Source organism: Carcharodon carcharias, chromosome 2 (genome assembly GCF_017639515.1).
Source record: "Carcharodon carcharias isolate sCarCar2 chromosome 2, sCarCar2.pri, whole genome shotgun sequence".
Classification (NCBI taxonomy): Eukaryota; Metazoa; Chordata; class Chondrichthyes; order Lamniformes; family Lamnidae; genus Carcharodon; species Carcharodon carcharias.
In genome coordinates this window covers 75,356,331-75,428,419 of record NC_054468.1, presented here as the reverse complement: position 1 = coordinate 75,428,419, position 72,089 = coordinate 75,356,331, and the positions used below count along the sequence as shown (strand labels likewise).

General features: G+C 43.0%; 1 protein-coding gene across 1 annotated transcript; it reads right to left on the bottom strand.

Moving 5' to 3' along the window:
• Positions 1 to 45,163: 45,163 nt before the first annotated feature.
• On the bottom strand, positions 45,164 to 64,969 carry adipoqb (adiponectin, C1Q and collagen domain containing, b). The gene is made up of 4 exons (XM_041208116.1): positions 64,954 to 64,969; positions 64,520 to 64,661; positions 49,169 to 49,498; positions 45,164 to 45,927 (listed from the first exon to the last, which is right to left on the bottom strand). The coding sequence occupies exons 3-4, from the start codon at positions 49,461 to 49,463 to the stop codon at positions 45,407 to 45,409; spliced, it is 816 nt and encodes a 271-aa protein (XP_041064050.1). The 5' UTR covers positions 49,464 to 49,498; positions 64,520 to 64,661; positions 64,954 to 64,969; the 3' UTR covers positions 45,164 to 45,406.
• Between the last annotated feature and the right edge of the window lie 7,120 nt (positions 64,970 to 72,089).

The window sequence follows — 72,089 nt, the reverse complement described above, 5'->3', positions numbered from 1 at the left end:
TCTCAGTCGTAAATGCTCGATTCCTTATCCTGAGAACGTGTCCCCCCACTCTCCCCTCCCCACCATGTTCTAGATTCACCAGCCAAAGGAAACAACCTCTCAGTGTCTCAAAGGGATCACCTCTTATTCTTCTAAACTCCAGAGAGTAGATGCCCAATCTACTCAGTCTTTCATCATAGGACAACCCTTTCATCCCAGGGACCAATCCAGTGAACCTTTGCTGCAGTGCCTCAAATGCATGCATATCCTTCCTTATATCATTTACAGTATACAGCACACCAGGTGTTGTCTCACCAAAGCCCTGTAAAGTTGTAGCAAGATTTCCTATTCTTGTACCATAATCCCCTTGCACTAAAAGCCAACATGCCATTGACCTTCCTAACTGTTTGCTTTGCCTGAATGCTAACTTTCTGTGTTAAACATTCTATGAACAAGTACACCCAAGTGTCTCTGAATATCAACATTTTGAAGTTTCACGCCTTTTAAAAGATATCCTGCTTTTAAAAACCAGATTGGGCTCAAATGTGATGCTCCTGCAATTGCATAGTTCACCACTACCTTCAGTCTAGGCTCATGCATTAAAAACAGGTGCTCGAGTGAAAAACTTAGAACTATATCCCATCAAGAAGTCAGTGCTTTTGGGGGGAAGGATAAAATTGAGCGATTTGTTTTCAAACAGATTGTTTAACAGAGGATGCAGCATGGAAATTGGATTGGTATAACATAAAAACTATTTACTTTGTAAACTCTCACTCTAGTGATAATGCAACACTATCGTGTTAGGATTTAGTCAGTGTTTGTCCCCACAACCAATCCAATCCAGAAAAATTCCACTGAAATAATTGTTTAGTTTAAAATAATTAGTTGACAAAGGAGGGAGGCTATTAACTTCTGCTCAAATTCAACTCTTAAATGTTGCGTAAGAAAAAGGCAAATTGGATAACCCTTCTTACAATAATAGAAAAATGTACCTTGATCTTCAGTGAAAAATCCATTTTTTTGTGCTGATTCTTCGCTCTTCATTGTCGAGGAGAGGCCATATTAATAACTAATCATGTGGTATAACAAGAACCACAAAGATCATTTATACCATCCTCAAAGTTTTGCACTGGAGAGCTCCAGTAGAAGGCACAAAATCGCCACCATTGGCTAGAATAAATAAAAATGATTTTGAATATTTTTGATGCACCGTTGATATTCATGTAATCCAAATACTGAGGGATAGAACAAAGCCTCAGGCCATACCAATGCTGCAAGTTTACGTTTTACTGATGGTCAGCTACAAACACAGTGTCAATACAGGGTCAGAAGGCCAATAGTTTTCAAACTTTTCCACGTAGCTACTCCATGCAGAACTGACACTTAACAGGGCTCAGGAATACACAAACGGATTGCTTGGATCCTTGATTTCTTCAGAAAAGCAATGAAAGGGTTAAATTGCTATTTTTCCCATTTGTGTCTAAGCAATTGACACATGTGTAAGTCAATTCCAAATACTTTGACATATGGGACATTGTCATGATTAAAATGAAACATGATCAACTGCTCACCTCTCCAAGTCTTTGTTTTTTAACAGTATAGAATTACTGGAAAAGCACATGGGTCAATCAGCATCTGAAAGACAAAGAGCAGTTGATGTGAGGCACCGTGTAACCTTCTTCTGCATTGGAGTTGCTAAATATATGCAAGTTGTTAATATTTTGAGAGAGACGATTCATGGGAATTTGAAACATGGGGCCCAATATTCTGCTTTCGCCAGTGGCGAGCTTGGAAGCAGGCAGAGCATTTACTTAGATGGGATGGCAGCATACTGGAACCCCGCTGCCTTTCTGCATCCAGCAGAATTAAGTCCTGGGCTGCAAGGCTCATGGTCAACCTCTGTTTGAGGCCTTTAAGTGGCCAATTAATGACCACTTAAAGGTCACATCCTGCCACCACTGGGAGTAACCGAGCTCCTGTTGCCATGCGATGTGCATGACAGTTGAACCTGTGTGGACTGTTTGTCACCAGGGCAGGGGTTTGGAAAAGTGGGGGGCAGGGGGATGTCCCTCGATCAAAGGCAATTAGTGCCTGCTCCCCTCTCCACGTGACCCCCCATCTGCAAATCCACTCTTCCCCCCACCTCCCCACTACATACTTATCTGTAGCCTAGGTCTTCAGCGAACCCGGGACTCCAGTGAGTTGGGAGGGGTAGGGGGGTGGTGGATGTCCTTCCGGCAGCTCCTCAGTGGAGCTGCTGGACGCAAGAGCTTCTTGCTAGGTGGGACTTCTGCCACCAGGGTCTTGGTTCCAGGGGAAGCCCTGCCATTGGCCCCGCCACTATCTGGTATATGGTTTGGTGGACCAGCCCAACAAGAGGCACCGCGGGCTTCTCGCTAGCTCTCCAGCTGGCAGGCGAAACCCCCGACACCACAACAAGATTCTGCCCACGGTCTTTTTCAGATGCTGACAGGCCTGTCTTTCTTTTCCAGTATTTCCAATATCTTTTTTCAATTTTTCCTCAGGCTTCCAGCATTTTTTTTATGGCCTGTGGAAAACACTTTCATTAAAATAACAAAACATGATTTAAAAGTCTTACTGACTTTTATTTTTTGAAACCTCAGCCATATTAACATCTGCTAAATTCTGAGAATAGATTGGATCAAGTTGTAAAAAACATTTATTTAAGCAGAAAAACAATGAGTTATCAGGCTGTCTGCAATTATATAATGAGAAACATGGCATTACATTTAGTGCAGCTTTTGGTAAGCAGGCTGAAGTATTAGTACTTGATCACATCACCCAGCAGTTTCCCTGCTAGTTTATAAGTTCCTTTCATCCTATGATTAAAGAAAACTCAAGGTCCCAGTTTGGTAAGCAGGAGAATATGGTGCAGCCTTTACAGTAGCTGAAAACTCATTACAAGCCGAATTATTCAGATGGCTCCAAATAAATGGAGATAGTACAGCATATTAAAACAGTTTGCTGTCTCAGATTTGTGTCTGGCAATTTTACAGATTCATTTGGCACACATTTTGAACAGTAGTCTCCAGGTCATTGCCAGAGCTACTTACTGTTTTAGTACACTATAAAACAATAAATTCTGAGTAAAGCAGGATCAAAGCTCCTCTAGAATTTCCAGTTTTGTTCTGAGAAACCCCTGCAGCTAACTTTACACTTCACGCCAAGTCATATCCATTTCAACTGAAGTACTTTCAATTTTCATAATTTTTATGAAATTCCTTGATATGCTGAATTGTAAATTATTTACTTATGGGTGTTGTTCGCAAAGCTATCATTTATTGCCCCATCCCTTAAGAAGATGGTGGTGAGCTCTTGAACTGCTGCAGTCTGTGTGGTGAAGTTGCTTCGATAGTGCTGTTAGGCAGGGAATTTTGTCCCAATGACGATGGAGGAATGGTGATATATTTCCAGGTCAGAATAATGTGTGGCTTGGAGGGGAACCTAGAGGTGATGGCATTCCCATGTGCCTGCTGCCCTTCTAGGTGGGAGGTGCTGTTGAACAAGCCTTGGTGTGTTGCTGCAATGCATCTTGTAGATAGTACACATGACAGCCATGTTGTGCCATGTGGAAGGTGTGAATGTTTAAGTAAAGCAGGCAGGCTGCTTTGTCCTGAATTATATTGAGCTTCCTGAGTGTTGTTAGAGCTGCTGAAAAGCGTTTCATCACACTTCTAACTTGTACCTTGTAGAAGATGGAGAGGCTTTGGAGAGTCAGGAGGTGAGTCACTCACTGCAGCCTCCGGCCTGCTCTTGTTGCCACAGTATTTATATGGTTTTATGTCTTGGATAAATGAGTTCATTGTCTAACTGAACTCTAACTGCATGCCTTTCTATGTTCTCATCAATTGCTGCTTGCAATCAATAACAGGAGAGGCTGATGTAAGAATGAACAATGATGGTTTATTGAGACATAGGGCAGAGCACCAGATCATACGTGCTCACTCAGAAACCTCCAGATCTACACTTACAGTTTCCAGTTGCCCGCGCAGTAAATCAGTGATTTGTCAGTGCTGACACATGATCAGTACAATTGCATTCTCTTAAAGGGACAGGGTACTTCATTTTACCACATCCCTCGCACTTCACTTAAAAGTAGTTAACAAGCTTAAAACACATTAATTATTTACACAATAACTATTTACAGGTCAAGTCTCTTAGGAGGCCCTCTTTGACAGGTTGAGCATCGTGGCCCAACAACCTCAGCTGGTGTTTCTGAGACCTTTTCATGGGCAGTTGCCCGTTATGTCCCTCAGTGGATGATTTCACCATCTTCCAGGTGCAGTCACGTTCACTCCTGCTGCCCCTCCCCTCCAAGCTGAAACAGATAACAGGCAACAAGCACAAAGCAATACAGCAATGAGCTGCACGATGTGTGAGGGGAAAGAGGAAAAAAAATATTTTTGTTTTCTTCCCAGGGACTGTCAATAATTTCTCTTTTTCTTCCTCCATCTCCTTTTCTTTGTAGCACTGTCTTCTCTTTAATTTCACTGTTGGCTGGACTAGACTCAGGCGCGAGCTGAACATGACTGAGTTCAGTAGTTGGGTTTTCCAACAGCTCTTCTGAGAATTCAGGGTCTTCTAGCTTTAAAACTTCAGGGCTTTTATGCAGCTGTTGCTTCAGGTCTTCCAATTCTTTTCCTATTCTCATTAATAGTTTCCTGGAGACTCGTCCCTTCTCAGGTAATTCATTCCTTAACTCGGCCAGAGCCAGGCTTAACTTTTCATTTTCTTTCTCATATCTTTTTTGTGGCACAAATTGGTAGCTGATTGAATTTTGTAGTGCACAAAAGTCCTTTAATAGATTTTCCATTTCCTTTCTAAGGATGCTGACTTCGGCTTGAACTCTGTCCCAGTGTAACACTTCCATGGGCTTCTTCCGCTGGGTCTTTGCATACTCATTTTTTCTTGCAACAATACTTCTGGTTTTGAATTGGGAACTTAGTGGGCCCTCAAGGTTTATCTCTCCCATCCAGTTCCTTCTGAGGAGACTCGGTCCCCTGCCTGACATTACAAATAGGGTTAATTTTGCAGATTGGTCCTCATACTGCATCTTGACTTGACATACCCCTTTCACATTTATTTCTTCGCCTGTGCATGTAATCAGCTTTGCATCCGAAGCTTCTAACTTCAAAGGATGGGTTCCTTTACTCAGATATCTAAATGAATGCTCTCCAATGATGGACAACAATGCTCCCATATCAACTTCCATCTTAATGTGTTGTCCGTTAACTGTAATGACTTGGATTGGCTCGGTTCTACCCACGTTGAGGTTATATAACGAATGGATGTCTGATTCCATTTCTTTTGTCTCTTTCATGAGGCACATTTCACAATTTTTCCTTCTGCCTTTATAGTGCTGTTTTAGCCTTTCTCTGCAGTGCTGCCTTATGTGGCCATAGCGGTGGCAGAAAAAGCACTCGACTTGTTTGAGTTGTCGTTCACTCACTGCAGGCCTGGATGTAGTTCTCTCATTCATTTTGTGGGTTTTCACTGCTGTACCATTGTTTTTCAATGGTCTGGAGCTAGAGAGCGTTTCCCTTCTTTCTAAGGTGTCCGAAGTTTTTGCGCCTTTTGTTGCCGGATTGTCCCGCTCGATCTGATGGATGGCGCCATTTTGTGTATCTTTTATAACTTCGGAATTTCTAACAGCACTCTTCATCGCGGTAGCTAATTCTAATACCTTAATGAAGTCTAGATTAGGTTCGGCTAGCAAATGCCTTTGGATAGTATCGTCTCCAATCCCACCTTTCAGCCGGTCTCTTAACACATCACTAATGGACTTTCTGAATTCGCAATGTTCAGTTAATGCCTTTAAAATGGCCACATAGTCAGCTATCATCTCCTCCGGAAGCCTGTTCCTCCGGAAGCCTGTTCCTTGAATTGAACTTGAAGTGTTGCATAGTAACTGAGAGCTTTGGTCTCAGGTGGCTCTGTACAATTTTTATTAACTTGTCGAAAGTCTTCGAGTTGGGGGCACTAGGTGATGTGAGGCTGTGTGCATTTTGTTCCCGCATGAGGACAAAATAATTGCCCTCTTCTCCTCCTTTACTGTCGTTGGCAGTAAAAAGAGCGCTGGGTGTTCGACATGCTGAGAGTAGTCATGTGCAATGGGGTTGAATGGATCGACACGCCCAAACTGCAGCATCGTGAATGACAGCAAGATGACTGCGCTTCCGATGGGCTTCCCAGGTAATGACAAATTTAGGTGTTTGGCTTACTGTGGAGTCACCCTCTTTCTGGGGTCTCTTATAATTTTCTGTCTGTAGCCATTTTTCATGTATTTACCCTTTTAAACGTATTGCCACTTTTTAAAAACTCTGTCTCTGCAGCTGTCAGCTTTTCTCTGCTGGGTTTTGCGCTCTTTTCGGGTTTTGGCAGGATCCCCACGATCACGATTCTGCAGGGCTTTTTAAATGTTAAACTGCAGCATTGCTTTCTGCTCCAATTGCTGTTGTCTATTTTACAAGGTAATTTAAGGTGCACTTTCCGATGCTTTGCTCACCTGTCTTGAAATTTATTTTCTTTCGTTCTTTATCCTCATCGCCCATTTTATGTCTTGGGTAAATGAGTTTGTTGGCCAACCGAACTCTAACTGCTTGCCTTCCTATATTCTCATCAGTTGCTGTTTGCAATCAATAATGAGAAGAGACTGATGTAAGAATAAACAAAGATGGTTTATTGAGACATAGGGCAGAGCACCAGATCATTCATGTTCACTCAAAAACCTCCAGAACTAGACTTACAGTTCTCAGTTGCCTGCGCTATCTAGTGATTTGTCAGTGCTTGTCACGTAATCAATATACTTGCATTCTCTTAAAGGGACAGGGTAGCTCACTTTACCACATATGGCTAGTTCAGTTTAGTTTCTGGTCAATGGTGGCCCCCAGGATGTTGATGGTGGGGACTGACGTTGGAAATGCCATTGATGGCAAGGGGAACTTCTTAGACTTTCTCTTGTTGGAGATGGTTTTTGTCTGCCATTTGTGAGATGCATATGTTTCTTGCTGCTTATCAGCCCAAGCTTGACTGGGTGTTTCTGCATGCAGGCAGAATTGCTTCATTATCAGATGAATTGTGAATGAGACTGAATGATGTGCAAGCATCAGCGAACACCCCTACTGCTGACTTAATGTTGGAGGGAAAGTCATTGACAAAGCAGTTGAAGATATTTGGGCCTAGGACATTAAACTGAGGAGCTCCTGCAACAATGTACTAGGGCTGAGATGATTGGCCTCCAAAATCACAATCAACTCCAACCAGTCATGGTTCCTGATTCCCATCAGCTTCAACCTTTACAAGGGCTCCTTTTGCCACACTCAGTCAAATGCTGTCCTGATGTCAAGGGCAGTCACTTTATCTCACCTCTGGAATTCAGCTCTTTTGTCCATGTTTGCACTAAGGCTGAAATTACGTCTGGGGCCTTCAGTTTGCTGAAGCTTGAGAGTACCCTGATGGGGCAGTAATTAGCCAGAGTGCATTTTTTCTGCTATTTGTTGTACCTGGGCAATGATGTCAGGGCCTGTAGACGTTGCTGTATTCAAAGTGCTCAAGCAATTCTTGACATCACGTGGAGGGAACTGAATTGGCTGAAGATTGGCATCTGTGATTCTAGAGATCTCGGGTCTGTGGGGTGGGGTGGGGGGGGGGGGGGGGGGGGGGGGGGGGGAGAGGGTGCGGGGTGGGGGGAGACTTGAGCTGGATCATTAACTGGGCACAGCTGGTTGAAGGCAAACATTTCAACTTTGTACTTTGTACTTACATGATAGGCTTTGCTATTGTTGAGAATGGGGATGTTCCTGGAGCCACCTCCTCATGATTGTCGTTTAGTTGTCTGCCACCATTTATGACTGGATGCATCAGAATTGCATGGCTTTGTTCTGATGGACTGAATGATTCTGTGACTCTATGATCCATTGATTGTGGGCTTACATTAATTTAATAATATAACGTCTTATTAAATTCCAGATCTCTGAGGACTCAGCAAGTCATTCTGCTCAGCAGCTGAGGCAGGCAAACCAGGAAGGTTTTCATGTTTGATCCCTGTTCTGCCCTGAGTTAGCTGATCAGAGTGACAGTGGAAGTAGCTATGCTAAAATTAGCCTCTGCTCCTGGGATTTAGACAAGAAAGTTGGTGAGGTTTGGTACTCCTGATGCTGCCCAGTGGCAGTGAAGACAGGATCAGGCTTAAGTGTGGTGTTCCACTATAGCAGAATTGCTACTGGCAGTCATTGTCAAAGCACATCTGAATAATGGCCATTTGGGCAAATAAAGTTCACATATCATCCAGCAAGAAGTAAATGCTTAGACTACAGAAGGAAAGAACATCTGCAAAAATATATTGAGGAGTATATAATAAATCTGTAATTATCCAGTGCACACCAAGTAAAATCTGAACATTCACTCTAGTGCAGTATTGTAGAGCTGATGCATACCTCGGTCTAAGTTCCTGGATAGTGTCAATTTAGAAGAGGAGATAACATTTGAGAGCAAAATGTGAGTTCACTGGGATGCATGTTCTGCTGATTCCCACACAATGTTACTCAGCCATTAACAACCCAAGAGTACACTTGTCTGATTTACTAAGGTGGGGTGATCCAGTAAAACAAAAAAATAGTCTCACTGGCCACCGTCTTGTTTTTCTCCATTAATTCTCAGGACATAGGCATCACTGGCAAGGCTGACATTTACAGCCCCTCCCTGGTTGCCCTTGAGAAGGTGGTAGTAGACTTTCAATTGGAACTGCCGCTGTCTGTGTGATGAAGGTGCTCCTACAATGCTGTTGGCTAAGAAGTTCCATGATTATAACTCAGTGAAAATAAAGAATCTCAACAAATCAGGGGCAATATACTTTGAATTTTTTCTGGCTTAAAGAATTGCCCCTCACAAGTGGACAATGTCACACCTCTTCAATCCAATATAAAAACATATTAAAATGTTTTAGTGCTAGAACAGTTAAATAAGTGTACTACAGTATTGCATAATAATATTTAAGTTTTGATTATTGCTTCTTTATTAATAGAGATACTGTTTACAAAAAACACTCACAAAATACGCAGTGTGTGATTTCCTTAATGTTGTTGATTGGCTACAGGGCTCAACAAAGATATGCCCAGTTACAGGAATTTTAAACTATGAAGGAGATTTAAAGAGGTTGGGTTTGTTTTCTTCAACTCACTTCATGTTTTCAAAATTATGAAAGGATCCAATTAAATAGGTCACTAAGGTGAAGACTGCAGACAACAGGAGGAAAGATTCAAACTGAGTAATAAGGAGGGAAACTGGACTGAATGTTTTCACCCATGGAATAGAATTTTGAAATAAATTACCAGGGATGGTCATTGAAGGGAAGAATTAAAATAAGCTCATTTTGAGGGAGAGATTAATGGAGATGATGAGAAAGTTCATTTCAACTCTTTCTTGGACTCGAACTCAAGTTCTGTCGAAGGGTCATGAGGACTCGAAACGTCAACTCTTTTCTTCTCTGCCGATGCTGCCAGACCTGCTGAGTTTTTCCAGGTAATTCTGTTTTTGTGATGAGAAAGTGGAGCTGGTTTGTGGAAAAGGAATATGCTCATAGCCTTTCCTGTTTCTAACAATTCTTACATAATATACAGGATCTATAATTTTCCTACATTTCGTAAATGGGATATTATTAATCCCAGATTGTACATGGAAATGAGCCATCAATTTGCACTCAACATCACAAGAGGCAATTAAACACATTTTTATTATGTTTTTCCACAGTATACACAGGTGTTAAAATATAGGTTAACATGGACTGTACAAAGAGGAACACATTCTCTTTGATCCTGGCTACTGTGGCTCTATCCGTCTTGTTCTTACCTGGTGAGTGGGATTATTTTAAACGCCTTTAATATTTAATGAGATTTTCTATTTTCTTATTGCATTTATGGTGATTAAATGCTACACATCTGCACCACATCTGGCTGAATGTCCAAATTGTTCCAATTTCAAAGCCAACTGATGATTATTAAATTAGTAAATATGGCAATACACTTGTATGTAAAATTATATTGACTTGCAAATATAATAGATGATTAATGTACAGACTTTCAACAGTCAGTTTACTTCTGTACCCTACTAGGCTATTTGTTAAAAATGCATTCTAATCTATGCAATAAAGTCACCCCTGAAATAAAGTCTGCTATTTGTTCTTGGACTTGCCCTCAGCTTTGACTTAAAGTGCTGATTCTAATCTCACAAGAATGCTTTTTTTGGATATCAGCTATTTTTTATGTGGTTCCCTGTCCAATACACGCTTAAACCAGACTTACTGAAATTGTGGTTATTAAAATTGTACTCATTTAGCTAAAGTAGCAAACTTTTTGACAGGTTAAAATGCCCCTGAATATCGTAAGCTTGTTTTTCACATTTAATATTTGATATAAATAAAGTTTTCTGTTTCATGGGATGATGCAGCACAGAAAAATGCCATTAACCCGTTTTTCTCAGTATTAGCTATTTGAATGAGGCCCCAGTTGGTCCCACAACTCACTATTTTTTTCTTACAGCCCTGCAAATTTTCCCTTTTCATGTATATATCCAATTGAATTTTAAAAATTACTCATGATTCTGCTTACCTGCTCTTTCAGGTAGTGGATTCCTGATCATCATAACCCACTGTTTGTAAAAAAAAAATCTTCTCACTTCCACTTTGGTTCTTTTTGACAATTATCTTAAATCTGTGTCCTCTGGTTACCCATCCTCCTGCCAGAGGTATTTTTGCAGGAACTGTTAGAACTGCCAAATCAAAACCTACGATGTTGCAGTTTTCCGACTCAGTGAATTTATTTAAGCTTTTTGCAAATATAAAAACAAATGAACTCGGCTCATTGAACAGATTAATTTTCCCCTTCAATTACACCCCCACTCTATGTCATGCATCAGTCCTTGGCAGGACAAAGATAAATGACTGGTTTTAGGCTTCCACAAGAGCTGATCATGGGCTGGCTACATGGAAATTATCAAGAAAAGTATTGGTTTATTTACCTTCTGATATTTTCCTTCTTTATTTTCTTTAGAAATGACCCATGACAGCTCTTTAGTACCTTTCTATGTCAGCCCGGCTAGCTTAAGAACTCATTGTGAAAAATCACGTTGGGAGAATGCATCCATGTTTCTATCAGATTCAATTGTACACCACACCAATGAATTATTTTCAATGTTTATGTGGAATGTTTTCTGTATTTCATGTGAAGTTAACATTTAAGGAACAAAAATGTGATTAAAACAATAGAGGAATATAACAAAGGTTCTTTGTTCCATAGTTCACCAAATTCATTGAATGCCTTTTTTTTTTAAAAAAAGGGGAGAAACTTGGTAATATAAATCACATAGCAATGACTCCCTGTTTACTTGGTCCTTGGTTTTGCTCCCATTTTTATTCACCAGTCAATAAAAGTAAGCCTTTGATAATCACAGCATGTCCCATCCTGAAAAATTCTGTAAATTATTCATAAGATAATGGAAAAATGATATTCTGGAATATAATTTATAGTTTATCAATTGCCAAGTTGTTGCAATGAAGCATTGTAATACTAGCCCTCTGTGATGTTATCTATCTTCAAGTCACTAGTCACGATGCCTGATCTATGCAGCTGCCACTTTAATGTCCTCATTATGTAACACGGGGGGACAATAAAACACGTATACATTATATATGAATGTAAACAAATCCCTTGAAATATGTTAAAGGGTGAACTGTAATTCAATATCAATGCGGAGAATTTTTCCTATGCGGGTGGGCTGGGCAGGAGCGGGTTGGGGCGGGCATGGAGCCAATCACCACCTGTGATCAGCTGCACGCCGCCATTTTAGGCAGGCAGGCCAATTAAGGCCCACCCAGTGTGACGCACGGCCGGTAGCGCTCAGAGCTACCTGTGCGGGCGGGGGGAGGAGGGAGAGTCGAGGCCTGAGCTCTTTCACGCCTCAGGGAAATTGAAAAAACAATAAAAAAACTTTAATAAATGATACTAAAATTTGTTTAAACATGTCCCCTTATGTCTCAGTGTCACATGAGTTGGGACATGTTTGTAAAGGTGGGGAAATTATTTTATTAATTTTATGAAAGCTTCAGGAAACCTCATCCCACCTGTGGATGAGGTTTCCTGAAAAACGCGACGGTCACTTGGGCTTTTTGGCTGCCTGCCAACCTTAAGGCTGGACGGGCAGCATTCTTAACAAGTTTAATTATATTGTTAACGACCTTCATAGGCCGTTGACATTTTGGCAGGCACACAGCCGACTCCGGCACATGCCCACCGAATGAAATATTGTGATGATGCGCGATGACATTGGGACGCACGCCCGATGTCATCCCGCGTCATTTTATGCATGGGCGTGACGGGTCTGACCCCACACGCCAACTGGAAGATTCAGCCCAGTGTTTAGTGACCTTGACAAGCCAGTAACTATGATACTAAATAAACTCCTTAACTAAATTCAACCCTTAAATCAAACTCCCAATTATCTTTTTTTATTCTTCATTTTTGGAATGTAGAGATTGTTAACAATGCCAGCATTTATTGTCCATCCCTAGTTGCCCTTGAGAATTGCCTTTTTAAATTGCTGCAGTATGGTACTGCCCCTGTGCTGTTAGGTGGGGGGCTCCTAGATTTTGGCCCAGCGACTGCTCTCTACATTGTGCCATTCATTGTTCAAGTTTCATTTAACCACTTTGCATTACGGAAAATTTCCAGCAAGTAAAATTTTAGGTGTTATGGGACAGGAAATATGCATATTATTAAAGCTAAATCAAACCAAAATTAAGATACCATTTAAAGATCAAACACTTAAATTTGTAGAGAGAGAATAAAGCTTAAACAGTGATGATGGTTTATCTGAGCTGTCTTGCAGATTGGCTTTAAATTATTATAAAACATACTCTTTTTTTTGTTGTTCTTAAGTGACATTTTTTAAAATAGAAATCTGGAATAAACATGCAAAACGCCTTGCCAGGAGGCTGTAGAAGGTTTTATTTCCATAATGCCCTGGGCAAACTAGTTTAGCTTTGTAGTTTTAGACCTGGCTTTCCGTTTAGTCACAGAAACAACTAACTCCTGCTGATTTAGTTTTGGAATTAAAGACCTAAAGTGTTTGAAGATTACTCCGCTAAAATACCACCTGTAGCACTGAAACACGAAGCTCCCACTGTGTGCACAGAGCATCCTAGTTAGCAGGTAGTGGATTTTCTCTTGCTCTTTCAGTCTGTCACATCTGGTTTGCTTTGTTGCTGTTCTCTTTCAGACATGCTGGAGGCTAACGTGCTGCGCCAGCTCTTTAAAAGGGATGGTAAGTAACCTGCTGCATGATATTGGAACATGGCAAGGACCATCTGCACAGCTAGCTATTACTGAGGGGAGATCTGTTTGTTTTCTTTCTAGTGAAAACTAGTTAAAAAACAGCAGGGCAGGGGTCTCCCAGATGATGCAATCAGTGGCTGTGCTGCCTGGTATGGTATTAAGCCACATTGAGCAGGTGGGTCTCCAGTTTGATCTCTGCTCTGTGACCTTTGAGCTGATCGTTGCTGGAACAGACAGAAGAACAGTATAATTACCCTCAATAAACTCTGGGAGAAAAAAGTCAACCAAGATTCCAGCAGTTCGCTATGCAATGACCTGCTGGAAATAATTTTGGTGTATTTCTTCCCTGTGCACTCCCCCCTCCCCACACCCGCTACCCCCACCCGCTTGCCCCCTGCCCCCCACCGCCCTCCCTTTCCCCCCGCCACCCCTAATGGCCAGTGACTAACTTGTTCTCATGTTTTGCTTTCAGCAAGTGCTAACCATTGTTCTGTTATTAACACATTCTGTGATCTGACCTTTATGCCACTATTAACATCTGACTTAGGCTTTAACACTATCATTACCACTCCTTTTGTCTTGTGTCCATGACATCTTTGTAATTTAATCTCTCCTGAGCTCCCACCTATCCCTGACCTTCTATTTTGCTCCTCCTGCTCCACTCTGTCTCTTCAACAGCTTAAAACCCATCACATTTCTACCTCTCTTCAGTTCTGAAGAAGTCATATGGCCTCAAAATGTTAATTCTGTTTCTCTCTCTACAGATGTTGCCAGACCACTGAGCTTTTCCAGCATTTCCTGTTTTTTGATCAACAGGAGAATTTTCCCCCCAGTGGGGGGCTTGTGTGGGGGCGGGCGCAGACCCAACTGGCACCCTCCAGTTGGGTCCATGCCACCATTTTATGTGGGCACGCCAATTAAAGCCCGCCCAGCATGACGTGCGCCTGGATGCACTGAGCACTCCCTGTGCGGCCGGGGGGTTGGGGGGGAGGCCGTTCCAGGGTTCCCTGAGTTGGGGCCTGGATGCACTCTGGACATCACCCTGCGTCATGTTACGCCTTGGTGAGCGGGCCCTGCCCCCTCTCGCCGAGCTGAAAATTCTGGCCCAAGGAGCAATCTTTATGGTTCAGTCACTGGCTTGATTGACTCTCTTGACTAATATCTTCAAGAAGCCTCCCTTACTTATTTAAATTAGTATTTTTTTCTAAAATCATTCCTTAAATGATAGGAAACAAATTAATTTAATTTGCGTCCAATAACAGTAAATCCTTTACTGTCCATAAATGATATTGGAAGTATCCTGCATAAATTTATGTCTTATGTTTGAACACCAGTACCTGTTTTTCAACTGGTATGAGTTGGCAGCATTCAATTACACCACTGTACTCTTGGAGAATAGAACTCTGCATGAACAGAGATCTAGTACCTGGTCTCTAAGTTCCAGTGGATTTTCACTAACAGTCAGCTCTTTGTTAACATTACAAAAGTTAAATATAACTCTTAAAAAGTGTACTTCGGTTGGAGATCTGCTAAATTGAATTGTGCGGAGACTCGAATGGCAGATTTCCCATCGATTTGTGTTGTGCTAACACACTGTCTGTGGTACGATTGGCACATAAAGTGAGCAGCTGCTCCTGCTATCTGCATACTGGAACAAAATTGTGAATTACTAATGAGCTCAGATTCTTGGATGGTTTTTATAATTACCAGGTAATAGTAAATATTTATGTATGGCGGAAGTTGAATCTGGTACCAATCAGCCATTAGACTTCAATGTGTCAATTTTTCCCTCAGTTTGAAATTATATTGTGCAGTTGGCAGAGAATTAATAAAACGATGCCCAAATGGGGGAGCAGATTGACTTTTGGTTTGAAGCTAAATTCAAACTAAATATATTATGTAACATTTCATGATTTATTTTCCTAATGTAGTGGAGTTCTCTTCACTATGGGACTTAAGGGATTGGAAATGAGGGGTACACCAGAGGCAACAACTAGGGTGAAAGAGAGTAATAGTTCTAATGGTGATAAGGGCATTAAAGGTGGTGGAAAGGGTGTGATTTAGTAAACCAGTCACTGCAAAAATGTCATGATAAAATGTAGGTCAAAGGCTAGATTGCTGGGAATTTGAAAGTGCAGCGTTAAGTGGTTTGAGGGAGAGTTTTTTCGTGGACGCATACAAAGAGAAATGCATTTGAAAGGGGGAAGAGGAATATGGTTAGAGAGTGATACAAGGACATGGTCAGAGGTTGCCTCATCAGTGATAGTTATGATATGAGGCTTCAACCTTCAACACTAAAGGTTAAGCCTTTCAAAACTTATCTACTATTCCCAAATCTGGGGAGAATCGTTTGTCAGTTCTCTCTCAATCTCAAACAGGATGAAAAGAATAGCTTGTCCTATGTGTATGTATCCTCTATATCCTATGTCCTACATAGCCTCATATCATAACTATCACTGATGAAGCAACCTCTGACCATGTCCTTGTATCACTCTCTAACCATATTCCTCTTCCCTCTTTCAAATGCATTTCTCTCTGTGTGCATCCATGAAAAAACTCTCCCTCAATCACTTAACACTGCACCTTCAAATTCCCAGCAATCTAGCCTTTGACCTACATTTTATCCTGACATTTTTGCAGCAATTGGTTTACTAAATCACACCCTTTCCACCACCTTTAATGCTCTTATCACCATTAGAACTATTACTCTCTTTCACCCTAGTTGTTGCCTCTGGTGTACCCCTCATTTCCAATCCCTTAAGTCCCAGGATTAAGGATTTGAATGTCTTTGGTGAAGAACAGGTTTAACCGTCCACCACCAGATCCGGCTGGACCACTTAAAACATTATTGGGTAATGCTCCTTATCATTCACCATTCAACGATAACCCTAAGATTTGTCACACTGCTTGTCTAACATCCAATGTTAGTCCTGCAGAAATTTCTTCCAACTAAATATTGGGAAGGCTGAAGCCATCGTCTTTGGTCCCTGCCACAAACCCAATCCTTGACCACAATTCCCATCCCTGACAACTGTCCTATGATGAACAAGATCATTTGCAACCTTGATGTTCTGCTTGACCCTGAGATGAGTTTCCACGCACATAGCTGCATTGTCACCAAGATTGTTTACCACCAGCTGTGTAACATCACTCAACTCTAACCCTGCCTCAGCTCATATACTACTGAAGCTCTCTAGTTTCCTTTGGTACCTCATGACTTGGCTATTCCAATGCCCTTCTGGCTGTCCTCCCAAATTCCACCCTACATGGTCTTGAGCTCATCCAAAATCCTGCTACTCATATCTTAATACACTCCAAACCTAGTTCACCTATCACACCAATGCTTGCTGAACTTCACTGGCTCCCTATCCAACAATGCCTTCATTTTATAATTCTTATCTTTGCTTTCAAATTTCTCCATGGTATTGCCACTCCCATTCTCTATAGCCTCCTTCAGTCCTATAAGCCTATGAGATATCTGCACTCTTCCAATTCTGGTCTCTTGTGGCATCCCCAGCTTTAAATTGTTTCACCATTAGTGGCCATGCTTTCAGCTACCTTGGCCCTAAGATAGTGAATTCTCTCCCTACACCTTTCCTTTAAGATACTTCTGCAAACCTATTTCTTTGACCTAATTTATGGTCATTGGCCCTGATATCTCCTTTTGTGGTTCAGTGTTTTTATTGATATTGATTTTGCCAGATCTTTCAGGATGCTTTACTATGATAAACACACTTCAAACATATAAATTGCTTTTGTCATCTGATGAGTAAACCTACACTCTCCTCCATCATCAAATTTATTATTCTGTCTCAATTAGCGACCTTTCTGTCCTTCATTCTATAAATATGGCCATGGTGATAGTTCTCTTAACTCGTTTCTTTTGTTCCTTTTAAATTCCAGGTACTCTACTGCATGTTTCTCCTCCATGCAATATCTTTGTTGAAATCAGTACTCATTTGAACTGTCTCCTACTCCAACTTATTGTGGGCTAGATCTGGCTCTAGACACCATCATCACCATTCCTGTGTATTCTGTCCCACTGGCAGGACAGAGCCAGCAGAGTTGGTGGTACAGTGGTATACAATTGGGAGGGAGTTGCCCTGGGAGTCCTCAGCATTGACTCCAGACCCCATGAAGTTTCATGGCATCAGGTCAAACATGGGCAAGGAAACCTCCTGCTGATTACCACATACTGCCTTCCCTCAGCTGAATCAGTGCTCCTTCAGGTTGAACATCACTTGGAGGAGGCACTGAGGGTGGCAAGGATGCCGAATATACTCTGGGTGGAGACTTCAATGTCCATAACCAAGAGTGACTCGGTAGCACCACTACTGACCGAGCTGGCCGAGTCATAAAGGACATAGCTGCTAGACTGGGTCTTCGGCAGGTGGTGAGGGAACTGACAAGAGGGAAAAACATACTTGACATCATCCTCACCAACCTGCCTGCAGCAGATAAAGTCCTGCCTTCACATTGAGGATACCCTCAATCGTGTTGTGTGGCACTACCACCATGCTTAATGTGATAGATTTTGAACAGATCTAGCAACTCAAAACTGGGCAACCATGGGGTGCTGTAGGCCATCAGCAGCTGCAGAATTGTACTCAAAAACAATCTGTAACCTCATGGCCTGGCATATACCCCATTCTACCATTACCATCAAGCCTGGGGATCAACCCTGGTTCAATGAAGAGTGCAGGAGGGCATGCCAGGAGCAGCACCAGGCATACCTAAAAATGAGGTGTCAACCTGGTGAAGCTATAACACAGGACTACTGCATGCAAACCAGTATAAGCAGCAAGTGACAGACAGAACTAAGCAATCCCACAACCAATGGATCAGACCTAAGTTCTGCAGTCCTGCCATATCCAGTTGTGAATGGTGATGGAACTTAAACAACTCACTGAAGGAGGTGGCTCCACAATATCCCTATCCTCAATGATGGAGGAGCCCAGCACATCAATGCAAAAGATAAGACTGAAGCATTTGCTACAATCTTTAGCCAGAAGTGCCGAGTGGATGATCCATCTTGGCCTCCTCTGGAGGTCCCCAGCATCAGAGATGCCAGCCTTCAATGAATTCAATTCACTCCATGTGATATCAAGAAATGACTGAAGGCACTGGATATTGCTAAGGCTATGGGCTCTGACAACATTCCAGCAATAGTACTGAAGACTTATGCTCCAGAACTTGCCGTGCCCTTAGCTAAGCTGTTCCAGTACAGCTACAACACTGGCATCTACCCGGTAATGTAGAAAATTGCCCAGGTATGTCCTGTACATAAAAAGCAGTACAAATCCAACCCGGCTAATTACCATCCCATCAGTCTACTCTTGATCGTCAGTAAAGTGATGGAAGGGGTCATCAACAGTGCTATCAAGTGGCACTTGCTTAGGAATAACCTGCTCAGTTTGGGTTCCATCATGGCCTGTCAACTCCTGATCTCATTACAGCTTTGGGTCAAACATGGACAAAAGAGGTGCACTCTCGAGGTGAGGTGAGAGTGACTGCCCTTGACATGAAGGCCACATTTGACCAAGTGTGGCATCAAGGAGACCTAGCAAAACTGGAATCAATGGGAGTCGGGGGGAAAACTCTCCGCTGGCTGGGGTCATGCCTAGCACAAAGGAAGATGGTTGTGGTTGTTGGAGGTCAGTCATCTCAGCTCCAGGACATCACTGCAGGAGTTCCTCAGGGTGGTGTCCTCGGCCCGACCATCTTCAGTTGCTTCAATCAATGACTTTCCTTCCATTATAAGATCAGAAGTGGGGGCGTTCGCTGATGATTGCACAATGTTCAGCAGCATTCGCGACTCCTCCAATACTGAAACAGTCCATGTCCAAATACAGCAAGACCTTGGCAATATCCAGGCTTGGGCTGCCAATTGGCAAGTAACATTCATGCCACACAAGTATCAGGCAATGACCATCTCCAACACGAGAGAATCCAGCCATTACCCATGACATTCAATGGCATTACTATCACTAAATCCCCCACTATCAACATCCCGGGTGTTACCATTGACCAGAATCTGAACAGGCCTAGCCATATAAATACTGTGGCTTCAAGAGCAGGTCAGAGGCTAGGAATCCTGTGATGAGTAACTCACCTCCTGACTCCCCAAAGCCTGTCCACCTACAACAAGGCACAAGTCAGCAGTATAATGGAATACTCCCCACTTGCCTGGATGAGTGCAGCTCCCACATCACTCAAGAAGCTTGACACCGCCCAGGACAAAGCAGCCCACTTGATTGGCACCACATCCACAAACATTCACTCCCTCCACCACCAACACACAGTTGCAGCAGTGTGTACCATCTATAAGATACACTGCAGGAATTCACCAAGGTTCCTTCAACAGCACCTTCCAAACCCACAACCAGTACCATCTGGAAGGACAGGGGCAGCAGATAGACGGGAACACCACCACATGGATGTTCCCTCCAAGTCACACACCATCTTGACTTAGAAATATATCACCATTCCTTCACTGTCGCTGGGTCAAAATCCTTCCTAACAGCACTGTGGGTGTACCTACACCACATGGACTGCAGCGGTTTAAGAAGGGAGCTCACCACCACCTTCTCAAGGGCAACAAGGGATGGGCAATAAATGCTGGCCCAGCCAGTAAAGCCCACATCCTGTGAATTAATTTTTTAAAAAATGGAAAAATAATGGTGTGTTAATAACACACACTGTTATTAATGTGCAGATCGCCCAGCTAATTCAGGGAATTATGAGACACACTATGAGTTGCAAATCTCCAGAACCTATTGCTTGATTCCTGCCACTCTTGTAATTTGCACACAGAAACAGCATCTCTTCCTTGGCTTCCCCATTATTTTTAAGAATGTGCTGCATTTGCACATTAAATTCACATTAATCTTACCACAGGAAGTAATGTCTGGTGATGAGCATTAACAGCACAAGTATCTTTTTCAGGGATATAATTGTTACGGCAATGCAATCAACCTCAATGGCCCAGAAATTGTACAATTTAAATTGCAGTCTTATATTTTCAGGTGATAAATTGTTATTTGAGATTTTAAAATGTAACATTTTTAAAAGCTGTTCTTACATTTCCTTTCTATCTCTTTTTTTCTCTGTCTTGAAATCTAAATGTTCTTTCCTTCACATTATTATCTCTTTCTGTACCTAATTTTGAAAAAAACTGTAGAACTCGTCTCATTCTCCTGCTCTTGCCCACTGCAAATTTCAAATATGTATCCAACTCCCTTTTGCATTCCAGGTTGTAACAGCTGTTGTATGAAGGAATTGTCTTCATCTTCCCCTGGTTCTTTTGACAATTATTTGAAATCTGGGACCTTTTATGATGTATTTTTTTTCAAGTGAAATCTGAGGCTTTGCCACATGAAACATTGTGAAGATCTAAATGGAATAGGGGCTAGATGGTTTGAAATTTTATTAAAATCAGCAAGTGATATAAAGCAGTGTAATAAAGAGTGACAAGGTAGTATAATAGGCCTGCTATTGCATTTTATACATTTCATTTAGGAATCAGTTCTGGGACATTGCAGTAATATTAAAATAATTTATTTTAAACAAGTGCAGTTTACGGTCCTCCTCTTTTGGGAAGTTGTTTTAGCCAAAACTCATGAAAAGGGAAAAGTTTACCATTTGTTTCCCAGGCTTGGTGGACTCTGGTAAAATTAGTAGCCTCGATTCAGCCAATGCCATGTTTCTGTTTCTCCCCAGTTGATGAACAGAAAATTACTGTGGAACCCAATGAAGCAAAGAACTTCTTAACAAAACTGACACGTTCTAAACGACACTCAAAACAGTATCATCAGAACCCAGATTTCTGGAGAACGTACCAGCATTTCAGTGATATTGGATTTGATGAAGGAGTAAGTACCATTGTTCTTGTGAAAGAGAGATTTAAAAAAAAATCATTTATGGGATGTGGGCTTCTCTGGCTGGGTCAGCATTTATTGCCCATCCCTAATTACCCTTGAAAAGATGGTGGCGAGCTGCCTTCTTCAACTGCTGCAGTCCATGTGCTGTAGGTATACCCACAGTGCTGTTAGGAAGGGAGTTCCAGGATTTTGACCCAGCGACAGTGAAAGAACTTCAATATATTTCCACGTCAGGATGGTGTGTGGCTTGGAGGGGGACTTCCAGGTGGTGTTGTTCCCATATGTCTGCTGCCCTTGTCCTTCGACATGGTCATGGGTTTGGAAGATACTGTCGAAGGAGCCTTGGTGAGTTCCTGCTGTGCATCTTGTAGATGGTACATACTGTTGCTACTGTAAGTCGGTGACAGAGGGAATGAATGTTTGTGAATGGGGTGCCAATTAAATGGGCTGCTTTGTCCTGGATAGTGTCAAGTTTCCTGAGTGTTGTGGGAGCTGAACTCATCTAGGCAAGTGGAGAATATTCCATCACACTCTTGACTTGTGCCTTGTTGATGGTGGACAGGCTTCAGGGAGTCAGGAGGTGACTTACACAGTATTTGTATGGCTAGTCCAATTCAGTTTCTGGTCAATGGTAACCCCCCAGGATGTTGATAGTGGGGATTTGGCAATGGTAATGCCATTGACCATCAAGGGGCGATGATTAGATCCTGTCTTATTGGAGGTGGTCATTGCCTGGCAATTGTTTGCCACGAATGTTACTTTCCACTTGTCAGCCTGTCTTTGATATTGTCCAGGTTTTGTTGCATTTGGACATGGACTACTTCAGTATCTGAGAAGTCGTGAATGCTGCAGAGTATTTTGCAATCATCAGAAAACATCCCCACTTCTGACCTTTTGAGGGAAGGAGGGTCACTGATGAAGCAGCTGAAGATAGTTGGGCCTAGGACACTACCCTTAGGAACTCATGCAGTGATGTCCAGGAACTAAGGTGATTGACCTTGCAGAACCACAACCATCTTCCTTTGTGCTAGGTATGATTCCAATCAGTGGAGTGTTTTCCCCCTGATTCCCATCAACTCCAGTTTTGCTGGAGCTCCTTGATGCCACACTCAGTCAAATGCAGCCTTGATGTCAAGGGCAGTCACTCACCTCTGGAGTTCAGCTCTTTTGTCCATGTTGACCCAAGGCTGCAATGAGGTCAGGAGCTGAGTGGCCTTGACAGAACCCAAACTGAGCAGGTTATTGCTAAGCAAGTGCCACTTGACAGCACTGTTGATGACCCCTTCCATCACTTTACTGATGATTGGGAGTAGACTGATGGGGCAGTAATTGACCGGGTTGGATTTGTCCTGCTTTTTGTGTACAGGACATACCTGAGCAATTTTCCACATAGCTGGGTAGATGCCAGTCTTGTAGCTGTACTGGAATAGCTTGGCTAGGGGCATGGCAGTTTCTGGAGCACAAGTCTTCAGTACTATTGCCAGAAAATTGTCAGGACCCATCGCCTTTGCAATATCCAATGCCTTCAGCCATTTCTTGATATCACGTGGAGTGAATCGAATTGGCTGAAGACTGGCATCTGTGATGCTGGGGACCTCTGGAGGATGCCGAGATGGATCATCCATGCAGCATTTCTGGCTGAAGATTGTAGCAAATGCTTCAGCCTTATCTTTTGCACTGATGTGCTGGATTCACCCATCATTGAGGAGAGGGATATTTGTGCAGCCTCCTCCTCCAGTGAGTTGTTGAATTGTTCACCACCGTTCACAGTTGAATGTGACATGACTGCAGAGCTTAGATCTGATCTGTTGGTTGTGGAATCACTTGGCCCTGTCTATCACTTGCTGATTATGCTGTTTAGCATGCAAGTGGTCCTGTGTTATAGCTTCACCAGGTTGACGCCTCATTTGCCACTTTGCCTGGTGCTGCTCCTGGCATGTCCTCCTGCACTCCTCATTGAACCAGGATTGATCCCCTGGCTTGATGGTAATGTTAGAAGGGGAGATATGCTGGGACCTGAGGTTACAGATTGTGTTTGAGTACAATTCTGCTGCTGCTGATGGCCCACAGCGCCTCATCTATGCCCAATCTTGTGTTGCTAGATCTGTTTGTAATCTACCCCATTTAGCATGGTGGGAGTGCCACACAAAACGATGGAGGGTATCCTCAGTGTGAAGGAGAAACTTTGTCTCCACAAGGACTCTACGGTGGTCATCCCTACCAATACTCTCATGGATAGATGCATCTGCAGCAGGAAGGTTGGTGAGGACAAGGTGAAGTATGCTTTTCCCTCATTGGCTCCCTCACCACCTGCCACAGACCCAGTCTAGCGGCTACATCCTTTAGGATTTGGCCAGCTCGGTCTATAATGATGCTACAGAACCACTCTTGGTGATGGGCATTGAAGCCCCAACCCAGAGTACATTTTGTGCCCTTGCTACCCTCAGTGTTTCCTCCAAGCGGTGTTCAACATGAAAGAGTGCTGACTCATCAGCTGAGGGGGGACAGTGCATGGTAATCAGCAGGAGGGTTCCCTGCCTTTGTTAGACTTCATGGGATGGGAGTCAATGTTGAGGACTCCCAGGGCAACTCCACTGTATACCACTGTTCCATCACCTCTGCTGGATCTGTCATGTTGTTGGAACAAGATGGTGATGGTGATGCCCGGGACACTATCTAAAAGGTATGATTCCATGAGTATGATTATGTCAGGCTGTTGCTTGACTTGTCTGTGAGACAGCTCTTCCCAATTTTGGCACAAGCCCCCAGATGTTAGTAAGGAGGATTTTGTGGGGTCAAGAGGGCTGAGTTTGCTGTTGTCATTTCTGGCTCCTATGCCTATGCCAGGTGGTCCGTCTGGTTTCATTCCTTTTTTTTTAGAGTTTTTAGTGTTTTGATACAACTGAGGGTTTTCTCGGCCATTTCAGAGGGCATTTAAGAGTCAACCATATTGCTGTGTATCTGGAGTCACATGGAGGCCAGACCAGGTAAAGATGGCAGATTTCCCTCTCTAAGGCCGAGCTGGCCTTAGTGTTTTTTTTTACGACAATCGACAGTGGTTTCATGGTCATCATTAGACTTTTAAATTCCAGATTTTTATTGAATTCAAATTTCACCATCAGCTGTGTTGGTATTCAAACCCAGGTCACCAGAGCATTACCCTGGGTTTCTGGATTATTCATCCAGTGATAATACCACTACACCACCATCTCCCCCTTTGTGTATGAAAAATAAACAGATTTACCTATCAGATTTAATTATGAGACAATGGGCCAGATTTTGCTGTCAAAATGATAGAAAGACTAATGGCACTTGCTGTTACCTCCGGCTAAACTTCTGGTGAGGAGCAGGTGCATGGTTAAATGCCAATATCTAAATGTTATTGACTGAGTTTTGCTACTCTGTCATTAACTTGGAAAATGATTCTTGCCCTTAGTCTCCCCACTGTTTTGCAGAACTTGCTGTATTTGTCCATTAAACTTTCAATAGAAAGTTAATCCTTGTCAGTACCTTTTTAATGATGTGATAATTGGTAATGACTGTGAATCAACCTCTCAGGCACCAAAAATTAACCTTCAACAAGCGTGGACTCTCATTCATTCAGATTTTGAAATTTTTGGGAATTTTAGAGATGTCAAACCTTTTTATACACTTTTCCTTTCTGCATCTTTATTCTCTCTTTTAATCTAATATTTCTTTTCCTCTCTGTTTCTTTCTGTATCTGATTAAATATTGAATTCACCCATTTACATTCATTGCCTCTTCTCAGTCCTTTCCTATATTTATTACCCAATCCTTAAATTTCATAGATTAAGGAGATACCCTGTTTACTCAAGTCCCAGATGCCCTATTTCTCTTTCTATATCATTATCAGTTTGCACTTTCAGCAACTCTTGGGCAATATCTTTTTGAGCTGAATAAGGCAATTGCAAGTCAAACAAATGGCAGATGCCATTATTTGCCCTGTTAAAGGAATTCTGGCCCAGTGAATTATCTTAAGTCAAACAACCACATATATCTGTTTAATCGAAAAGTACATCGTAAAATCTTTGGACTTCACCGATATATTGTCTTTTTCTGAGGACAAACCATGGAAATGGTTCGTACGTAATATTTTGATAGAAAACATAATTATCTTTGTATGGAATTTGCTTATAATCTAAGAGAAATCATTTTTAATTGAACCTGAGTGATGATGCTATTGAGAAATATTGCCAACCTCTGTGACAAGTAAATCTCTTCTTTCCATCTTCTTATCATAAATTTCTTTTCCCTCTTTCTCCATAGAAGTATCTAATTGGATGGAATTAATCTGTCCACTTCTGTAGTCTATTCTGATAATTCATTCCACAATTTTTGGGGTGAGAAACCTTGCCCAACTGCCTTCTTGCTCCCAGTTTGTAATTTTTAAATTGTGTCTTCCTAATTATTTCAGCCCTTTATCATAGTGAGCAATTTATTTGGATTAACTTCATTAAGTCCTTTCGGAATTTCACAAATTTCAGTTGAGTCAGCTCACAGTCTCCCCCTTTCCAAGGACAAACAGTCAAACCTACGTGGAGTGGACAGGAGTTCAAACTTCGGGTTGAATGCACTAACTTCAACATGGTGGTTCACTAATCTCAATCAGGCTGCCAGAGAGATGAATTAAGCTGGACTGAAAGCTCCACAGTAGAAAGAGAATGCATAGTAAGCAAGCCAACTGCACAGATACACTCATCTACCTCCCAGTCACTGGCTTAAGAAAGCCAGAGGTTTATTGAACCTCCAGACTGAGGAACAGTGCATCACATAAAAATAAAATGGAGGATAAAGAAATTATAAATTGCAGTTTATCAGAGGAGAACAAGAACTATTTTGCCAGCAGGTACAAATTAGTAAAAAGGAAGTGTAAAATGCTCCAGACTTTTGCAGCAGCCCCTATTATCCACCACTACTTCCATTTTACCACAGGTACATGAAATGGACAGAGTTTATCTACAATATCTTAAGTCCAAGAACAGAGACGAGGTCCAGCAGTCGTATCAAGCACATCTGCAGCGTCTGAGTGAAGAGGAATGTGACACAACAAAAGATCCCGATTGTCAGCCAACTGTTCTTCACAAGCAAATAGCTTATACTCAGAAGCAATGTGACCCTTACAGAGACTCACATTGCAGAACTGAAGCGTACTCCTGTGACCCACAGAAAGATCCATACTGCAGAGCAGAAACTTACTCCTGTGACCCACAGAAAGATCCATACTGCAGAGCAGAAGCGTACTCCTGTGACCCACAGAAAGATCCATACTGTAGAGCAGAAGCGTACTCCTGTGACCCACAGAAAGATCCATACTGCAGAGCAGAAGCGTACTCCTGTGACCCACAGAAAGATCCATACTGTAGAGCAGAAGCGTACTCCTGTGACCCACAGAAAGATCCATACTGCAGAGCAGAAGCGTACTCCTGTGACCCACAGAAAGACCCATACTGTAGAGCAGAAGCGTACTCCTGTGACCCACAGAAAGACCCATACTGTAGAGCAGAGAAGTACTCCTGTGACCCACAGAAAGATCCATACTGCAGAGCAGAAGCGTACTCCTGTGACCCACAGAAAGATCCATACTGCAGAGCAGAAGCGTACTCCTGTGACCCACAGAAAGATCCATACTGCAGAGCAGAAGCGTACTCCTGTGACCCACAGAAAGATCCATACTGCAGAGCAGAAGCGTACTCCTGTGACCCACAGAAAGATCCATACTGTAGAGCAGAAGCGTACTCCTGTGACCCACAGAAAGATCCATACTGCAGAGCAGAAGCGTACTCCTGTGACCCACAGAAAGATCCATACTGTAGAGCAGAAGTGTACTGTGACCCACAGAAAGATCCATACTGTAGAGCAGAGAAGTACTCCTGTGACCCACAGAAAGATCCATACTGTAGAGCAGAAGTGTACTCCGTTGATTCACAGAAATCTGCATACGGCATAGCAGAGCCTTGTGACCCATACAAAAACCCCAACTGCAGAGCCCAAGTACAGTCATGTGACCCCTTTAAAGATCCAAAATGTTCCCAACAACCTTACACTTATGCCCAATATGCTCGATTAGTGAACCAGTATTGTAATCCATATGATCCAAACAATCCACACTGTCTGGCACTAGTTGACTACTTAAAGCAAACATGTGATCCATACTCAGATCCTAACTGTTTTCCAAGAACAAAGAAAGAAGTGCATTCCACATACTCTGCCTGTGACCCTGCAAAGGATCCATACTGCCGCTCCAACGTGGCTGCATATAAAAGTCCATATGATTGTGACCCATACTATGACCGCGACTGTCAGTTAGCATATCAACCTAAGGATGAGCCTGCACCAGAATCTAAATGTGACCCCAGATATGACCCTTATTGTCATCCTGAAAGCTCTATATACGCTGGCAAAAGTGAATTTCTATGTGATTCCTATCGTGACCCCAGATGTCAACAAAATGTAAAATCTATTGGCCATGGTGTTCAAGGTCCTGATTGTGACCCCGAGTATGATCGTGACTGTCGCAGGCCTCAATCTATGTACAAAGGTCAAACAAAGGATGGTTACGATTGTGATCTCTATTATCACCCAGACTGTTATCCAGTTCATGATTCTCAGCCAAGTGACAGCTGTGACCCCTATGACCCCAACTGCCATGGAAATGAAGAACATAATCGAGTACCTGAACACGACAGAAACTGTGATCCTGAACATGATCCTTATTGTCATAGAAGTACATCCACAGAGAATTGTGACCCTTACTCTGACCCTGAGTGTTATTCACGATATCGAGACAGGGAGCAAGAAAGACCAGCTGCAGAGAATTGTGACCCCTACTCTGACCCTGAGTGTTATTCCCGATATCGAGACAGGGAGCAAGAAAGACCAGCTACAGAGAATTGTGACCCCTACTCTGACCCTGAATGTTATTCCCGATACAGAGCTAGACAGCAAGAAAGACCAGCCACAGAGAATTGTGACCCCTACTCTGACCCTGAGTGTTATTCCCGATACAGAGCGAGAGAGCAAGAAAGACCAGCTACAGAGAATTGTGACCCCTACTCTGACCCTGAATGTTATTCCCAATACAGAGCTAGAGAGCAAGAAAGACCAGCCACTGAGAATTGTGACCCCTACTCTGACCCTGAGTGTTATTCCCGATACAGAGCCAGAGAGCAAGTAAGACCAGCTACAGAGAATTGTGACCCCTACTCTGACCCTGAATGTTATTCCCGATACAGAGCCAGAGAGCAAGAAAGACCAGCTACAGAGAATTGTGACCCCTACTCTGATCCTGAGTGTTATTCTCGATACAGAGCCAGTGAGCAAGAAACACCAGCTACAGAGAATTGTGACCCCTACTCTGACCCTGAGTGTTATTCTCGATACAGAGCCAGAGAGCAAGAAAGACCAGCTACAGAGAATTGTGACCCCTACTCTGACCCTGAATGTTATTCCCGATACAGAGCCAGAGAGCAAGAAAGACCAGCTACAGAGAATTGTGACCCCCACTCTGACCCTGAGTGTTACTCCCGATACAGAGCCAGAGAGCAAGAAAGACCAGCTACAGAGAATTGTGACCCCTACTCTGACCCTGAGTGTTATTCCCGATATCGAGACAGGGAGCAAGAAAGACCAACTACAGAGAATTGTGACCCCTACTCTGACCCTGAATGTTATTCCCGATACAGAGCCAGAGAGCAAGAAAGACCAGCTACAGAGAATTGTGACCCCTACTCTGACCCTGAATGTTATTCCCGATACAGAGCTAGACAGCAAGAAAGACCAGCTACAGAGAATTGTGACCCCTACTCTGACCCTGAGTGTTATTCCCGGTATCAAGACAGGGAGCAAGAAAGACCAGCTACAGAGAATTGTGACCCCTCCTCTGACCCTGAATGTTATTCCCAATACAGTGCTAGAGAGCAAGAAAGACCAGCTACAGAGAATTGTGACCCCCAAGCTGACCCTGAGTGTTATTCCCAATATAGAGACAGGGAGCAAGAAAGACCAGCTACAGAGAATTGTGACCCCTACTCTGACCCTGAGTGTTATTCACGATATCGAGACAGGGAGCAAGAAAGACCAGCTACAGAGAATTGTGACCCATACTCTGACGCTGAGTGTTATTCCCGATATCGAGACAGGGAGCAAGAAAGACCAGCTACAGAGAATTGTGACCCCCGCTCTGACCCTGAGTGTTATTCCCAATATCGAGACAGGGAGCAAGAAAGACCAGCTACAGAGAATTGTGACCCCTACTCTGACCCTGAGTGTTATTCCCGATATCGAGACAGGGAGCAAGAAAGACCAGCTACAGAGAATTGTGACCCCTACTCTGACCCTGAGTGTTATTCCCGATATCGAGACAGGGAACAAGAAAGACCAGCTACAGAGAATTGTGACCCCCACTCTGACCCTGAGTGTTATTCCCGATATCGAGACGGGGAGCAAGAAAGACCAGCTACAGAGAATTGTGACCCATATACAGACCCTGAGTGTTATTATTCCCAATATCGTGCTCGACAACAAGAAAGACCAGCTACAGAGAATTGTGACCCCTACACTGACCCTGAATGTCATTCCCAACATCAAGCTAGAGAGCAAGAAAGACCAGCTACAGAGAATTGTGACCCCTACTCTGACCCTGAGTGTTATTCCCGGTATCGAGACAGGGAGCAAGAAAGACCAGCTACAGAGAATTGTGATCCATATACAGACCCTGAGTGTTATTATTCCCAATATCGTGCTCGACAGCAAGAAAGAGCTGCTACAGAGAATTGCGATCCTAATGTTGACCCTTATTGCGACAGGTCTCAACCTCACATTAATGAGCAAACACAAGACAGAAGAGCTACAGAAGATTGTGACCCAGATTATGATTCAAACTGTCACAAACAGATGGGGCGTGAGTGTAACCCTGACCACGACCCTGATTGCAGTAGCAGTCTCTCCTATGCCAGTGAACGAACACAGACAAAAGTGTGTGACCCATATGACCCTTATTGTGCTGAAGTGGCAACAGAGTCTTATCAGCCAGAACACAACTGTAATCCCGAACATGATTCCGACTGCCAGACTTCTCAATCTCATGGTGATGACCAAATACACAGAGAAGATTGTGATTCATACTATGACTCCAATTGTCGCAATGAAAAAGACAGTCTTTATGAGCCAGATTCTGACTGTGACTTTGAATGCCGCATGCAGCGATTTGGTGTTACCGATGGAGAGGCTGACTTCCATGATACCAGCCGTTATGAAATCATCTGTGATCCAGACCTTGAAACTCCGTGTCCTTATGAAAATGATATTAATGACGTGACAACATCTTATGATCAATATCATAACATATATAACCCTTATAGCGCAGGGTACGAGGAACAATATCAAAATGATCAGGAGACTCATCGTGGAACTGGAATTGAAGATGATTCTCACGGAAATCCAAACATCTCTAAAGAAGATAATTAGATCTGCTCATATTACCTTTGGTGGGGGAAAGCTATTTGTGATGGCTTTATTTTTATTGTATGCCTTTGAATAATAGAAAATTGAAGAGATGTGAATCTAAAATATTGATCTGAGTGAGTAAATAAAAGAACACATTTCCTACTAATTTGTGTCTATGCCAACAGTTTTTACTGGGGTCCCGATGCAGCATACTTCAATATGATCATCATAAACTGACAGATAATTCTACAACGTACTAAGACATCATAAGTGAAGACTTATTTCTCTATCCTTCATCAGCCTTATATTTACAATGTCTAAATCATGTATTAATACCTAGCCAGATTTTTATGACCTTATGAAAAAACAAAAAAGCATTTTTATTTAATTGATCTTGTGTCTTGTGGGATATAAATATATTCAAATGGAAAAGTGTAGTTTTCTTTCTGCACCAACACGTCTAATATCATATCAAAATATCTATTGCCGTCCATTTTAATTCAGCTATAACTGAAACCCACTGATTGTATATCATTTAAACAGAAAAGGGTGATGAATTCCTTTACTCCAAATGTTATGTGTCATCATATTTCAGACTGTAAGGAAATTAAGAGAAACTAAAATTTGTTGAATACTAGATTATTTCCTGTGCAGATAACTCCCATTATATAAGTTGTTCTCTTGGACTTTTAAAATTAATTAGGAAAGCAATACCAACTGAACATTTCAGCCTCGGAGTTCAGCTCTGAAGAAGGGTCATACAGACTCTAAACATTAACTATTTCTCTCTCCACAGATGTGTTTTTCTAGCATTTTTGTTTTTATTTCAGATTTCCAGCATCTACAGCATTTTGCTTTCATTTCAGGCTGGGAGTTTTTTTTTACATGCAGAGAATTGTTAGTACATGAAATGCCCTACAAGAAACAGGCTTTCAAAGTTGATGAATATTTAAAATAGAAAAAAAATGTATATGCAAAACGGGAAGTGCAAGAAAATGGGACCAAGTGGTAGCCTCATTTAGAGGTTTGATTGGTCTAATGACCTCCTTCTGCGATATGTATTTATACGAGTTTATTTGGTTGAATTTTAACTTACAAAGTTAACCAATGGCAGTTAAAGAGAATTTTGAAAGATGGTAGCAATGTTTATTCAAAAGCTAACAATATGAAATGTGCTAAAGGACAACGTGAGCGTAACCAAACACCAGAGTGTCAGAGTTTAGTTTCCAACTTTGTGTAGGAAATGTGGGCTGGTCATTCCATGAATCTAATGTGAAGGATAAATACAAAAGACGTTGGTTGAAAACTATAATGAAATACTGTTTTGTGAACAAACTTTATAATTATGTACATTTTATGACTTGCATTTAAAAAATGAAAGCAAGAACAAGAATTGTTAGTTTATTACTAAAATTCAATCGCTTGCTCCCCAGAATTGCTTAACTGAATAAGAACAGATCAACAAGGTTTCACTGTTTATCCTTAAAACTAAAGCTATTGGTCTGAGCCAATGAAATGTTAAGGAAGGTATGTTAGTCGCTGGGTTTAAAAAAGAGAAAATGGGCTGGATTTCTAATTCTTTATTACAGTGACACCTGCTAGATGTTTGTGTAGAAGACAGAAGGAAAGGTTCAGCCTGAGCATCAACGTCTCCTCTGGTGAAATAAGGGATTAATTCTCACCCTACAGACTCAGAAATGAGGAATAGCCGCTTCGATCAGGTAGCATAGGCTAAGAAAGATTCAAGTTTTCAGAAGAAAAGGGGAGAAATTTGGTCAGAGTAAAGAAATAGAGAGTGGAGAGGAGGATGAAAGGAAGAGGGAGTAGAGGGGTAGGAAAGGGAGGGAAGCAAGGGGGAGAAGAGGCAGGAGGAAGGAGCGGGAAAGGTGAGGACGGAGACAGAAGAACGGGAGGTAGGGAAGGAAGAGGGAGGAGAGGCGAAAGGGAAGAGGGAAACGGGAAAAGGAAGAAGTGACGGATAGAAGGAAGGAGTGGGAACAGTCTGGTGGTAAGACCTCCTGTTCTCGTCCGTTGACCATTTCGCCGAGCGGTCATTTCTTGAGCTCGCCTTGCCTCACTGAAACTTGCAAAAATCTGAACAAGCTTCATATATAACACAGAAAAACTTGTCAGGTACTGCAGAGCCCAGCCTGAGCCGCAGGACTGAGTAACAGTGTAGGACAGCAGACACACTCCCCAGCGCCGCTCTGGAATCACCAGGCGAGCCTGATGCTCCAGCAATTGGCCAGAGCTCAGTGTGAAAGAGAACTGAGAGTCCACTCTGCCGACAGAGAGAGAGAGAAATGATCAGCGGGAGCTCCGTGCGTGCGTTTTAAAGACGGAGGCACAGAGCTCCTTTGTAGCCAATCTCGCTGCAATGTGGAGGGATATCCTGCGGCGGTGTAACTCCATTCTGCCAGCTGTACGCTGCACTCCCACAGATACCAATCTGAAACCGGTAGTTTAGAGGGGTCATTTGACAAGTTTTTCATCTGATTGTTACGTGAAGGGGGTGGCGGTGGAAGGGAGGAGCAAGAGGTGCAATACTGCATGATTTACAGACAACGATGGCCGAAGGCTGTCACAACATATTTCTCTGTAAATGTGTCACCGAATTTGGTTGGACCTTTGCATAGATATCGTGGTGGTCAGGATGTTAGTATTTGAAAAGTGGAACCGGCCATTTGGGAAAAGTGAAAATGCTGGAAATCTGAGCGAACTTCAGAGAATACGAGAAATACACATCCGTTCAGACAGCATCTGTAAAGAGCAAAGATTTGCCTGCACCGGCAAAGGCTGGTGAAAGGAACACAAAGTAATTCCACAACTTGCCTCTGCTTTTACGTTTGCTGACCGACCTTAATGTATGTTTTCCCTACTTTTCATTCAAATAGTCCATTCTTCAGTTCAATGCATTCCAAATGGTTTGGTGCCCCCTCCCGCTTATGTGCAGTCCACACACGTCTTTGGAGTAAATTCACAAACTGTTCCCTGTAACTTTGGCTCGAAGACAATTACATATTTCGTTTACTTGAACAATATGTTTTACTTACTGAAGCAAGCCAATATTTCCTGTAGAGTCATCGGATTACACTTTCTTCTGAGTCAAACGAAAAATTCTAGTCGCGAATGTTGAATGATTTTATCATTGCTTTAAAAGAGGGGAACAAATGACCTCCTTTGTGCATTTGGAGTTTGTTAGGTTTACTAGTTCATACAGAAATCTGGGCCTGTAACTGAGAATTCTATATTAAGTTGTGGGGGTGGGGAGTTGGGCGTGGCTGTGGTGAGGGAGAAGGAATGGGGCCACCTGGTATCCTTGGCTGACTTTTCCTTACGTTGGACTAAAAGCAGTTGGGTAGATAACCTTGTTATCTTTATGGGGAAAAAAATCACGATGCCATATTATATTGGCTCACATTTCCAAATCTGTCTGTTGTGTTGGGATTTTGAGCAACAATGAAGTTAAAGATGTTTTTGTCTTCACAAACCATTTGCAATTGCAGTTAGGTGATGAGTGTTTAGGGAATTAAAGCCATGAAACAAGAGGTTAATGTTTTAGGTGCATACTTTTTTGCCAGCACTTGAAGCTGGAATACAAGAGAAATATGATTGAGCAAAATGAAAGTGGGTGGTCAGAGCAACAGGTAGAAGAGTTGGGAATACTGTCTTGGTTTATGCCACTGTAGCTCCTGAGTAACTTAGTAGCCTTGGTCTGAGGGTAATCTGAGCTCTGTTTTCTTCCTATAGGGATCTGCCTGCCTCCACTTGGCATCTACATATAAAACAAATAAACTATTCTGAGCACAGAGTTCCTAGTCAGTCTTGGGAAATTGCCATCTAATGTTTGGCTTCTAGGCCAGGATACCTGACATTCTCTTTCTCTCTACTTGGAGAATAATAAATGACATGACGATAGAAATTATCTTTCAAAAATATTGAAGGATTAACACTTTGAGGTTGAATGTCATTGTCATATTTTACTCAATACATTTTACTAAACATGTACCTAAAATATCCCAAGGGGAGAGTTTTCTCCCCATCAGGCGGGCTGTTTGGGAGTGGGCGGGCCAATTAAGGCCCACCCAGCATATTTCTTGGCTCCCGAGGATAGCGGGAGTGGCGGGCGGTGGCGGGAGTGCAATGCCTGCCAAGTCCAATGGAGACCCGGCGGCCTGTTCACAAACAGCGCTGGCAGCCTTGCAAAGACTGTTCATCTTGGCCAGTAGAAGGGCTCCCCAGAGCGCTGCTGGAGAGCAGGCCAGATTTGAGGGTAGGGTAGTGGGGCAGTGTGCCTCTCCGTTTTCCAATGAGTGCCTAGCTGCCCTCCTGGAGGAGGTGGCAACGGGGCGGGAGGTCCTCATTCCGAGGGACGGGAGATGGAGCCACCCCCCCCCCACCTGACCAAACGTGCCTGGGAGGAGGTGACAGAGATAGTCAGCTCCTATGACATGGTGCGATGCTCATGGGTCCAGTGCCACAAGTGATTCAATGACCTCCTGAGCATGGGAAGGGTGAGTAACATGTTGGCAGAGGTCACTTAACACAGCAGGTTGGCTTTCCCCCTGGGCCCGCCCACCCCAAACTCTGAGCGCAGCTACAGCATTGAATCCTTCACAGCATGTTTCCCTCACTGGGTGGGCCAGCAGATATTGCCCATGCCTAGTTCACCCTGAGAGGGTAGTGCTGAGATGGGTTCTGCACCCACAGCATGTGTGACACTGACACCCAGAGTAGAGTTTTGGGGGCAACCTCAAGGATCTGCACCTAGGCAGAGTGCTGGAACTGCGAAACATGTCAAAGTCAGGGTGCTGACATGCTGGGAGGGGAGCTTCCAGATGGTGGGGCACCAGTCCATCTGCTGCCCTTGGCGTTCCACGTGCTTGTGTCTCCTTGCTTTGCAAGGTTAGACCGTGTGGTGCCAAATGTAATGGAGGCAGCATTTAGGCAAGGGGGGGTCAGCCCTGGCTTTTTTGTGGGCTGATGAAGCACTCGAGTCCTGCAATGTCCCACTCTGGTTGGATTGGCAGGGATGCAATGGGAATCCAGGTACAGGGTGGACTAATCAATGCTCCTCCCTCTTTTTCAGGAGAAGGCTGCACACAATTCCGCCGAGCGGATGCGGACTGGCGGAGGCCAGGCCCAGTTGGCCATCATGACCAGATATGAGCAGGAGGCAATGGATCTGGAGAGGCGCCATGCTCCCAGGTCCACCGGTAGCGGGGAGGCTGGGGTGCCACAGGGAGATATGTTTGCCAAGCACTCAGGTCACCATGTGTGTCCCAGCAACCATGGCATGGCTGAATGCTCAGTGATTGAAGTTTGCAACATGGATTGACCATTGATTATGGGAGGATGAGCACATAATGATCCGGGGGACCAGCATGTACATTGACATTGTCTCCACTCTAACTAATCAAATGTCCTTGTTCTTCCTTTTAGCATCACCAGAGCAGGGCTGGGAGGGGGAGGCAGAGGGGCCACCTCTCACACCTGAGGGCTCTGAACAATTGGACTCACCAGTGTCACACCACCTCTGCCAGGCAAGCACCAGTGCAGATCCTAGCACCTCGGTGGGAATTAGATCATCAGCTAGTGCCCCACGGCACAGTGGCGAGGACACTTCACACTCGCTTGAGGTGCGGGCAGAGACAGAGAGCCCATGGCGCCGGCAGTCGGAAGACTGCTGGGGACCAGGCACGTACCCAGTTGGTGGCTGATGATGTGCCTCTGGAGTCGTCTGTGAGGCAGCAGATACTGGAAGTGCAGCAGGTATGCGGGAGAATCTGGCGGAGATACATGAGGCTATGCGTGGCATGGTGCCCGTGCTGGAGGAATCCAAGCAGAGCATCACCTATGCAATGAGACTCATGGCTGAGCACCATGCTTCCTTCATGGAGAGATTGGTGACTCTCATGAAGAGCCTCCTCCAGGAGAACAATCAGGGCTCCCTGGGGTTGCGCTCGGATATACAAGCCCTCATAGCGGCATTGACCTCAGCTGATGTGGGAGATGGTTTGGGCACCAAGTAGTCCAGCTCGGTGCCCATCCATCATTGGTGAGCAGGGAGGTCCGAAGCAATCTCAGGTTGGTGCAGGAGCTGCCTGTCATCTCTGTGGGCTCCTCTCAGGGTGCCCCGGATGAGGGCAGCAGCTCCTCTGCCGCTCTGCCAGTGAACATGGGATCCAATGAGGCCGCGGTGACTGGGGAGATGCCAGGTGTAGAACTGGCAGCTCCCTCCCAGGTGGGGCCATCAAAGGCTCCAAGGGCCAGAGAATGCCCGCCAAGGTCATCGAGGCCAACAGGACAACACAGTGAGCAGGCTGTCTCAGGTGCCAGTGCCAGCGAGGGGGGAGCACCTAGACGTAGCACTCACATATGTAAACTTAAGACACCTTGGTCACTCCATGGGTTTCTTACTGGTGGTTTTATGTTGCCCCACTATTAGCTCATGACCACTTGGTGTGATGCATAACACCTTTGTAATGATTTTTTTGTACTTCATTTTGTTAACTCATTAAATTTTGATATGTAAGCATGGCTCAGGGTGATTCCTTACTTCTGTAAGTAACATGATATTATGAGTGAGTTGTTTGACATTGAGCTTTATTGTCAAGGCACTTAGTTAATGTCCTTACCCAGGCAGATTTTGCATTCGGGTATCGAGTGTGGAGCCTGCAGCCTGTTGGAGGTCCATCTGTAGTGGGCTAGCTGAACGTTCATTGGATTAAAACCTCCCTGGTGTCCCTGCCTCCCTGGAATTTGCCCGGGTCAGCGTCTACCCCCTCAGCGTTCTCCTTACGGTGCTCATCCTTGGACTCACGACTGGACTCATTGTATGCAGCCAGAGCAACTGCATCTATATCTTCTTTATCCACTGTGCCGCCCCTTTCCAGTGCCAGACTCTGGAGAGCACAACATGCAAACACTATCAGCGACACGCAATCTGGGGGGTATTGGAGTGCACCCCCTGAACGGTCCAGGCATCGGAAGCGCATCTTGAGAAGACTGATGGTTCTCTCCACCACAGCCCTTGTGGAGGCGTGGGTCCTATTGTACCGCTGCTCAACTTCTGTTCTTGGATGGTGGAGAGGCATCATGAGCCACCTTTTGAGGGGATAGCCCTTGGTACCCAACAGCTGCCTGTCCAGACGGGCTTGTGCACTGAAAAGCTCGGCACCTGGGAGTGTCTCCGGATGTATGCCTCATGGGAGCTGCCTGGGTACCTTGCACAGACTTGTAGAATCAGCATCCTGTGATCACACACTATCTGCACGTTCATGGAGTGGAAGACCTTCCTGTTGATGAAGGCACTGGGCTCACCTGCTGGCGCCTTGATGGCCACATGTGTACAGTCTATTGCACCCTGGACGCGGGGGAAGTCAGCAATGACTGTGAAGCCTCTGGCTCGCTCTGTCTGACTGGCCTCATCCCAGCGGTAGTGCACACCTGAACAGAGCATCTGTCACCAGCTTGACACAAGTGTGGACAGCTGATTGGGAGACTCCGCAAAGATTATCCACCGACCCCTGGAAAGAGTTGGAGGCATAGACGTTGAGGGCAGCTGTGACTTTCAGCGCCACTGGCATGGGGTGTCCACCCATACAGTTGGAGCTGATCTCAGGCCCAATCATCTATCAGATAGAGGTGACTGTCTCCCTTGAGAGATGGACCTTCTTTCGGCACTGCGCCTCAGACATATTGAGGTAGCTACTTCGCCGCTTGTATACCCTGGTAGCAGGATAGTGGCGCCTTCTGCGGCGCCCTTCCGCATTGGACTCCCTGTTGGCCCTGTGTCCCTTGTGCCTGCGCCTGTTCCCCCAAAGGTGGCTCCCCTGGAGGCTGAATGTGCACTCCTGGCCTCATCCCCCTTTTGGCCCTCCCTTCCCCCTCAGAGGAGGTGCCTCCAGTGGAGAGCACAGCTCCCATTCCCAGGCTAAGGGAAGGCTGCCTGAAACAGGCAAGGCCCCAGAAATGTTTACTCAGAGACCTGACCTGAAGGCTGTTAACCCTGTCCAAGCAGCTTTGAAGAATTTTGAAGTATTCCTGCTCACACGAGCAAGTATCAGTAACTTTAAGCATTAAATGTCTGATAAATAACACTCATGACCCCACTCACCCCTCTTATCCCACCGGTGGATGAGGTTTATAAAATTATGGCCTGCCCGCCTGCCCATTGCTCCCATGCGACATTCTGAAGATCGCACGGGCCCCAAAAAATCCCCGACAATTGCTGCCTCAAGGGCCTTAAATGGCTCATTAATTGGTGGTGGGTGCACATTGGAGATCATCGTGCACCCTCCGACTGAAATATCACGGCACACGGTGATGCTGGGACACTCGCCCGACGTCACCACTCGTCATTTGACGCGGCAGCATGCGGGGTCCACCCCTGCACGCCGATGAAAAAATTCTGGCCCAAGATAAAGTTTGTTCTTTGTTAAATTAAACCATTCTATATGGTTGGTAAATACCTAAGTGACAGTTTACAAGCTCACATTCATCCTTTTGAAAGTTATTATTACATCTGCTTCCACCACCTTTTCAGGCCGTGTGTTCCAGACCATAACTCACTACGTGAAAAGCAATTCCCCTCAGCTCCCATCCACATCTTTTGCCAATGGTCTTGAATCTGTATCCTCTGATTAGCAGCCCTCCTACCAATGATAATGGTTTCGCCCTTTCTTCTCTTTCAAAACTCTTTTATAATTTTGAATGCTTCTATTAAATTTCCAGTTAACATTCTATGCCCTAAGGAGAATAACCCCAGTCCCTCCACATAACTGGGCCTTTATCCTTGGTACCATTTTGCATTCTTTTTAAGGCCTTGACACCCTTTCTTAAACTGTGGTGCCAAAATTAGAGACAACACTCCAGCTGAGAGGCCTAACCAGTGATTTTGAAAGGTTTAACATAATTTCCTTGTTTTTGTATCATTTGCCTCTATTAATACAGCCATTTGCTTTTTTACTAGCCTCCTCAATTTGCCCTTTCAACTTCAAAAATAACTGTGTGTGAATGAAAGATGAAAACTTCTATGTTAAATCAAGGTAGAATAAGTTCAGGCACTTCTAGACCTAAGGGTCATGCTTTAAAAATAAGGGGTCGCCAATTTAAGACAGAATTGATGAGTATTTTTTTCTCTCAGAGGGTTGAAAGTCTTACAAACTCTCTTCCTCAAAAGGCAGTGGAAGCAGAGTGTTTGAATGCTTTTAAGGCAAAGGTAGATCAATTCTTGATAAACAGGGGGTGAAAGGTTATATCGGAGGTAGGTCATAGACTCAGAGAGGTCTACAGCACAGAAAAAGGCCCTTCGAGTCTGTGCCAGTCAAACAAATGCGTGGCTATTCTAATCCCATTTTCCAGCACTAGGCCCATAGCCTTGTATGCCATGGCTACTTCTTAAATGTTATGAGGGTTTCTGCCTCTACCACCCTTTCAGGCAGTGAGTTCCAGACTCCCACTACCCTCTGGGTGAAAAAATTCCCCCTCACATCCCCTCTAAACCTCCTGCCAGGAGGTTACAATCAGATCAGCCATGACCTTATTGAATGGCGTGGCACACTTGAGGGGCTAAATGGTTTACTCCTGCTCCAACTTCACATGTTTATATGCCTGAATCTTAATTAACCCAAAGATTAAACAATGCTAAGTTAATATTGTTAATATTTCACTGCAGCTGGCAGTGGTAGCACTCTCATCTCTGATTCAGGAGATGGTAGATTCGAGCTCTGCTACAAGACTTGGATACAATCTCAGCTGCCATTTTAGTGAGGGAGTGCTGCACTCTTGAAGGTGCTGTCAATTGGATGAGATGTTAAACCGGGGTTCTGTTGGCCCTCTCAGGTAGCTATAAAATATCCCAAGGTACTTTTCAAAGAAGAGTAAGAGAGTTCTCCTGATGACTTGACCAACATTTATTCCTCAGCCAACATCAAACAGATGGTCATTTATCTTACTGCTGTCTATGGTAGCTTGCTGTGCACAAGTTGGCTGCCACATTTCCTGCATTACAACAGTATCTACTCTTTAACTGTGGGCTACACTACTTGTTGTGCTGTAAAGCGCTTTGGCACACCCTGAGATTGTGAAAGGCACTATATGAATGCAAGGTCTATCATTTTCTTTTTCACAAATATTTGTGATGGATTTATATTTGCCTTTTTCCAGTTTGAGGGTAAATTCCCTTGATTCGCCTGATTGCTTCTATGTAAATCCTTAGTTTTCCTGGACCATGCCTGTAGTGTAGCTGAGAAGATGATAAAGAACCTGAGCCAATGATGTCCTGAATTGGCTGCAAGGAGATGCACAGAAATGGGATAACTTTCCCCCTCAGTTTCGTTCTTGCCTTGTCAGGATGTCACAACTTTAACTTGCAACTTTCCCAATGCAGCATTGGTAAAATTGGGAAACTGGATCAAAGCAGCATTTTCTGTGTGGAACAACTTGAGATGTATACTTCTATAGGACAGGGGTCAAAACCACACCAAAGCTCATCAGTAGTTTTATTTGTACCCCGCCCCAACCTTTAAAAGGGACAAAATATATCCCCTTGCTAGTGTTCCATTGCAAAAAATGGGTAGGTGAGTACTCTTGACATTTCTTCAACGGGAATTGGAATGACAGTGATAGATAGCCTTAAAGTTAACCTCATGACTGTCTATTGGAGAATAAACCAACTGAACTTTAAACGCATCCGTTATTATTAATAAATCTCTCCTGGTACTGCTTGCTTTCACTGAGATGGGGTTCCAAAAACGACAGCCACCAGGTCTGGTTGCTGAAAGAAGGCAGTTAAATCAGCTAATGGCATATTTACCACATCCTGAGATCATTTATTTCTCTGTAGACTGGCAAATGTTTATAAACCTCCAGTTTCTCCTCCCTATGGTCCGAAAAAATCAGCAAGAAATCATTAGTTTTTTTTTTAGGAGTGTACAGTTAAATACTGTGTACAGTTTTGGTCTCCTTATTGAGAAAGGATATAATTCTGTTAAAAGCAGTTCAGAGGGGGTTCACTCGATTCCTGGGATGAGGTGTTATTTTATGAAGAAAGTTTGAACACATTGGGCCCAATGGAGTTTAGAAGAATGGGAAGTGATTGTAATGAAACATATAAGACCTTGAAGCGATTTGATAGGGTAGATATTGGGAGGCTGCTTCCATTTGTGGGAGAGACTAGAACCAGGGGACACAGTTTAAGAATAAGAGGTCTACTGTTTAAGACAGAAATGAGGCAATTTTTGTTTTCTCTCAAAGGGTCATTGGTATGTGGAATTCTCTTCCCCAGAAAGCAGTGGAAGCTGGGTCATTGAGTTTATTCAAGGCAGAGTTAAACAGATTTTTGATAGACAAGGGAGTCAAGGGTTATATGGCTAGTGGGGGGGTGCAGATGGCAAAGTGAAGTTGAGACCACAACCAGGTCAGCCATGATCTTATTGAATAGCGGAGCAGGCTTGAAGGGCTGAATGGCCTACTGCTGCTCTAAAGTCCCATATTCCTATGTAATTTAAAATTTTGATTAATATCAGTAAGAAAATGTAACATCTGAACTGTGACATTTATGCTAAAATCATTCTATTCCAATCAATAAGTGCTGTGCCCGATGGCAGGTCCTTGGCTCACTGTCTATTGATGCTCCATTAAAATCAGGATATACAGATATAAACTGCTTCCTTAGCATGAGTTTTCTATCTGACAATATTCAGGTTGTTTGCATTTAACAGCTAGAAGAAAGGAGACATTGTAAGTTTTCGAAAAGTGTTTAGCATCTTCTGATCCCCATCTCTAATTCCCAAGCACATGGGACATGTATAAAAGTTCATCCCAATGCCCGCTCTGATACATTCTCAATCCTCTTTATCACATCAATAGTATTTATTCCTTTTACAACAAGCCTTTTTCATAATCTCCCCAATTCACTTTTCTCTGAGGTACTTGTAGTGGAAGCAGGGATTTGGTATTAATAATGGCATTACTTGAAGAAGAACAGGAAATTATCCATAGCCCCAGTCAATATTCTTTTGTCAATCAACATCACTAATGATAGATTAACATTACGATGGTCATTCATATCATTGTAGTATTTTTGATCATTGTAAAAGATTGTGGAGAATTTAATGGGGATGTTTGGGATAGGATTTCTTGTGGTCAGTCCCATGCTGAATGCTGAGTGGTACTAATAGCCACTGTCTTCCTTATCTCCTTTATGTCCTGGCAGGTTATGCGCTTATGTACCATTAACTTCATCACCTTTTACTTGAAAGGTGATGTGGGCCTAGATTTTCCGTACCCGCCAGCATCTGGCATGTTTGGTGGTGTGAGCAGATAATAAGGCGCAATTGGGTTCACAACAGTGTTAAACCAGTTAGTGATCGTTGGCTCTCAGTGGGTCGCGTTTCCCACCATCGGATGTTGGGAACCTCATTGTAATACATCTGCATATCTTTGTTAGACTAGCCTGCTGGGATCATCCCCTGCACCGTTGAATTGTCCGCCTCCCCACCAACGTATTTCACAACAGCACATAAGCGACATGCACCTGGCGGGCTGCACTTCGCCCGAGACTTCAAGGTTTTTTTGCCTACCTTGCTTCAGGCAGCACTCACAGTCATCAGCACCAGGTTTCACAGACAGCACCACATCACTTTTAAGGGGGCTCACAGCAGGTCTCTACCTACCAGAGCAGCCATATGTGTGTGGCTTTGCAACGGCTGCAGGGCTAGGGCTTCTTTGCGAAGGGAGAGAAGTGGCCTCAGGCAAGAGAAGAGGCTACAGGATGAGGGCTGTACGGGGGAAGGAGGTGTGTGTGGGGGGCACATGTTGATCTGTGCAAGTGGCCTCAAGATAGTGAGGGCTGAGGAGGCAGTATCCATAGGAGATGGGGCCAGATGGACATGTGAGGATATGTGTGTGAGATTGGGTGGTGATGTCCCTTGAGCTGGCAGTGAGTGAGATGTCAGTGAATGTGTGATGGGCTTGACTGTGAGAGTTTAGAGTGATGAGATGGTTGCTGTACCCTGGCTGCACGGATGAGATAATTCATCTTCTATCTGCATTGGATGGCCAACTTCTTCTGTGCAGCATTGGCGCTGATCAGCACTGCCATCACCTACCAAGCCTAGTTGGTCACGCTGCTGCCCATCCAGAGCTGGGTTAGAGGACATCATGGCGGGCCTCCATGGCATCCAAAAGGTGTTTCAGTGACCCGTTACTAAATCTGTGGGCTGCAGTCTTTTGCCTTTTGTGGATATCTTCCCTGCAGTAGTCCTGGGCTGGAAGCACTGAGATGTGTGTGCACGGCTAAACCTTAAATATGGCACTCAGCATGATGAAGCGGCGAGGTGATAGCATGGCAGGCGAATGAGAGCCCGCCCTCCATCGAAACAGCAGGATTCCTAGGAATGCATAACTAATGCGGCAGTTTGGGATGATACAGTGTGAAAAGCCACCAGTGCGGCTGATGGGTAAAATGTTGTTTTACCCGCCCACTCCACACTTATTGTAAATTTGGGACAGTTATGCACGTGTTATCACTGAATTTAACTTTTTTTTTATTATAAATCAGTATTTCATAAAACTTTCAGGGGCAGAAATTTTCACTCAGTGGGCAGGCCTGCTCGAGCGTGAAATGACATGCATTGACATCGGCCGAGCATCAACGTGCAGTTGCGTGATAGTTTGGTTGGTGGGCGCACGTCAGAGCCGGCAGCGCACCCGCTGGAGCCGGCAGCATACCCGCCGACAATTAAAAGGCCTGTTAAGGCGATTAATTAATCGATTAACTTAAATTTTTCGCTGCCCTTCCAACCTAACAGTTGGCGCGCAGGCGAAAAGGCCAAGCAGCCTTTGCATTTTTCCACAGGCAGGATGAGGTTTCCAAAAACAAATAAAGATAAAATTAAAAATATTCAATAACATGCCCCAGCTCCGTGCCTCAGGGAGATTACACAGCGCTCACGCATGCTCATGCACGACGTCCGCACTCAGCCGGCTTGCACTCCCCCCTCCCCCGCACAGGTAGCCCGCACTGCTGCCGCTCGTGTTTCACACTGGGCAGGCCTTAATTGGCCCACCAGTGTGAAATCGCGGCACGGTGCCGATCGCAGGCGGCAGCGCACACCGCCCACCCTCCGCCAAGCCCGCCTGCCAAGGGCAAAACTCCAGGTGTTTTGTGAACAAGAACTTCAGTGATAGTGGCCAACTTCATAGATATTGACATGAAATCCTCAGGTAAATTCATACTGTAAAACAGGGCGGTCATGAACATTTAATCTTTCTTGTAGCCATTGTTGTTACCTTTACAACCATGTGAAGTACAGCTGCTGTTTCTACCTTTGCTGTGTATGTCTGTGTGATAATTCGTGAAATGTGACAGACTCACTCACAGTTCATGTTTGCTACTTTTACTGTGCTTATGGTACACAGCTAGGAATTTCAGATTATAACTTCACGTGCAGATTTGCAGGATTAAAAAGTCAATATTGATAACCATTCTTAGTTAAGTATCTGATTTATTCATTTATTCATTGACAGCCTTATAGGGTGAATATATGAAAACTGCATATATAATGGAGCTTGCTGATCCAGTGCAAACGAGCAAATTGTTTAACTATTATTTGCTACTTGGTTAGTGTTTTTAACTCATTACTGGAAAAAGAAATTAGTAGTGACAAAGTCAAAGTAATGTAAATAGACATTGTGTAATGGTATTCAGAGTGTAACAATAAAACGTGTTTAATTCAAATCTGGGTACAGAAGGAATCCTGTAAAAATGGAATCATTATTGTTATCAGCATAAATCCCATTAAATGTATTGTCTCCATAAACCTGTAACCACACTTCATCCCCTTCATCTAAATGAATTGCAACAGAGCCTCCAGCTTGGTCTACATTATTATTCTGAAATTGATCATAAGTAAAAATGATAACTTTGTTGTTTTTGTACAGGCCAACTTTGACATCCTTAGTATAAACAGTGATGTGATATGAAAAGAAGTACACCCCTGCATATGGACAAGTGAATTTACCAGTCTCTTCATTGTAGTGTCTTTGATCATTGTAGAAGATTTTGGAGAATTTAATGGGGATGTTTGGGACAGGATTTCTTGTGGTCAGTCCCATGCTGAATGCTGAGCGGTAATAATAGCCACTGTCTCCCTTTTCTCCCTTATGCCCAGGGAGTCCAGGAAGCCCTTGTTCTCCATCCACACCTGGTTGTCCAGGCTCTCCTTCATCACCCTTTGGTCCTGGCAATCCTAAAACAAAAGGAAAAGTAAAATGATTTACCCAAAGCTTTTCACTGAATTAAACGGTGTTCTATTTTGTCTCAGCTGCCTGACCTGGGAGTAGTAATAGGCTGTGCCAAAATATGGTTCCATTTTTGTCAAGTGCCCTTTTAGTTCCTTACCCAAATGTGTGAGCAGAGAGTGGGGTATATTCAGTGCACGGGCAGCAGTCTGATGGGCTGGATACCCTGTCCATTATAGAATTTTCATTCTATTGATTTTAGTGGAATTAGGATGATAATCAGATGGGTTCCACAATGAGCAGGCAATCCACTCTGCCAGATTGTTGTTGGTGCAAAGACATGAAAATTTACCCCAGTGAGTGTTGACAGACCCTCAATCAAGGTGGACATGCTAACAAAGCCCAATCATTCAATGACCTCAGATGTTCACTTTCCAGCAGATGCCACTGGACAGCAACCAGGAGGCCATTCCTGGAATCAAGTATTTGTCCAGATCTAGGCCTTTGCGACCAACTGTGATATCTCTACTGCTGTCCCACTGAACTCAGAACAGACAATGAAGGAAGTAAACCTGGCACCTTCTTGATCAACGTAGCTCAGTGCTATATTAGGCTGTGCAATAATCCAGTGAGCCATGAAGGAAAAATATGTGAACCTTTTTTAAGTTGTATGGAGTTGGATGTTGAAAGGGATCCAGTCACAACTGCACAAGAATTGTATACAGAACATAACATCTAAAAGGCATCATACTGTATACAGACACATCAGTTGTAAAATCCTTGCACCATGTTGTCTAGGAACAGTAAAATTCTAACTGAAAAAGTTAATGTAACAAATCCATACCTGAGATCCCATTCAAAAACAGATTATAGGACAATGCAGCTAGGCCTAGGGTGCAAAACATTCATTTACACAAATTCACAGATATTCAATTCAAGAAAACAATACAGAAATAAGAGACCCAGTCAAATAAGAAATAAGGAAATAAAAGGGAAAAGAAGGAACTTAAGATAAAAACTTGAACACAACATGTCAGAAAGCATTTTCCTCTTCAAATCATTCAGTATATTGATTGGGCTGTTGTTCCAAGGCTTGACATGATACAAAGCAAAATCCATCAGGTCTGTTATGCTCTCACCAGTCACTGCACACTTATTATTGCTCTGAACTCATTATTATGTGATAATTAGTAGTTCACTCCAATGCCCACTCTAATATATCCTCAATCCTCTTTATTACATCAATAACATTTGTTCCTTTTACAAGCCTTTTTTTATAATGTCTCCAATCCAAATTTCTGTGAGGTACATGTGTTGGAGGTAAATGTTAGGAATTGGATATTAATATCCCATAGCATTACTTGAAGAAGAACAGGAAATTATGCACAGCCCCAGACAATATTCTTCTCTCAATCAACATCACTAATGATGGGTTCACTGGCCATTCAAATCGCTGTTTCTGGAGTCTTGCTGTATGCTGCAAGACTATCATGTTGCTACAAAAGAATAGTGACTCCAAAGCATTTAACATTTTTAGAATCACCCTAAGACATGGTAATAGGCTTGGGTTTCTTAAGCAGCAGTGAAGCAATGGCGCTTGCTGCTGACCTCAAAAAAAGTTGCTTACAAAGATTTAACGATCACTGTGGCATGAATTTCATCTTTCACAAGAGGCTGGTGATGATCTGGAATGCACTGCCTGGGAGGGTGGTGGATGTGGGTTGCCTGACATCCTTTAAAAAGTACCTGAATGAGCACTTAGCACATCAGAACATTCAAGGCTATGGGCCAAGTGCTGGTAAAGGGGATTAAGTAGGTAGGCCAGGTGTTTCTCATGTGTCGGTGCAGACTCGATGGGCCAAAGGGCCTCTTCTGCACTGTGTGATTCAGTGACATTAGTTTGAATCTGGAACAAAGTCAAAGGTATCTTCGGTGCCCAGCAACAATGCTGTCCCTAAACAAGGATAAGCAGCCAATCACATTGAAGTGTTCTCACAGACAGCAACCCAAGGAGTAAAAGTAAAAACTTTTAATATGATTTTACAGAGAGTGAAGTGAAGGTTGGCCCATGTATCTGTGAGTAAGGTAGCAGATGAAATAGCATAAACAAAATGTAAATAGATATATTATGTTAAAAATATGTGGGATTTTTTATCATAATGCAGAAATTTCACATTCCAAAAAACTAAAATTAGCAAGACTAATAATGTTAAAGGACAAGTTCTTGTCAGTTCAGTGGTTTCTAATGGATGGCAGACTGTGGTCTTGAACAGGGCACTCTTTGGAAAAGCATGAAATCACTAACAATGATTCCTGGATCTCCATGTTTAACTGCACATTTGTGGACTCCAGCAGTTGCTGTCAATTTCAGAAAAGTAATGATGGTAAATGTTAACCTTTTCACCCTCATTACTATTGCAAAATCTGGGCCATATAACTGCATGTTCTTTCTTTCTTTCACCATTGATCTCCCCTGCTAATTAACCAGTAGGTGAATACAGTACCTGGTATATTAATAATCATACTGGTTCAGAAGGAGAATTCCTGAAGTGCAAAATGGATCATTTTGAGCAAATATGACAGGAATGGGTAACCTGGGAGAAAGGGATGTAATAGATGGGAAAGTAATCCAGAAATTTGTGGGAGTAATAGATGTCTTTGGAAGGTTACTGTCAAAGTTAGGGGGTGGGGGTGAGGGGGAGGGTTGGGAAAAGGGGAGAAGTCCAGGGTGGGAAGAGACAAAAATGAACCACATAAGGGTGAGAGATATGTGGAAATGGGAAGTATAGTCAATCAAATTCTTTAGATCAGGTAGATGCCAAAAAGTTATGCCAACATATCGTTGATGTAATAGAGAAAGGGGTCAATAGGCTCAGTAAGATTGGAACATGAATATTTAATTCATAGAGGGTGTATTCCACACTAAAGGTCCATCCACAGGAAACATGAACATTATCTGTCAGCGTATCCCACTTTTCTCACCCTATGACTCTCAGTCCATTACAGTGAATGGGTGGAAAACTTCAAGTTGGCAATTGCAGAAGTGTAAAGCTCTGACCATAATCTCAGTGCAATTAATTCAAAGGCCAAAGATTAAATGGTCCTACAAAGCAAGTGCGAAATAATTTTTAATGCAAAACTAGAAACTGAGAAAATTAATTTGCTGGTCTCCTCAAATATTTTCTGCAATGCTGATTTTCACTTATGCCAACAGATTCTTAATATCCATTTTCAAGTAATGCCTATTACCTGTTTCTCCTTTTTCTCCTTTTGCACCATCATGACCATCTCTGCCTGATTTGCCAGGAAAGCCATTATGGCCAGGACTGCCAGGTATTCCTGCCATCCAGTTTGGGCAACCATGAATTATTTGGGGGGATTCTTGTGGAGTGGTTGCTGGAGCTTCAGGTTCACTGAGGTCAGGGATAGGTTCAACTTCAGTGACATCAGATTCAACTTCAGTGACATCTGGTTCAACAGTTGTTTCATTAGAATACCCCAGCCCAACCAAAGCCACCAGCCAGATGAGTTGTTTAAATATCATTTTCGCTGTGATAACCAAGTTCTGTTCCAAGTGACCTATAAGAGATATATAAACACTTAAAGCAAGATATCAAAATCCTCAGTAAACACATTCTACTTTCTTGTAAACCTTCCTCCAAGATAATCAACTCTGATTTACAAAGAACATTTCCATAATAGTGACTTTACAAAATCTCTTAGAGAATAAATAAATATTAAAGCACAGAAGGAGGCCATTCAGGCCACAAAGTCTGTGTTGGCTCCTTCAAAGAGCAATCCAGTTAGACCCATTTCCTGGCTGTTTTCCCATATCCCTGCAATTGTTTCTCCTTCAAGTATTTATCCAATTCCCTTTTGAACACTGCCATTGAATCTGTTTCCACCACCCCCTCAGGCAGTGCATTCCAAATCCTAAACATTCATTGCATTAAAAAAAAGCATGTCACCTCTAGTTCTCCTGCCAATCGCCATAAATCTGTGCTCTCTGGTTATCAAAATTTCAGCCACTGTAAACAGTTTCTCTTTACTTATTCCATGTAAACCCTTTGTGATTTTAAACACCTCTGTCCAATCTCCTCTTAGACTTCTTTGTTCTGAGGAGAAAAGTCCCAATTCTCCAGCCTATCCACATAACTAATCCTTCATCCCTGGAATCATTCTAGTGACATCTCTCCTGCGCCCCCTCCAAAGCCCCAATGTCCTTTCTACAGTGTGAAGGACTGATTTGGACACGATCCTCCAATTTTATATAGGTTTAACATAACTTCCTGGCTTCTATCATCACAAATTGCAGAGGAAAATTTAACAATGGGATATGAACTCAAAGTCAGCGGCCTTAATGGAAGATGGGCATCAATATGGAAAAGCTTACTGACTGATGCTGACTAGGCTGGACACAACTACTATATCAAAACTCAACAGGGCTGACTTTTCTGCTGCTGGCTAAAGCAAGTCAGGCAGATTGTGTTTGAATTACACTGGGCTTGACATGAACACAGGGGCACAGGCCTGACTCTTACATTGCAAATCCACCTGAACTGTCTTGGTCCTAAGCTCTGGTATTCATTCCTTAAACTCAGCCATTCCTCTACCTCTCTCCTCCCATTAATTGTTCCTTAAAACCAACCTCTTTGATGAAGATTTCAGTCACCATAACATCTCCTTTTGCAGCTCAGTGTCAAATTTTGTCTGATAATACTGCTTGGGGTGTTTTATAACATTTAGGGCTCTCTGTAAAAACACATTCTTATTGATAATACATCTGCAGCATTGACAAATGATTCCAGGATTGAGACAATGCAACTGAGCAGGCTGAAGGCACGGACACCAATGGTGGAGTAATTATAATTGGGAATGCACAAGAGGCCAGAATTAAAGGAGCACAGATATCTTAGAGGTTTATGGAGTTGCAGTGATAAGAAGGGGCATGGCCGTGGAGGGATCTGATACAAAAATGAGATTTTAAAATCAAGACATTGCTTGATCAGGAGCTAGTGTAGGTCAGCGAGCACAAGGGTAGTAGAAGAATAGAACTTGCAGCGAGTTAAGACACGGGCAGCAGAGTTTTGAATGACTTCAGGTTTACAGAGGGTAGATTGTGGGAGACCAGGCAGGAGCACTTTGGAATAGTCAAGTCTAGAGGTAACAAAGGCATGGGGATGTGGGTTTCAGCAGCAATATTGCTGAGGTTGAAGTAGGTGGTCTTAGTGTTGGCACAATATGAGGTTGGAATCTCGTCTCAGGAATAAATGTGACACCAAAGTTGTGAACAGACTGGCTTAACGTTAGATTGTTGTCGGGCAGAGGGATGGAGTCGACAGATAAAGAACAGAGTTTGAAGTGGGGAATGAAAAAAAAAATCCGCAGCTTCTACTCCTATTGCTCACACCAAAAACAAATTATTCAGCTATTCTTTAATTTGCTGTTTCTGGGAACTTGCTGCCTGCAAATTGGTTGTTGCATTCGTCAACTTAACAATAATAACTAATTTGAAACTTAAATCAATTAAATGTAAAGCACTTTGAGGCATTGTAAAAAACATTATATATGTGCAAATTCTTCTTTCACTTAATTAAACGGTGCATTGACTGCCTATGAAAAAATACAGGACAGTAGGTTAGATTCACCTTTTGGGGCAGAATATTGCGTTTTGAATGCGGGCGCACGCCTGACATGTCCGAGTGTGAAACAAAGCATGTTGAGGTCGGCTGAGCGTGCTGACGTCAACGTGCACTCTCGCAATACTTAGGTCGGCAGGCATGCCCTGGAGCCGGAAGCGTGCCCCCTGACAATTAAAAGGCCTATTAAGGCCATTAAGTTAACAATTGTCCTGAAGGCGAAAAGGCCAAGCGGCCTTTGCATTTTTTAGGAAACCTCATCCATGGGCGGAATGAGGCTTCCTGAAGCAAATAAAAATAAAATAAAAATTTAACACTTAAATTAAAAACATGTCCCTACAGAGTCACATGTGGGGACATGTTTTATGACATTTTTATTTTCTTTATTATTTTCTAACCAGTGAGCTCTGTGCCTCAGGGAGGTTGAAGTGCTCTTTTGCGTGCATGCTCAAAGTTCGCGCTAGGCCCACACGCCCTCTTACCCCGCCTGCACAGGCAGCACTGAGCACTGTCACTCATGTTCCACGCTGGGTGAGCCTTAATTGGCCCGTCAGGGTGAAATTGCGGTGTCGTGCCGATTACGGGAGCTGATCAGCTTCATGACCACCCCCTCCCACTCCCGCCGAACACCCCCGCCAAGGGCAAAATTCTGCCCTTGGATTTTAAGTGAGCTGGGATCAGTGCAAGGCTAAATGCAGCCTGGTACAGATTGTCTTAGCTCTTGTGTTTTGTGAAGTGTAGATGAACTAGACCTATCCCTGTTGTATTAATGTTGACATTTTTATGTTTTATTGCACAGTTGGGTACAAAGCTATGTAAGCTAGTTGTACAGCAATCCATTGATTACTCACATAACTTCCTAGTGGATGAATTTTTGAAGCATGTAGATCTGCCGATGTGAATCACAATGGAAAATGCAAATACAAAAATATTAACTTTGGATTTTTGCACGTTAAAAATGTAGATTAGTCTTTCTTTTCATGTAGAGGATAGAAATCTAATTGTAAAGATAAATGTTCAGAGATTTAAACAGCTTCAGCAATCCTTTCTTTCATATTGATCACCTATCATGAACAGTGCTCTGTTTTTTCATTCAGTCAGTCAAATTGCATTGAGTATTCTTACTAAAGCAGTGTTTATTGTTCCTGTACTCTGACATTTCATTTTGCAGCCATGCACCATAGAATATTTAGATCTCTTTGAGTGTGTGGACTTTTAGTGGATTGGCAGCAACACTATGATTGGAGGCCAGAGGACAACATCACACTGTTTATAATTCAGGATAACTTCTCTCAGAGATACAATGCCAAATCTCAGGTATGCTTTATCTGGACAGTCAGGAGGCTGGTAGGTTCATTTTCCAACTTCTGAAGTTCACAAATCAATGATTATTTTAGATCAAGGTAAATATTTATTGATACTTCAGTGATGTAATATAGATCCATCCAATTTTCTTGTAATAAAATAAAACAGAAGGGGGAAAACTCATTGTTAGCTGATATGAGGATGTTCCACAAAGTCTGTGAAATATTCAATGGAAAGATTGAGGCAGAATTTTCCTCTGAAGAGCCGCTGATTTCCTGGTGGGATTGGAGTGGGTAGTGATGGAAAATTGATTGGGAAATCTCTGCCCATTTTCACCCTGGTCCAATTTTCTCACGGGAAGTATGGGAAGAATTTTCCCATTGGCGAGTGGGGGCAGGGCCTGCTCGCCAACGCGTAAAATGACACGCGGTGACATCGGGCAGGCGTTCCGACTCACCACACATCATTTAGATTGTCAGTTCAACAGGTGCGCAGCCGCATCAGCTGCGTTCCTGCCAAACTGTCAAAGGCCTATTAAGGCCATTAACAAAGTAATTAAAGCTGTTAAGAACGCTGCCCATCCAACCTTAAGGCAAAGAGACCAGGTGGCTTTTGCATTTTTCATGAAACCTCATCCATAGGCAGGATGATATTTCATGAAGGGTTTATTAATTAAATAAAATTTTTTGAAAAAAATTAATGGACCTGTCCCAGCTCATGTGACAGTTTCACATGAGGGGACATGTCCTTAAAATTTTTCTTAACCTTTATCACATTTTTCAAAACTTAAACTAATCCCCCTGAGGCAGTTCTATGCCTCAGGAAGATTTCTGTGCTCTTTCGTGCGCATGCGCGAAAGAGTGCAGGCCCCGACTCAGGGAATCCCCCCAGTCTGCACAGTGTGCACACAGTGCTTCCGGTTGTGCGTCACGCTGGGCGGGCCTTAATTGGCTCACCCATGTAAAATGGCATGTGCACCCAACTGGGGGGGCCGATCGGGTTTGCGCTCGCTCCTGCCTGCCCCTGCACAACCCCCCCGATGCGGGGAAAATTTAGCCCTATATGTCACTTATGTGTCAAAGCCAAATAAAGTCAGCGAATGATTTATGCACCACATTTTCTGTTGAGCGTGAAGTCAAAATGTTAAAAATCTGAGACAGGAAAAGACTGTCTGGAATTGTCAGAGCTGGCAGTAACCAATCAAAAATTTAGTGACCCACGACAAGGGGCTACAATCAAACATGGGGCATTGATTTGCTCTCCCCTCTCAACACATCACACTGGCACTCAATGATAATTTTCTTTGCCCTGGCAACAGCCAACTTTTAAGCTCCCAGAGGAACCGAATTACTGTTATTGCCAAGACAATATTCCAGCAATAGTACTGAAGAATTGTGCTCCAGAACTTGCTGTGCCCCTAGCCAAGCTGATCCAGTACAGCTACAGCAATGGCATCTACCCAGCAATGTGGAAAATTGCCCAGGTATGTCCTAAACACAAAAAGCAAGACAAATCCAACCTGGCCAATTACTACCCCATAAACTTATTCTCGATCATCAGTAAAGTGATGGAAGGGGTCATCAATAGTGCTTTCAAGTGATACTTGCTTAGCAATAACCTACTCCCTGATGCTCAGTTTGGGTTCCGCCAGGGTCGCTCAGCTCTTGACCTCATTACAGCCTTACGGGCAAAAAAACTGAAGTCCCGAGGTGAGGTGAGGTGAGGATAATTGCCTTTGACATCAGGGCTACATTTAACTGAGTGTGGCATCAAGGAGCCCCAGCAAAACTGGAGTCAATGGAAATCAGGAGGAAAACTCTCCGCTGGCTGGTGTCATATCTAGCACAAAGGAAGATGGTTGCGGCTGTTGGATATCAGTCATCTCAGCTCCAGGACATCACTGCAGGAGTTCCTCAAGGTAGTGTCCTAGTCCCAACCATCTTCAGCTGCTTCATCAACGACCTTCCCTCCAACATAAGTTCAGAAGTGGGGATGTTTGCTGATGATTGCACCATGTTCAGCACCACTTGCAACTCCTCAGATACTGAAGCCCAAATGCAGCAAGACCTGGACAACATCCAGGCTTGGGCTGAAGTGGCAAATAACATTCGCACCACACAAGTGTCAGGCAATGACCATCTCCAGCAAAAGAGAATCTAACCATCACCCCATGACATTCAATGGCATTAAAATTGCTGAATCCTCCACTACCAACATCCTAGAAGTTACTGTTGACCAAAAACTGACTAGCCATATAAATACTGTGGCTACAAGAGCAGGTCAGAGGCTAGGAATCCTGCTACGATTAACTCATCTCCTGACTCCCCAATGCCTGCCCATCATCTACAAGGCACAAGTCAGGAATGTGATGGAATACTCTCCACTTGCCTGGATGAATGCAGCTCCAACAGTACTCAAGAAGTTTGACACCATCCAGGACAAAGCAGCCCGCTTGATTGGCACCCTATCCACAAACATTCACTCCCTTCACCATCGACACACAGTAGCAGCTCTGTCTACCATCTACAAGGTGCACTGCAGAAACTCAGCAAGGCTCCTTTGACAGCACTTTTCAAACCCACGACTGCCACCATCTAGAAGGACAAGGGCAGCAGACACAGCGGAGCACCACCACCTGGAGGTTCCCCTCCAAGCCACTTACCATCCTGACTTAGGCATAAGACACAGGAGTAGAAGTAGGCTATTCAGCCCACTGAGACTGCTCTGCCATCAATGAGATGATGTCTGATCTGATAATCCTCAATTCTATTTTCCTGCCTTTTCCATTAACTCTTGATTCTTTTACTGATTAAACTGTCTATCTCAGCCTTGAATATACATAATGTCCCAACCTTTACAGCCCTCAGCGGTAAAGAATTCCACAGATTCACTACAGTCTGAGAGAAGAAATTCCTCCCCATCTCTGCCTTAACTGGGCAACCCCTTACTCTGAGATTATGCCCTTGGAAATATCTCGCCGTTCCTTCACTGCTGCTTGATCAAAATCCTGGAACTCCCTTCCTAACAGTACTGTGTTGTACCTACACCACAAGGACTGCAGTGGTTCAAGAAGGCAGTTCACCACCACCTTCTCAAGAGCAATTAGGGGTGGGTAATAAATGCTGGCCTAGCCAGTGAAGCCCACATCTCTTGAATGAATTAAATAAACTTCAACATGCTGATTTTCCATCCATTGAGCCCTCCCCCAGTGCAGGCAAAAAACAGTTTAATGAGGACAATCCTGGCAGGGCTTCAGGGTCAGCAGTGAGCTGGACAGCAACCTGCAGTGTATAGTACCATAGCTGCATCAAGCTCAGGAGCAGACTAGTAAATCACTGGCTGAATAGAAAAGGAACATTCCATTCAACTGGTTCATTAAGTGGGGATTATTTGAAGAACTCTACCGTAATATGCAGTGCCAGTGAAAGATTTACTGATAAGTCTTTGGTCAGACCATTTAAAGTTTTAATGTCAGCTGTGGCTCATTAGGTGGCACTCTGAGTCAGAGTGCTATGGGTTCAAGTCCCACACTTTTATAGACCACTTGAGAGGGCAGCCTGAAACTCCACTCCAGAACTTAAGCAAAAATCTAGGCTGGCACTCCATTACAGTACTGAAGCAGTGCTGCACTGTTGGAGGTGTTGTTTTTCACATGAGTCATTAAACAGAGGTTCAGGCTGCCCTCTCAGGTAGACATTAAACATCCCATGGCATTATTTCAAAGAAGGACAAGGGAGTCATCCCCAGGGTCCTGGCCAATATTTATCTCTCAATTGACAGCGCAGAAACAGATTATCTGACCATTATCGCACTGCTGTTTTGTGTGTGCAAATTGACTGTCTCATTTCCTATGTAGCAACAGTGACTACACTTCAAATGTACTTCATTAGCTTTATATTGCGCTTTGGGATGTTCTGAGGTCATGAAAAGCACTATATAAATACAAATTTTTTTTTAGGGAAGGATTAGCGCTGAAACTATCATCTGAAATCAAATCTGCAGAAAAGAAAAGTAGGGGGAAATTAAAATGCCCAAAATAAACAATATGGAACATTAAAGAAATAAGCAAGACTTGCATTAGTGTAGCACCATCTCATAACTGTCAGAAACGTCTTTTCTTGCAGCAAAAAAAAAGCTAATAGTATAGGGGGTACCATATTGGCATGGATAGAAGATTGAAACAAAAAAACTGCGGATGCTGGAAATCCAAAACAAAAACAGAATTACCTGGAAAAACTCAGCAGGTCTGGCAGCATCGGCGGAGAAGAAAAGAGTTGACGTTTCGAGTCCTCATGACCCTTCGACAGAACGGTCATGAGGACTCGAAACGTCAACTCTTTTCTTCTCCGCCGATGCTGCCAGACCTGCTGAGTTTTTCCAGGTAATTCTGTTTTTGTTTTGGATAGAAGATTGGTTGACTAACAGGAAGCAGAGAGAAGACATAAATGGGATTTCTTTAGGTTGGCAAGATGTAACGAGTGGTGTGCCACAGGGATCGGTGCTGGGACCTCAACTGTTCACAATTTATATAAATGACTTGGATGAAGGGATGGAGGGGATGGGTTGCCAAATTTGCTGATGACACAAAGATAGGTAGGAAAATAAGTTGTGAAGAGAACATAAGGAGGATACAAAAGTATATAGATAGATTAAGTGAGGGGGCAAAGATCTGGCAAATGAAGTATAATGTGGGAAAATGTAAAATTGCCCATTTTGGCAGTAAGAATAAAATAGAAGCATATTAACTAAATGGTGAAATATTGTAGAGTTCTGAGGTGCAGAGAGATCTGGGTGTCCTAGCGCATGAATCGCAAAAAGTTAATATGCAGGAAAAGCAAGTAATTAGGAAAGCTAATAGAATATTATAATTTATTGCGAGGGAAATTGAATACCGAAGTATGGAGGTTATGCTTCAGTTATACAGAGCACTGGTGAGACCACATCTGGAGTACTGTGTACAGTATTGGTCACCTTATTTAAGGGAAGATGTAAATGCTTTGGAAACAGTTCAGAGAAGGTTTATCAGACTAATACCTGGAATGGGTGAGTTATCTTATGAGGAAGGGTTGGACAGGCTAGGCTGGAGTTTAGAAGAGTAAGAGGTGGTTTGACTGAAGCAGTTAAAATGGAGATGAGGTGAATTTTTTTTCTCTCAGAGGATTGTGAGTCTTTGGAACTCTCTGTCTGAAAAGTTGGTGGAAGTAGAATATTTGAATATTTTTAAGGCAAAAACGCATAGATTCTTGGTAAGCAGGGGACGATAGGTTATCATGAGTAGGTGGGATGCAGATTTGAGGTTACTATCAGATCAGCCATGATCATATTAAAAGGTGGAGCAAACTCCTGGGACCGAATGGCCTATTCCTGCTCCTTGTTTATATGTTCGTATAAAACTAACCCCAAAGATGGGTGGGTTTGGGTTTGAGTGCAAAGTTAAAATGTTAAAAATCTGGAACAGAATCCAAACAGCCTCAAACCTGATCACTACCTGTCAGAGGTAGGAGGAGGGTTGGCGACCAAACTATTTCAGGAGGCAGACCTGTCAGTGAAATCTTTTAAGGAGGCTGAACTCCATTTTTAAATGGTTTCAAATTTTAAATGATGATAGACCCATGCCTCAGGAAATCAAGAAGGTAAAAGGAGGTGAAAAGAGCTGGATCCATTCGGTAACTGCCTTTACAGCACTGCTTGTGGGCCAGGGGAACAGGAGTGTTTTCTCAATGCTCAGTAGAAAAACCTTGTAAACCACCCATTGCCTCCCAGACACCCCATCACCCACCCCACCATGATTACTCAACCCCTCACTACTACCTCTCCACTTCTCCAAATCCCTGACAATCACCAACTGTTCCCCCTAACCACCCCATTACCACCACCACCACCCCCCCCCCTCCCACGAGCACTGGCTCCCCTCTTGGACAATCCTCCCATGATCCCCAACTCCAGTCCTGACCATCCATCTCCTTTTCCCAGTCTCCAAACCTCCTGTGAATTTCCCTGGCATCCATGCAATCTTTGACCCCTGTGTTCACCTCTGACCTACCCCCAAACACAATGCTGACTCACAAGAATCACAAAACTTATCTGATTCATGAGTGCAGCCTTTGTTTTAGAGAGCCTCCCTGCTGTATTATGCTTTTAAGCGATAGCACCATGGCATCATTAGAAGGGAAGTGTGTCACGTGATCCAGTTTCATTTTCACTTTGACCTGCAAGTAGAATGGAGCACACACACAGTTCTGCTGCTGATTTCTTTAAGTCTTTTAAAAACCTTTGTATAGCTGTTCTTATGCGCCTAGTTTAAATAAATGAACCCACAACATGTTTACCCAATCACTTATGAGTGATTAGTGCTTCTATATCAATTTGAAAACACAACACTCTCCACCTGACAGGCAGCCAAGCTTATCAATCAGGCTGGCTTTTGGGTGGCGAATCTGTTTTAAAAAACACCATGTCATGGAGTTAATGCTCCGTGGCATCTGGAGAAACCCAGCTTTCTTAGTTTCCTGACCATAATCCCTCACCCTACTCCAAAATGCCACCACAATGAATATCGGGGTCAGTTCCATTGCAATGAGTGGTTAATATGTAAGCAAATAGAGCAACTATTTTACATACAGCAAGATCTCACATATTTCAATAAATTAAGCAACTAGTTAATTGTACTTTTTGAAGCTACTGGTTGTGCTGGGAATGTTGCTTGAGCCTCATATGAACTTGCTGCTCTTTACATCTACTTGAATCTCTGGATGAGACAGGGCATCAGCTGAATGTTATATCCAAAGGATGGAATCTCAACACTGCATCAATATTCATAATCTTCATTAGTCTTAGCGCTAATTATAAACTCCTGATTAAGGGTTTGAGCCCACAACCTTCTAACTCAGGAGGCAAACCTACAATCTTCTAACCCACAGAGGATAGTTTAATCTATTGTGCTAATGTCAAAGCCAAGCTGCAGCACGGAAGAATGTAAAATTGCTGCCAACAATGTGGAGCACTGCACGAAATGTGGATAAATATATTTAGAGAGCCCCTTGGGATGCCAGCTTAAAGAAAGTTGAATGTCAGGCACCAGAGTTGGCAGGAACATTTAATCTTAGTACCAAGAGTAATAGAATTAATGAGATAGGATCTATATCAGAAGGCCACCTGTTTATAAAAATTATCAAAAACCTATCTGTAAATAGGCCCTTGGAAATTAGTTTCACCACATAACTATGGTTTAAAAAAATGTAGAGCAAGACATTAAACCCGATTTTAACATGAATGGATGGAGCTTGTGGTTTTGGCCACCCCACTTCCCCACCAACCTCCACCCATCCCCACTTGATATTACCAGTATGTGGCCAGGATAGTTTTAATGCCTGGACCTCATTCACATGCGCTTGGTCAGGAAGCTGCCCAAACCAACAGGAAATAGGAGGCAGGTGCAATGTTGTGTGGCAAGAGACCAGAGATCAACGATATGGTTCCTGGCACTCAGATAAGTCCTGAGTGAGCCCTCTTCACCCCAGAAGGAAAATGATAAGAAATAAAAATAAAGATTTACTTTGTTGGCTCACTTCCGGCCCTGACTTCTCTTGCTGCTTGGTTAACCTGGTGGGAAATTCACATCTCTTCCTCGCTCAGGCGCAGGTTAGAAAAGGAGTCGGGCCATGTTAATTTAATCTAAGCCTGATCTGCATATTTAAAAAATCATGCCAGTTTCTGGTGGGTGTCCTCACCTGGTCGGTTGGGCAGGTTAAAGTTGAAGTCCATGGCTGAGATTCTGTTGGCACAAGATAATCCCTAATGTCAGGACCCAATGTGGGTCTCAGGTCCATGCGAAAGGGCAGCAGAACTGCAGGAGCATTCTTCCCGGCAGCAGCCAATTCCCGACAGCGGCCACCACCACGACTGTCGTCCTCTGGGTGGCAACACTGCAGCCTTGGCAGCATCTCCGATAGTGGTGGACACTGCTAAGGCTGCAAGGAGATGGAGAGGGCTCCTACATGTTGAAGTGACAGGGCCAGGCAAGTGTTTGATGGTGAAACCCTCCAGGGGTTGTGATAAGGTCGGGAGGGCTGCAGGGGCAACTGTTCCTGCTGGGGGTCCCCCTCTTCAGGGCATGGAGCCTCTGGAAACCAAGCCCTCCTCCCCCATCCCAGGAAGCCACTGGGAGGCCACTTCCATGCAGCTGGTGGCCTTCCCACATGGAGAAGGGCTGTGCTAAGTTGGCAAAGTGCCAGTGACCTGGGAAAATGGCTAATAATTGTCCCTTTAATAATGTAAATTAGTTCCCTGCCTCCAGTCAGCAGATGGCTGCTTCTGGGACTATATCCTGGGGGTATGTCATGTGGCTATGCCCCTTTATTTTTGAAAATATGATTTTTCAACCTTCAGACTGACTGGAAATTTTGCAACTTGAACTGAGATAGAACAAACTACTTAAAAATGCAAGGTCAAGTTAAAAGGGCTGAAGTCAGGCCACCCGCTGTAAAATAGGTCCGTGAGGGACCTGTAAAGGTTACAAAGGATGTAGGAAGAGATCCAGTGATTGGTTTAGCAGACACTTTCATGGCAGATTTAAATGGGGGCCAGGGAAGTTCCCAAATAGACCAAGAAAGAGTGAGGGTGATGGCCCGCTCATTTGAAGAGCCACAGGGGAGTACAGCAGGAGCTGAACATCTACTTGGGTGCAGTAGTGTTCCAGGGAACATGGGACAGGTTAGTGGAATGCCCATTCCCAGAACAAAAGAGGAAGAGAAAGGAACCTACCCCAAAGCAGACAACATTTGTGGGGATGACAAGGGGAACAACAGGGAAACTCAATCACTAATAAGCAAAATGAAACAGACCAACTTTTAAACCTCAAACAGAACAGTGTTGATGGAAAATTCACTAAAAGTTAAGTGCCAGAATTCCTACAGGAGGCAAAAATTGAATTACAGCCCACTAATCTCCTAGAAATCAGATTTGTAGAAGTGCCTGGGTTTGAGCTACTAAATTCACAGGCTATAAAGATGAATAGTGAGGGGTTAAAACCGATCTAGCAGTCAGATAAATTTGAACATTAAAAGCCTCTGTGCTAAACAGTATGAAGACCAAACCAGTGGGAGGCACAGAATACTCCTACAGGTAACCCAGAGCAGCTTGGCTGTTACCAGCAATCTGGAAGCTAAAAGCCAGATGAACCAACCAAACCCCAAATATGCAGATCAGGCTTAGATTAAATTAACATGGCCCGACTCCTGGGGTTTCATCTAGAATGACATCAAGGAGCAGGCACAGCATTCTGACAAAATTATCCGTCATACCAAAAAGATAAAGCAACTTCAGAATTCTGATGCCAGCCTAATCTTTTCAATTGAAGTAAGGATTTGTTTCTAACCAACCACCTGAAAAGGAAAAAAACAATGTAAGAGCACATTAACCAGAATCTAACACAATTTAGTGTCATCTGGGTATCAAGACCATAGTAGAGCAAAATGGATGCAATTAGATCAAGAGAGTGAATGGAAGCGAATGTGTTCTATTTTGTTTTGTGTTTTTATACCTTGAAGTGAAATGAGACTGAATCTCATTTCATTTTCTTGTGATAGAGAGGTGTTATGAGGCTGTGCTCCTTTGTTTTAAAAAATATGAGTTTTCAATTTTCGAACTGACTGGAAGTTTTGCAGTGTTAATTGAGACAGAACAAACTGCTTAAAAATGCATGGCAGTATTCCAAGCTGAAGGTGAGAAACAAACAAATAACCCTCAGGGGAGAGTGATGAGTGAGACATTTCCCATAAGCCAGAGACCCTTCGAAACTCAGAACTGTCTAAGGAAGAGACATTAAAAATGCGAGGTACTGGATGGTGAAACAATGGCTGCCACAGACTGGCCCATCCAAAACCCCTTGGAAATACACAATGGGTGAAGTATTTCAAGACAAGGCTGCCAGCCACTAGAGAGAGATTGCAAGTGACACAGACCGTGTCACGAAAGTCTTCAGCAGAGAACGCAGGCTCAAGGCTGCTTTCTCTCCCTCCCTCTTTTGGAAAAAGTGTGTCACCTAGTTCGAAAAGCCAACTCCACCAAAAACCTACCAGTGAATCAAGATCTCATAATAATTGCAACATCTTTTACATCTGACCATATTCAAGAATCCAGCTAACCTAAATCAGCTGCAATGTTTAAATCTACATCTCAAGGACAATCAAATGACACTTAACTACATGTTATTTTATATTTTTTATCGGACTGTAACTCCCTTTATTTCTGATATGTGTGTGTGTCTGTGTGTGTGTCTGTGTGTGCGTGTGTGTGCCAGAATGACTGCATGCTTGATATCACATTTTTATTATTTTTCTTGGGTTTAGTACTTAGTAAATTTGCGCTTTCTTTAACTCAAGGTATCGAGAAAATCTTGTTTGATGGACTCCTTATTGCTCAATGCATAAATAGTTAAATACATTCTGATTTTTTAAAGGCATATCCTCATGAAAAAAAAAATTAAGCCTTTGTTGTGGCCAACTGAGGAGGTTGAATAGAGGGGAACGAGTTCATCCTTTCCCACTTGGTTGTAACAGATGTAAATAAGTCAGGTTTCCTTCCTGACACATTTTGCTGCCATTTTCCCACCCCTTTTGCCTCCCAGCACATCTCCAATGGGCTGGCAAAATCCCTGTCCATAAGGGAATTTTACTGCCCGACCTATTTCTGCTGGACAGACTCGGCTAAAATCTCCCCTCTAATAAATTGATGATGCCTACTTTACATTCTTCTCCTGGCCATTTCAGCTTTTTATTAAATGTAATATCTGTGTCAGAAGATGTGCACGTGATGTGAACTGTCCTAACATCAGTTTTCCAACTGGAAAGCATTCTTCGCTAGTAAGAAACCAATTCTATTTGCTCCTTCCCTGCAATAATGAAAAGGTAAGGTTATCTTGGGTGATCCCCCAAAGCTGATGAGTCTCTAAATTATTCTGATTGCATTCCCTAAAAGCACAGTCACTCGTCCTTAAAAAGTAGCATGTATCCACCAATCTTAAAAGTTCATATCTGGTAAACAATACTGGCAGATCTCTTACATATTTTCACATTACAGTTTTCATATCAATTGAACCATTCAAGTCTTATCACAAGCGAATCAAGCAGACATCCACATTCTTTGTGTAATTTAACCCTTTCTAATAATAGAGCAATGCCACTGAAGTGGAATGCTTTAGCCCAGAGCATATATTAGCAATGCCTATCTCCAATTAACCCAAACATGGCTGATTTTAATGTTACCTTTACTGTAAGTTAGCGCTGTAGTAGATTTTCTACAGATACTTCAATAGAGGTGGCACAGTGCAACTCTTTAAAAATTGTGCTTTTCTCGTTAATGTAATCATCTGACATGGTCTGAGACAGACATCAGACTGAGAGTGCGCAATTAGTATGTTTGAAATTTATAAACCTATATTTTAAAATATTTTACAGATAGAACCCCCTATGCAGTGTATAAAAAGTGCAGAGTCAACTAACATTGAACATATTTGTGAATACTGTAGATTATAATTATTTCAATGACCATACAGAAAGAAGAATTACAGTGTTTTAATCAATTGTTCAAATTAAAACTCAAAATATTTCTCCATGAAAGAGACATTTTAAAATGGAAAAAAAAAGCTGAATGTTACCCGTCAGTTCACGTTGTCCTTCCCTTTCACTGGGAGATGACTCCTTGCAAAGTATCCAAGGCTGAAGTTACATGATCTGGCTGTCCTGTTGCTGCTCCAAATGGAATTGTCTGTCACTCTGAACTGAGATCCTATTTGGCAGCTGATAACACGATCATCATTAATAGTGTTTTTATAGATATAAGGCCTGAGAAAGCTAGCAATACATAAGAAATACATAACCTGCAATACTCAGAAAACGTTGTTTCAAATATTTTGCAAATAGGATAAAATGAAATCCATTAGCATAATGTTTTCTGTGTCCAATTTGATTTTAAAATGCTTTACAGTAAAATAGAGCTTAGCATCATTCAATTAATATTTTGACTGTGCTTTAAGTTTAACATTTGTGAAGGTTCATATTTTTGTGTAATTGTATCAACAGTAAATCCCACCTTTTACCATTATTGGATGTTACAGTGTTTAACACATTACAGAACTATATTTAAATATGAGAGCTTAAAATTATATTTATATCTGCTGCAAAAGGTCAAGCCAGCTCATAGATGGAGGTTGCATAGCTCAGATATAAAAATAGCACATCCTGGAGAATGACAGCATGGCTTGTGGCTAAAGATTAACTTCACTTATATTGAGTTGGGAGAAAAAGTACCTCACTTTCATTTTATACCCTTTCTTTGTAGGTTTATTCATCTTGCATAATTGTGATTGAAAGGTAACCTATTCCTTGTTGTTAGGAGAATAGAAGGCCAATGAAATTAGAAGAGAGAGGGTGTGGTGAGATTCAAATCACTATGAGACTCTATCAATACAGATCAGGCAGAGGCACTATCAGGGCTCACCTTTGAAGAGTGATCATTTTTTGTGAAGATACTTAAAGCTTTGGCAATTTCTGTAACACCTCTATTCAAGGAAATAGGGAGACAAAAAGCTGAAAACTGTAGTTGGCCTGACATTTGCCATTGGGAAATTGCTAGAATCCATTATCAAGGATAATAATACAATCAGGCAGAGTCAACATGTTTTTGTGAAAGGGAAATGATCTTTGACAAATTTATGATATCTTTTTGAGGAAATAACATGTAGGGTGGATAAAGGGGTACCAGTAGATGTTGTATATTTGGATTTACAAAAGACATTCAATAAGGTGTCATGTAAAACATTGCTGCACAAGATAAGAGTTCCTGCTGTTGGGTGATACATAAGCATGGATAGAGGATTGGCTAACTAATAGGAAACAGAGTCCAGATAAGTGAGTCATTTTCAGGTTGGCAAACTGTAACTAGTGGAGTGCCACAGGGATCATTGCTGGATCTTCAACTGTTTACAATCTATATTAATGACTTGGATGAAGGGACCAAGTGTCTTGTAGCCAAATTTGCTGATGATACAAAGATAGGAAACCACATTGTGAGACAAATAGTCTGCAAAAGGATATAGATAAGTTAAGTGAGTGGGGAAAAGTTTGGCAGATGGAGTATAATGTGGGAAAACATGAAGTTGTCCACTTTGGCAGGAAGAATAGAAAAGCAGAATATTCTTTGAATGGAGAGGAACTGCAGAATGCTGCAGTACAAAGGGATTTGAGCATCCTTGTACATGAAACACAAAAAGCTGGCATGCAGGCGCAGCAAGTAATTCGGAAGCCAAATGGAATGTTGGCCTTTATTGCTGGGAAATCTTGCCACAACTGTACAGCACATTGGTAAGACCACACCTAGGGTACTGTGTACAGTTTTTGTCTCCTTGTAGAGGGATATACTTGTATTGGATGCAGTTCGCTAGGCTGATTCCTGGGATGAAGGAGTCATCTTAGGAAGAAAGGTTGAGCAGGTTGAGCCTATACTCATTGGAGTTTAGAAGAATGAGAGGCGATCTTATTGAAACATTCAGATTCTGAGGGGGCTTGATTGGATAGAAACTGAGAGGATGTTTCCTCCCCCAGGGGAATTTAGAACTTGGGGACAGTTTTAAAATAGGGGGTCTCCCATTTAAGTTGGAAATGAAGAGGGATTCCTTCTCAGATTGTCACTAGTCTTTGGAATTCTCTTCCACAAAGAGCATTGGAGGCCGTGTCATTGAATATGCAAGGGAGTCAAAGATGTGGGGGGAAGGGGTGGTGCAGAAAGTGGAGTTGAGGCCTCAATCAGATCAACCATGATCTTGTTGAATGGCAAAGCAGTATCGATGGGCTGAGTGGACTACTCCTGCTCCTATTGCTTATGATCTAATGAATTTGAGACCTTTTCCAACTGAGTCAGTGTATTTAGAAGGCAGAGGAGGGCGCCATAAGCAAAACTATAAAGTTTATTCATGTCACTCTTCAACCTGGCTCTTTTCCCACTGCTAATTGCAATATGATGGCCCATTCTTTTAGAAGTTGCAGCACTGTGTTGAATAGCACTCAGGTGTTGTATTGGTATTGTGCACTGTGGATTATTACTGAAAGCCCTTCTTCATTATAAAAGCTGGCACTTTACTTAATACTCACTCTGATTATAATCTCCAGTTGCTCTCCTGGAGTAGCCCAGCCTGCAAGAGTGTTTGAAAAAACCAGCAGTGTTATTCAGTTCACTGGGGGACCCCTCTAATGGATGGAGTTGAAAATATTTATTGGGTCCTGATTCTGTGCTTTAAGGAGATAAGCTGTCCTTTACACCTGCAATGTCTGCATAATTGCACTCATTAAAGTACATTACAGTGAGGCTAAGTTGTTATACTGCTTGAATACTGAGAAATATTTTCTGAATAAAGTGAAATTCAGGTCCATGTGCTTGCATTATGGACTATCCACATTAAAATGGTGCTCTGTAGCTTGGACGAAGCATGGGGAAGAGAGAAATATGAGAGTTGGAGATGGGGAAAGGAGCTGGTAGATTTGAGGCTAAAATGGGCAGAAAGCAAAGTGTTAAAGTGTCATGCGAATAAGATTAGAGAGATTTGCTTGGGAAGTTTCATTTTTGGTTTGCTTATATGAATTACTTTGAATGTATCATCTTTAATCATCTCAGCTCCAGGACATCACTGCAGGAGTACCTCAGGGAAGTGTCCTAGACGCAACCATCTTCGGCTGCTTCAAGAGTGACCTTGCTTCCATCATAAGGTCAGAAGTGGGGATGTTCACTGATGGTTACACAATGTTCAGCACCATTTGCAACTCTTCAGATACAGAAGCAGTCCATGCAGCAAGGCCTGGGCAATATCCAGGCTTGGGCTGACAAGTGGCAAGTAACATTTGTGCCACACAAGTGCCAGGCAATGACCATCTCCAGCAAGAGAAAATCTAACCATTGCTCCTTGACATTCAATGGCATTATCATCGTTGAATCCCCCACTATCAACATCCTGGGGGGTTACCATTAACTAGAAACTGAACTGGACTAGCCATATAAATATTGTGGTTGCAAGGGGAAGGCAGGAGCTAGCAATCCTGTGGTAAGTAACTCGCCTCCTGACTCCCTAAAGCCTGTCCACCATCTACAAGGCACAAGTCAGGATGTGATGGAATACTCCCCCTTTGTCTGGATGATTGCAGCAGCTCCCACAGCACCAAAGAAGTTTGTCACCATTCAGGACAAAGCAGCACGTTTGATTTGTAACCCATCTACAAACATTCACTCCCTCCACCACCGAAGCACAGTAGCCGCAGTGTGTACCATCTACAAGATGCACTGTAGGAATTCACCAAGGCTCCTTCGGCAGCACCTTCCAAACCCACGACCACTACCATCTAGAAGGACAAAGACAGCAAATACATGGGAGCACCACCACCTGGAAGTTCCGCTCCCAGCCACTCACCATCCTGACTTGGAAAGATATTGCCTTTCCTTCATTGTCGCTGGGTCAAAATCCTGGAACACCCTCCCTAACAGCACTGTGGGTGTACCTACACCAGATGGACTACAGTGGTTCAAGAAGGAGGCTCAGCAAAACCTTCTCAAGGGCAATTGGAGCCACAAGGGCAACAAATCCTCGCCTGGTCAGTGACACCCACATCCCATGAGTGAATAAAAAATGTAAATACCTGAAATGCAAACAGGGTAAAAAGATTTTTTTTTACATTTGCTGCATTTTCTGCCCCAGCATCTGCCCTGATGCTGGGCTCCAGGATTTTGTTTTTTGAGTCAACTCACCGATCTAGTTAACAATTTTAGAAGTTAATTTTGCACAGCAGATTTTGTGTAACTTTTGAATGTTTCTTAATGCCAGGTAGCCAATTGGCTAATTGTGCTTTTGAGGTTTCTCCTTGTCTCATTTATTCAGCTTGATGTGAAGCAGCTGCTTTGTTCAGAAGTTAAAGTGAGTCATTGATTGTTCATGGTTTTTACCAGTAGAGTTTTAGGTACTTCTGCTTATCTTGTACTTGGCATTCAGGAGAAGGAGTACTGCAAGATAAAGTCTGATTGATAGGGAGGGTTGTGCCTTTTAGTTGAAGAACTGTGCATTAAAGTATGAAATCAAGATAATAGTCGTTTTGCAGTTCAGAACTTGAGAACTGATGAAAAAGGAAATTTTTTTTGTCGAAACTTTTCATCTTACACTCATCAAGCCAATTCACAAGAGAATACCAATGTCAGGGGAAGTAACATATTTATACTGTATGAGAAGACAGTGCTGACTGGTTGGCAATTGGACTCTGATTGGCAGTGGCATTGCTGTGGAGAATGCACCAGTTGATGGTGACTGGCAGTTAACTGTCAAACATTGTTTGAAATTTAAACCAGGCAGCTTGACTCTGATTGGTCAAGGCATTGCCCTGGGGTATGACCAGCAAATGGCTGTCACTGATTTTGTTTAGCTGAAACAGGCACAACCTATTCTGTCTGTCAGCAAAGAACAGGGCCCTGTGTATTAATATATGTAGCTTCTAGTACACGTAAATGTGTCACATTGTGAGACTGACTGACAGCCTTAAATAGGTTGTCAGTGTAATTCTTAGCACATTCAGGATTGTTTAGCAAATGTCATCTAATTGTGGAATCACATCTAATGTTGGACACTGTGTTTTGAGTTTTTCAAGCCTGGGCTGATTGGGTATGGTCTATACCCTGACTATTGCGAACAGCAGCTGGGACATGCTGTTTGGTATGTTCCACCAGTCTTTGGGACATACAGCCTACATACCTAGCATCACACTGGCACTGAAATTCATATACCACATTTCTCATTTGTGAGATAGGCAGAGTGTTTTTTTGCTTGATGGCAGCATCCTGTTCATGGCGAATACCACTCGTGTTACTACTGCATAGTGGCAGCGTGAAACAACTAGCTCCACCTGTTGCTCAAATTTTTGAGATACCTTGCCCTTCCAGGGTAATCTGAGATAGACTTGGTACTTTTCAGGGCCGAAAGTGATGGCTTTGTGCTTGACCATGAGTTTGTGCGATACACAGTATGAAATGATCTGATCAGGGTAGCTTGTAGAATACAAGCAGAGACATTGATCTGAAATTGTTGAACTCAATGTTGAGTCCAAAAGCTGCAAAGTGTCTAATCAAAGAATAAGCTTCTGTTGAGCTTCATTAAAATAGAATAGGAGGCTGAGGTCAGAGTGAGGTGGAGAATTAAAATGGTAAGTAACCAATAGCTCAGGATCACACTTGTGGACTGAATGGAGGTGTCCAGCCAAGCAATCATCCAATCTGCATTTGGTCTCTCCAACGTAGAGAAGACTGCATCATGAGTAGCGAGTACAATATATATTGCTGTTTCACATTGAAGGAGTGTTTGGGCCTTGGGTAGAGGGAAGGGAGGAGGTAAAAGGACAGGAATTGCATCTCCTGCACTTGCATGAAAAAGTACTATGGGAAGGGGAGGATGTGATTGAGGAATGGACCAGATTGTCTAAGAGGGAGCGGTCGTTTAGAATGCTGAAAGGAGAAAGGAGGATGTGTTTTGCAGAGCCACCATGCTGGAGATGGTGAATATGGCCATGGATGATCCATTGAATGTGGAAAGTGAGGATTAGGGGAACTTTATCAAGGTTTATCATTCCAATCCCACCAGCAACTCACCATCCCCTCCCTTCCCCTTTCAGCATTCCAAAGGGATTGTTTTGTCTGTGACACTCTGATCAGCTATTCAGCTACCCCCAACATCCTCTCCACTTCCTGTGGCACTCTCCTATGGAAGTTCACAAGATACAACATCTGCTTTTTCACCTCTCGCTTCCCATAGGCAAACATTGTAACTATTTAGTTCAGAGCATGATCCTATGAATAGCAGTGAGCTTTGTGGATAGTTTTTTGATGTGTTGGTTGACAGGAATGTAAACCTGTGTTTCTTTGAGTGTTACTATGTTATCTCAATGTCTGCATGAATGGGCAAATGGGGACAGATGGACCCATCCCATTTGCAGACTCCTGTAACAATCTTTTCGTTTATGTGAATCAAACTGCTGTACCATCATTACCCACTTGAGGGCGGCAGTGTGCATGCACCATAGTAGCGGTTGAGAGCAATGTGCAGATGAATTGAGTCATCCCTGTCAAATTAAGCGAGATTACTTCACTGCATTAAGATGAAAAGCAACACAAATTCAAGGCAAACCTAAGTAATTTTACAACTGTAGTTAAAATAAATGTGAATGTTATTTGTTCGCCACATTAAACTCATATTCATTCTGGCACCTACACAGGCACCTTCCAACACATCATCACTCTTTTCAACTTCCAGCAGTTTTGCTTCAGTGACTCCACTCCAGGTAATGATTATTCTTTTTGTTGATGTGTGTCCCATCTCTTCCATTCCACGTCAGCATTGTCATTGCACATACTTTTGCTGATGAAATTGAGCTGGTCAGTTTCCATGCCAATCTCCTCCAATACCCGCTGTTTTACGTGTTCTCTGAAGCAGCCAGCAAGAGGAGAGTTATACTGAAGGTTGTGACTGACCCTGTACTCACCTTGATAAGATTTGGTTTCCATGGTGATCATTCTTAATTTTAGGGGTGTGGGGAATGATTGTTCCAACAACTCACCTGAGCACCTTTGAAATCTGGCTTCACATTTGACTGGAGTTATTATCACCCAGTGAAAATGTCAAGAACTATGAAAACTGCCTGGTTTCACATCAATGATCAATGGTGACTGCTGCACAGGGAGAATTACTCCTAGCTTCTAGTCTTTGTTGAAGGCTCGGTGTACAATGCTTTCTGAGCCTGTGGATGAATGGGTTGGTCTTAGTTGGGTGAATCAATGGTGTTGGGAATATCTAGTTCATGGTTCATGCATTTTATAATATAACTTTTAGTTTTAGGAATTAAAATTTAACTGTAGGAAATGGGATAAACACAATTAAAACAAGCTTGGAGTCTATTACACTTAAAAGGTTTGGGCCATGTTAACTTAAGAGGTTCATAGCTAGAAAAGTAAGATTATAAAACAACCGGTAGGCTTACTTCACAAAAGGCCTGCAGTCGTTGCAAGAAGGGCAGTTAAGAGAAATGGTTTGAGAGATCGCGCTATATAAGAGCAGATAGAGAAATTTAAACAATGCATGACCTCACTGAAAACAGCAACTGAAAATGGAAAAAAGAAAAGTGAAACATAGAAAGGAAACTGGCCTTCCC

Bases quoted from the DNA above. Each gene is read 5' to 3' on its own strand.
- adipoqb (XM_041208116.1), bottom strand. From the start codon at position 49,463: ATGATATTTAAACAACTCATCTGGCTGGTGGCTTTGGTTGGGCTGGGG. The intron at 45,928-49,168 runs GTAATAGGCATT...CTTTTGTTTTAG, and splicing joins AGGAGAAAAAGGAGAAACAG to GATTGCCAGGACCAAAGGGT.